We start from the raw sequence: 60,948 nt of genomic DNA, 5'->3' as shown, positions 1-60,948 counted from the left end.
AGAATTTTTGTCTTTTTATTTTCCACTTTCTGTCCTGCCCCTGCTATATCCCTTTTCTTAAGAAGGTAGCATAATATTCTCTAGTACTGGTGTCCAAAATGGAGTGCAGACACCTCACTTGTACATGAGAAAAAATAGTCAAGGTTTTATCTCTATTTTTATCTCATCTCTTTAAAACTTCTATTTTGTGTTTGTTTATCCTACACTTAAGATATTCATACATGCAAATAAATATCCATATTTTGGAAGTGCATGGTATCATTAAATAAGCAATCAAAAATACTCAGATACCTACCAGTCTAGAGAATAAGGGAACAATATGTTCACACATATCCCCTTTGATGGCTACCCAGGCTATTTCTAGTTGGGATCACTACAAATCAAGTTGCAGCAAACATGACACCAAATATGCAGTGCACACAACCACCTTCATTCTACAGGACAGCAGAATTGCAACACGTTCTGCTCCAAAGGTATGTGTACTTTTCATTTTAGCCAGTATCGATGGCCAGCTTGCTAACGTCTACAGCAATTCATCATCCCACAAGTAATGTACAAAATGCTCATTTTCCCTACATCTTTGTGGAGCTAGGCAGTTACCACTCTTTTTCAATTTTTGCCAATCCAATGGGTGGTTGGAGGAATGACATCCAGTCTTTAAAGGTAGGTGAGAGCATTGGATAAGATGACCGCTAAGGTCCTCCTAACTCCAATGTTCCTCGTTCTCTAATTATGTTTCCAAAAGCTCCTCTGTTCCTGGTGTGTCTTTAGTCCCCCATCACTACCTGTTTGTGACTCCCAGAGACATCTGTGGAACAGTTGCCAGCAAGCAGCCATCAAAGAACTGGAAAGAAAGCAAGCTGAATGTATTCCAGAAGATCATCTTGCCAATACTGTTCAGCTTATAAAAATGATCTAGGCCAAATCCCTGAGATTTCTTCCAGAACAAATAATAAAAAGCAGGGTGTAATATTTCTAGGATGAGCATATTCATAGTAAATATTTTACGATCAGTGGCTGCACAAAATGTATTTTCCTTGGAGTTTCGCTTTTCAAACAGCTTTGTATTAAAAGTACTGTTCAATATATATTCATGGAGAAATTCATTGATGTGTTTTGCCATTTATAGCAAAAATTTCAAAGGTCCTGGAAAAAAGAGATGTATGATGCGTATTTTACCCTCTTAGGAGAGCAGTGATAAAAAATGCATGATACACTTTGGTTTTCTCTGACTATAAACCCTCCAAGACAGGGTGTGTGCTTTTCATTCCTGCTTTTCTGCAGCCCATCTGGGGTGGATGGCAGTCTGGGCAGAGCGCAACTGGCAAGAGGGACTAAGGGAGAAGGGTAGTGGGAGGTAAGAAGATTGTACGCTGGGTGTTTTCAAAGACGCCGAAGCTCTTCCTAATAATTACCATTGATGAACACTTAGTACAAGCCCAGGATTATGCCCAAAATGTCCCATACATTCTCCCACTGAGACCTCCCCACAGCCCTATGAAATAGTTACCATTATTCCAGAGAAGGAAACAGCATGAGAAATGTCAAGCAGTCTGGCCCTGGGGTCACGCTGTTAAATGATGGAGCAAAAATCCAGACTCCTGGTTCTTCTGCCCATGCCTCAGTTTCTCATCTACAACTTCTCTGGACCTCTGGGAGCCCACTGGGGCTGCAGATACCAGAAGGAGGCAGGTGTGGTGCTGTCTGCCTTCTTCATGGTCCCTGTCGCATGGTTCCTGGTTAGTGTAGGTTGGCTGCCTGTTCTGGAAAAGAGGCGTCCCACGGCCTCTGTGTCATCATCCTTCTTGGCCCCTTTGCTTATGGCAGGAAGCAAATCTACACAGGCAAAGAATTGAAAATCTGGTTGCTTATTTCCTGCCAATTTTCTCAGTCTCTAGTAAATGTATTTATTTTTATAATGGCAAGTTTTACCGTTGGCAATGATCAAATCCCGTTGCTCCCTTGCTTAAGATGCTGGAATCATTCCCCATGGCCAATAGAATAAAACCCAAAGGCCCCGTTTGACTTGGCATTCAAAATCCTCGGTGATCTGCCACAAAATTCTCCTCTTCGTGGCTGTCATCTTCAATTTATGCTCACACACTCGGGATGAAGAGCTGTCCCTTGCCCATGAGCAAGGGTTCATGCTCATCCATCTCCCTAGGTCTCTCTTCCCCTCTCTGACTGTTACAGTCTTCATTACCCTTCAAGGCCCCACTTGAATAGGCCCACTTCCTCGAAGGAGCCTTCTCTGCTTCCTCAGGCAGAATTAATGGGTGTCCTTCTAGAATTCCTGCGGTCCCACTGCCCTTACTCTGCTTCTCCCAGTCAATGGTGCATCTCGTAGCTGCCTTTGCAGCTGCACTGTGGGCTTGTGCAGGGCAGGGCTGTGTGATTTATCTCTGTGTCTCCAGCACCCCACTGGATACTTTGCTCAATGCCACAGAGCAAAGACAGTTTCAACAATAATGGTACCAATTATGGAGGGTTTAAAACATGCTTTTATTGAATCCCTGAGAACAATCTCATGAGGCAGATGCTATCTTTCCTCCTTTTTACAGATAAGGAAATGGTTCAGCGACATTGTGTGCAAATGGCAGAGCTGAGATTTGAACCCAGTGTTCCAGAGCTAATCACTCTGACCCACTGGCTTCATTGGGTGTTCATCACATGTTCACTGGGTGAATAATAAAATAAACACATGAATGAGCAAATTAATAGTGAGGGGGCAAGTCACACAAATACAGAAAAATCACCCACTCCACTGCCTGAAGCCAGACATTTCCTAAAACACAAACAACCACAGTGAGAGTTCTCTTCCATTACCCCATGGCTGCCCTCTTCCCACTCAGGGAAATCACATCAACACACCCATTTTGGACACCAGTGGGTGTGTTTCCAAACACATCCTCAAGGACCACAGAGAAGAATGCCCAGAACAATACTCTGACGGTCACCAGGAGGCCGAGAACTTATGGCTGTGCCCAGGCCAGGGCGGGTGGGTGGCTCTGGCTCATTCGCAGCTCCTCACACATGATCCTACAGGGACAAACACTGCTTCAAAGGCTGATCCAAAGTGACAGAGAGCTGTACAGGCCGGACGTGTTTGGAGAGCAAGAGGGATGACGAAAGGAGAGGAAGGGCAGATGGAGAGCAGGTCATGGCATCGTGGATGCCAAGTAGTGACTGTGACTTTGCTTGTAGGAACCACAGGTGCTGGCAGAACAGAAGTCATTGGTGCAGGAATGTGGGCTGATTAACCCGTGTCTTAGTCTCAGAGAAGACGTGGGTGCTGGGTAAACACATGGCAGACATGCTCAGCTCAGGGAAAGGCCACATTCACCCAAGACTCAGCCAGGAGCAGACACAGAGACTGATTCAGGATAACCTCCTGATTCAGGATAACTTGTCTAACCCACCAGCCTGCTGGCATCCACCCAGCAGGTGCTCAGAAGGAAGGGGATGGGCAAGCCCTGGAATGTTCCCTGTCCCCTTTCTTTCTCCTTGCTCCACACAAGGAGAATTCTGGAGACATGGACACATGGGAATCCAGAAATATATGCACAGGTGCACACACACACAAACACACACGTTCTCAGAGGGTTAGCCAGGTTTCCTAGCACATCAAGGCACAAGTAACTTGGTGGATCTTGTTTCTGGAGAGAAACCAGCATGTCCTGAAGGCTGGTGAGCTGGATTCTTCCTTTCAAGAGGCCGCAAATTGGCTCTTCAATCTCCATTTTCATCCTTGATGATTTGCTGGCCTTACACATGACAGAAAAGTAGACATTGGGGCCAAGGGTCAGTCAGGATCCAGAAAACAGAATTATATGGCCAAAAGGAGCAAGAAGGGGAAAAAAAACCCTATACATTTCATACAGAGGATTTACTCTTCATTTAAGAAGATTGAAATAATTTCCTAAGGTGTTTTGGAAATCCACAAAAGCGTTTTTCCACCTGAAAACCTTGAGAGTTGTGTCTGGAGGCTACAATCACTAAGCCGGATGCTCAAGAATCTGGCCCTCTTTCCAGAAGAGCTCAAACCACCAGCAATGGGATGCAGTCTCTGCCGGAACCACAGGAGCGGGCGTGTAGGAAGCTCCATTCAATTCAGCTGAATCCATCCACCCATTCATCCATCCTCCAGCTAGCCAGCCCACCTCGGGCCATTCACTCTCAGAGTGGACATTCCTTATCACCTACTATGTGTCTACCTTTGACTTGACCCGGGGGGTTCCGGGATCTGAGTCCCCTCTTTATTTTCTATGGAAAGGAAGAGGAATTGGCTACTATTCTAATTCAAATGCAAAACAGAGACTAAACCTGTCAGGTGTGGGAACACCCTTGGCTGGAGGACAATGAAGTAGTTGGTTCTGGGCCTGGTCCAGGCTGAGTTCTCAGGAGAGACCTCCTGATTCAGGATAACGTGTATCATCTGTTTTAATGCCCTCGCTGAACTCTTCACTTCCTGCTTTGAAATTCTTTCTTTTAGGTTTCACAAGGGGAGGGAGGTTGAACGATTATGGAAGAGAGTTTTTTGCGACAAGTTTATGGGTATATTTTGAAGGAAGCAAGCATATGCCTATTAAGCATGGGGAGAATTATCAGGGAATGTTTTCAAATGACCAATAAAAATGAAATTATCATTGCTCATTGTTTTTTATGGATCATAATGTGTTTTTTTTCCTGCTGAAAATATCCAACAAACTCCCTCCTAGACATAGGCCTCTAATTACATAGTTAGCACATAGTAATCCATGTAAGTGGGTGCTCGCCTGTCCTAATCCATCTCCATAAATGTAATCGGCCCAATGAAAGAGTCCACAAAACAATTCCACCAAGAGGAGATGAATTCAGTGAAAACTGACGTAGGTCTCCCTTCCAAAAGTACAAGCTTGAGAGAGGAGTTTTTTAGAACATACCCAATTTCTTCCCAGGTTGCCATTATCACCTCAATTTATTTATCACTCAACTATTTATCGAGAACCTACTCTATTCAAATCATTAGGTAAACACTGGGGTAGTGCAAATCCTGAAACTGACTCCCCACTGCAGGGAAAAGGCAGTCAGAAAGGAAGCATATTAGCAGCAGACAGAAGTGAACCCATGGCAAGGTAGATAGCAGTGAGTGCTCCAGAAGGGATGCAGAGTGAAGACTGCAGCAATTTAGAGGGTTGCTTCCTGCTGGGGAATCAGCAAGGGCTGTGTGGAAGAGGTGGCACCACGAATGATGCAGGGGTGAGAGAAGGTGGGGAGGTATATGGTCATTTTGAGGCACACAGGCCCAGAGGTAGGCTCACTCAGGCCAATTATGGGAGCACTTTGAGTAAAGTGCTGACAGGTGAAGGGTAGTGAGAGAATGGAAAAATAGGTTGAAAGTTGTACAGTGGAAGAATCATGTTTTTGACTTACAAACTCAAGGCTGTGTTCCTTGGCCTCTGCATATGCAATTATTAGTGACAATTCCACAGTAGAGCACACCTACTACTTGCTAGACCCTGCATTAGGGCTACGTGGGATACCCAGTTGATTTTGGGGCAAAGACTACCCCCGAACAGTTCAGGGGGAGGTAGGAATGTGTGCTGTGTCCAATATTGGCTTGAGCTATGTCTGCATTTATTAGTGGAGGTGGAGGCAGGAGTGGGGGGGGTCACTATTCAAATGAAGCAATAGGCTCCAGATGAACTCACCATCCACTGAATTCTATATCGCAGCAGGTATTGTTAGCATGAGGCTCTGGTTGCTTCCAAGGCAAAGATTTTTTGTACCTTTTACTGCCAAGAGCTTCTCTGTCGCCAACATTTTCCTCCTTGAAAATTTGAATGAGCCAGGAAAAGACACAGAGAAGAAATGTTTGGGGAAATGCAAATGAGAATCACAAAGCAGAATCCAAGGGAATGGGGAATTTCAGGAAAGAAGTGATTGACAGTGCCACACTCTAAAGAGAATTTAAAATAAGAGGAGAGCTGGCAAGTATCCATTGGATTTGGCACTGGGAACATCATCGATGACCTGGTAAGAGCAATGTCAGAAAGTATGGCCCAGGGAGCAGAGGGTAGGTAGTGGGAGGTGAGGAGCAGGCTGGCTGGCATGGAGAAGGAGTTCCACAGCTGGCGCTGGTCTCCACTGCTCACCATCTACACCTCCACTCTGTCCTTTCGGTCTCTACTCTCATTAGCAGAACTAATAACTGTCAGAAAATTTTATATGAATGCTTTTTTATAATGATTTCTAATGTAATATTTTACATTGGAGCTTCTTTGATGAGCCTTAGGATGCATCCTGGGAAATGCCCGAGTCTGCTGTGGTGCTTCTCACACTTTCATGGGACTAAAATTCCAGCTCAGAATCCTGGACTCATCACAGAGTCTCCCCCTTCTCTCTTCTGTCACATTCTATTCTGCCCCCAACTACTGTTTATTTTCTCTGCCTATCATCTCATTTATATGTTATCCTTTCTTTACTTGTATGGCTTCCTTTGTGATAGACTGAACACATGATCCCAACTCTTCACCCCTTTGGAATGAATTTTACTGGTACACCATTCCCATAGTCTCAAGAACTTCTCTGCTCCTGACTTTTGGGTTGACTGGTTTGGGTGGATAAGATGCTAATGGATATGATACAATCAGAGAGTAGAAGTGTTCTTATGTAATTGAGTTTCCTTTTTTTGTACTCTAATGATTCACCTGGGAAGATGATATGACAGGTAGATGCTGCCACTGCAGACAGGGCCCCAGAAGAAACATGTGCAATAGACCTGGGTCTACCTGGAGCCTGGAGCCATGCCCAGCTAACCTGGAGCCTACAGCAGAGCTGCTCTGCTCAACTAGCCAAGGCCAGCCAAGCTGTAATCAACCTGCAAATCCATGATTATGAGAATAAACACTTATTGTTTATGCCGCTGAGTTTTGGGGTGTTTTGTTATGTAGCATTACTATAGCACTAGCTGACTGATACCAGCTTGCTCAGTCAAGTTCTCTGCTCTCAGTCCTTAAATCCAACTGCTACCCAGGCTAGATAAACTCAATCATCATTTTAAACAGGGAAGACTTTCTGTTAGGTTTTTTCAGTATCTTCCGGAAAGTTTATTACTTTGTTCATTTAATCATTCATGTATTCAAAAAATGAAGGCTTTTGCTAAGTCTTAGCAAGGGCAAATGGTGCAAGTAAGGCGTGGCTATAAATAGAATGAGGTACATTCCATTTCTTAAATGAGATACATTCACATTTCCTCATATGAGCAAATAATTACCTCCCAAGGTGCCATATTTCTTATCCTAAAGCAAACCAAGTGGAAATAAAATAATAATTTTTGTAAATGGACTTGCTTATAGTTAAAAGCAATTATCTGTGAGTACTTAAAAAATAAAATCTATAGTAATTATGAGTTTGCCTTTTTCTTTTTCACATATCACATGAGCCATATGTCAATACATTTTCCTTTAAAGTGTGCTTTGTGCATCCTTATGAAAAATGGGGAATGAAATGTACTTGTAAACAGACAGAAATGATTCACAGGATCATGATTACTTTTTATCAGCTACTTCAATTATATACAGCAATGGGATTTGGTGAAATACATTTACAAATTGTTAAAAACACTCTTTGAAACAATTCAGACCTTGTTAAATCCTGGTGTGCTCAACCAAGCATGGCTGGGTTGGAGTCTGCAGAACTTAGTCCTCATACCAAATACCCCCTGACTTTGGCCAAGAGGATTGGCATGTCAACATTGAGACTTTTTCTGGTCTCTCCATTGTTGTGAGATGGAGGAGGGAAGCCAGCTATGAAATTGATGCAGATTTTATAAGGCTGTCAATAAAACACCCAAGCAGCCATCAAACAAATTAATGCAAACCCTGTTGATGGGCTACAGCAGAACAAGAAATGAATAAATATGTGGCCCTGCCCTTAGTCACTTATGGTCTCACAGGAGACATAAAACTTAAACATGCCATTTCCCAGCTCCTCCATGAACTATGTTATCTAAGAAAAAACATTTCTAAACCTCCCAACCCCTCAATCCCCTCATCCATAAAATTATAATAATAGTAATGACTATATTATAGGACAATTGGGAAAATTAATAAGTTAACACATAAGCAGACACAACTAGCTACCTACCCAATATCCATGATGTCCTCTCTTTTATTGAGAGAATGCTGACTTTGTTGTGGTGGTAATACCTATAGACCAGACATCTTTCAGGAATCCCTTGCAGCCGCGGTGGTCATGAGTTATAGTCATGAGAACTAGATGGAAGTCTTAGTAAGGCTTCCTTTATAAAAGGACAAAGTTTCAAGAGAGGCACCTTTCCTTCACCTTCTTACCAGAACCACATATAAGGATCATCCAGCCACATTGAGATTTTGATAAAATCACATGCTCAGGATAATGGAGCAGAAAGTGAGAAGGAACTTGCTTCCAAATGACATCCTCAAGTACCTGTGTCAACTACACTCCAGACTTGTCATAAGAGGAATAGTTGTTGCTTAAGTCACTTTTTTGGGAGTTTCTATTCCACATAGGTGGACATATTCCTAACTGAAGACAAGTAAAGCGCCCGGCATGCAGAAAGAATTAAACAATGCTACATTTAGATGCTTCAGTTGAGAGCACCATCTGAGCTTCCTGCTGACAGTCAGCATGAACTGCCAGCCACATGTGGGAGCCATCTTGGACCCTCCAGCTCAGCTGACTCTTCAAATGACTATAGTCCCAGCTGGAATGCCTGTAGACAAAAGACTTCCTGAGGTGCTGGTTTCCCTCAGAACAAGGATCCCAAGAGACCAGATAGAATTGCATATGGCCCACAAGTCATGCAGTGTCATGTCTAATAATATCTTATTGGTTGAAGTGAGTCATCATGGGCCAACATAAAATTCAAGGAGAGTCAGACTGGAGTCTACCTCTTGTTGGGGACATATTAGACAGAGCAAGTGGGATGGAAACTATTGTCATAGCCATCTTTGGGAAATACTGTCATAGATAGCATCTTGGCATATAATCTAGTCTATGGTGAATGAATGAGGATCTAGCTGTTCTGCCATCATTTTCAAGATAAAGTCTTGGGAGGGAAGTAAATCTCTACTTTCCTTTCTAAAATCTTCTTTTCCCTAGGAGTGATTCTGCCACTCCCTACCTGAAGGTAAGTGATGCAGAAAGAACAAGAGAAGGAGGGAAGAAGGTGGGAGGTTGCCAAATCTTGGGAAGGTAAGAAGTAAATTCCCCTCCCTTGGTATTTCCTACTCCCAGCTTTAGTTTTCCTGAAATAGGAAATGGAGGGTTGGGATTCATTTGGAACATAGATCAATGATCAGTAAGAGAAATATAAATCAAACTTGATATTCCATGTTTTCCCACTGGAACTATTTCTATGCTCCTCCCTTAGGGCCTCAGCCTCCTCCCCTTCCCATTACAACAAAGAGGGCTTTGGGCCAATGCATCTCATAGCATCTTCCTGCTATTAAACCCTTAGATTTCATACCAGCCACCGCCACCCACCCTAGCATGGCGTCGGCCTCCCGGGGAGAGGCAGCCTGTCATTCAGAGAATGCTCCTTCTCCAAACTCTAATATCCCCTCATCTCCCATTATGAGTTCAGTTATGGGAGCCTTCATAGCAGGTGTCATTAAATAGACATTAAGACCCAACAGGGCATGTTTTACGGGACCATTACCATATGCCTGATGTTTGCAGTGACAAATGGAGATCCAGCCAACCACGCCATGTGATAATGGGCTGGGAAACTCCCCCTGGGGTGAGGTAATGTGATTAGAAGATGAGGCTCTCATTGTTTAATGCCATCCATCCCTCGGAAGGGGACTGACTCCTCTTTGCTGACTCGGCCTTGAAGTCCGTTGTCTCCATTGTTTTCCTAGATCAGTGAGCCACTTGGGCCAGGAGAGACAGAGACCATCCTCTGGCCGGCATGGCTGGTTCCAACATGTTCTAAGGTTTGCCTCCTGATTTAAAGACAAAGAGCTGTGTTGCCTCAGTTCTCCCAGGCTGATTGGTCTTTATGAGCCAGTAGAGTGACCAGCAGAGTGAAATGAGCTAATTTACCTTTCTGCCCAAATGAGGAGGAGGTAGACCCTGTCCTGATCAGAGAGCTCGCCTTCATTTAAACGTCCCATCCTCCCGAGTGACCAAGTTGCTCACGTGCTCTGTTAGCTGTTAGCTGGAGCCTTCCGTAAACTGGAGGCAGCCTGGCTCTTTGCAGGGGGAGCCAGTATGAGCTCTGCTTTCTGACATCCCAGTTGGCATCCCAGTTCTGCCATTTGATCTCAGAAAGACTCCTCTTTCCTGCCTCGCTGGCAGAAACGTTATGAGGATTGCCTGGGATGACTCACAGGAAGAAGTCAGCACAGGGAGAGACTAGTTTAGTGAACATAGTTTTGCTAACCCTCTTCATTTCTTTTTATGCTGAGCCTCCCATCCTTGGCCTTTCAAAGAGGTCTATGATCTGTTTGACCCTGCTTCTCCCTAGGGAGTAGAAATTCCCAAAGTCAGCCTCCCTTCGGCTGATGATGTTACAAGCGCCTATCCCACGCTCTCCAGAATCACCACATCTGCCTCCTCTGGACAGCACCTCAATGGCAGAGCAATATGGGGACAGTCCTCAAACACGCCAACCTGCTGACTAAGCAAGCCTCACACTCCCCCTGCTAATACATCCAGCTCCCAGTCAGAGCCTGGTGATATTACTCGAAGATGCCCTACTTGACACAAAAGCCCTTGACCCTCTGGCAGAATCCACATTCCCCCAATGCCCACGATATACCTAGCCCCTCCCTTGGCATTTTGCATGCCCTGTACTCATGCCTGCTCCACCAGCTCCTCCCCATGTTGATCCTCACCCCACTCCCAGCCCTCTCGCCTGTCTGCTGCCTCTCAACTGCCCCCCACACTCAGATTCCCCCATCCCAGGAGGATATTTTCTCCAGTCACCACCATCTCATGCTGAAGAGTGCTCTGCCTCATGGCCTCTGTTTCCTTTCATCCTATTTCCTCCTCCTCCTCCATTCTAGTTCATCTCGGTCCCACCCCACCATGGCACTAAGTTATTTCCTCCATCTTGTGGTCCAATATCAGCAAATCTAACTGCCTTTTCTCCACCCTCATCCTCTCCCATGCCAGGCTTCCTCAATGCCGAGAACACCAATCACCTCTACTGCCTTTGGATTCAGACTTTGGATTCAGACTGGTCCTCTACCTACCTGACATCAAGGGCTGCCTCTGTTTCCTACACTAACTCCTCTTTCTCCCCTAGGGAGAATTGTTGCCATGTTCTTCTGCTGAGACCTCTATTGTAGGGGTCTCTGTTCTGGATCCCATCCTGAATCCCTCTAGGTGGTGATGGTGCAAGGAGTCAGATCTTCCAGGAGAATGAACTCAGGTGTTCTGAGTTGCCCTTGACCATGCCCCAATTTCCTCTGGCCTCACCTTTCCAACCCTTGTCTCAGGCCAGAAGCTGTTCCTGGAGAATATTCTCCATGTCTGGAGCACTCAGCCCCACAGCTTCAGAGGAGCTGGCCCATCTGCCTCTTTCCATTTATCGTGTCTTGCTCTTTCCAGTCATACCACTCTTCCAAGTCCTCAAAAAAAGCCAAGTCTGTGCCCATCTCAGGTCCTTCCCATAGGCTGTTCTCTCTTGTGATCCTTCCCCATAGCCCAATAGGCATCTGGATAACTCCCATGCCCCTTCCTCATTGAAGGCTGCCAGGATCTCCCAACCTGAATTGGGTCCCCTCAGTCACTCACTGTGGCTCCAGACTCCTTCCTTCATTGCACGTGTCAAGACTTACATTACATGCTGTGTGCTAGTTTTCCATAGCCATCTCCCTCACTGAATATAAGCTCCACAAGCTCAGGTTCAAGGTCATATTCTTTCTGGAACCCCAGTGCCTACAACATAGTAGGCATTCAAGAGATGCTTGATGAATTCATGTAGTAACAAATGAAAGAAACTATCTTTGGTCAACCCTACCTGTGCTGTTAAAGGAGGAGGATTCCTATCCCCATGGACAGTCTCTATGGACTCTCCCTACAGTATTTAACTTGACAGCTCTGGAGTGAGATGACAGGGGTTCAAATCCCAGCTCTAACACTTGTCATCTGGGTAACCCAAAGGGGCTCTGTTTCTATAGCTGTAAGCAGAGATAATAATAGAATTGAACATAGAACATTGTTCACAAAGATCAGCTGACCTATAGAAAAAGCTTAGCGTCATGACTGGGGTTATTATTATTGCTGTTACTATTTTTCACCCTCTGTGACACAAACCAACATTCATGTAGGTAGGATTGATAAGGAGGGTAGAGGATGCAGGAGGAATGGCTTGGGAAGGCTTCTGGATGATGGATTAGGAATAGGTATAGAAAGAGGTGGCACTCAGAAGAACAGAGCAAAGTAGGTGATGGAAAAGTGGGAAATTTGGAGCAGACTTTAAGTCTGAGGCTCATCTAGACCCCAAATACCTGTGGTGCTAATTACTGCTCTATTATTGTTGCTCTCTCTGTGACTTATATTTTAAAATTGAGGTAAAATTTACATAACAGAAAATTAAAGAGTACAATTCATTGTCATTTAGTATATTTCACAATGTTGTACAACCACATTTCTAATTATTTCTAAAATATCTTCATCACCCAAAAGAAAACCCCATACCAATTAAGTAGTGAGAGATTATTTTTAAAACTTTTTGTTTTGATATAATTTTAGATTTACAGAAGTGCAAAGATAGTACTGAGAATTCCCTTCACCCAGGTTTCCTAATATTAATAACACCTTACATAATTCGGGTACATTTATCAAAATGGAGGCATTAACTTTGGAGGAAGACTAAAATACTTTCGCTAGGATCTCTCCAGGGTCTCCATTAATGTTCTGTTTCATGACTGAATACAAGTTACCCCTTTGCCTTTGGAGCGATTACTTTTGAAACCTGAACAGTCAAAGTCAAGTTCATAATATTTGGGGCTTGGAATCCATCCTTAGTGCAAGTTTTGTAACATTACCTCTCTACCCACCCACCTGAGATTCCATGAGGCTAACTCCATGGGAAGTGAACCCTTCACATACCTCCCAGGGTCTGGAGGCCAGCAGACTTGGGGTGTTCTCCAAGAATCAAGCCTCATTCCCAGTCCCTAACATGGTTGGTGTTACACTAAGTCCTGGACAATTCTGAGTCTTCTCTCCTTTCCATGCGATGTCATTCTGGACAGGCCAGGCACTGCTGCAGCTACTAACAGCCCGCCAGTCTCAATGGTTTAGGGTCACCCAAGTGCAGGCCTCCCCCATGCATCCTGCCCATCAAGCTCACCTACCCACAGTACTCCAAATCCTCTTTCCGTGAGATTTAAATGGAGGAGTAGTCACTTTCTAGAGCATTATGTGTATGAAAGATACCTCTTGAGGTTCTTATATCAGCATTTAAATGTTCTAACCCCAAACTGAAACATACTACCTCCATTCAAACTCATTGGTTGGTTGGAACTAGTCACACAGCTTCATCCAACCAAAGCAACCCAGGAAGCGTAACCCCACACGTGCCCAGAATCAGGGAGGACTAGATTGTTAGAATTGAGGAGTGCTCTCAAGAATGTTATTGAAAGATAGATCTCCCCAAATGTAGGCTAGGTGGCTTTGGGCTCTGAGGAGTCTGTGTCCACTTTGGGGTCCTGGAATCACTCAAGGGGTGGGTGGGGCAGTGGGCTAGGGCAGACATAGGTAGGTTGAAGGGAAGAGGCAGGGTCAAGGCAGAAACAAAGAACCACGGCAGCATCTAAGCTCAGACAGGCAATCTGAAGCAAGAGACCATAAACAACCGAATAATTAGGACCCAAAGCACTGAATAAAACCACAAGGAGTCCTGTCACTTCACTAGGACAAGCTGTGGCTGCGTCATTCATGCAGTTTCTTCCTCAGATAATTACCACGTCCCCACCACATGCTAAGTCCTGTACCTCCTAGAGACATCTGAGATTTATTGACTATCTACAGTGGTTGGTGCTTTTGCATTTATGATTTCATTCAATGATGGATCTCAGATGGATGCAACTGCATCATAACCCCCAGAACCTGGGAATATTGTCTTATTTGGAAAAAAGAACCTTGACAGATGCAGTTAAAATTCTCCATGTGAGATCATCCTGGATTCTTCCTAAATCCACTGACAAGTGTCCTTATAAGAAACAGATGAGAAGACACAGTTGCACGGAGAAGGCCTTGTGAAGACAAGGCAGAGTTTGGGTAATGCAGGGGTAAATGTGAGCAGCTGAGGCCACCAGAACCTATCAGAGACCAGGAAGGATTCTCCCCTAGAGCCTTCAGAGGGCAAAGCCTTGCCTGTGGACTTCCAACCCCAGGACTGTGAGCAAGCTCACTTCTGTTGTTGTCAGCCAAAGCATTTGTGGTGATATATGTGGTATCCCTAGGAAACTAATAGAGGATCCCTAGCAAATAGTTGAGGAAACTGCATCTCATAAGTGTTGGACAACTTGTCAAAGTCATACGGATAATGTGTCAGAGTCAGGACTTGAACTTGGTCTGGGTGGTTCCAAAGACTGGGCTGTGCAGCTCTCAGAGGCAGGAAGGGGAGCAGCTAGAGCCAGGCCACAGGGGACCTAATCCCAGCTTGCAGCTCATGAGCTGTGTGATTCAGGGCAAATCGCTTAATCTCTCACCTCTCAGTTTCTTTCTCCTTAAAATGAGGATGCTGGGCCTCCCCGGTGGTGCAGAGGATTGAGTGCAGGGCTGTGAAACTGTATGCAGCCTCTGCGGTGCAGGTTCGATTCCCAGCCAGCCAGGGAGTTACCCACCTGGCGAGGCAGACCTCTCCTAGGGGTTAAGTCTCAGCGCAATCACCTCTATGGCCTGATTTCAATCCCTAGCCAGGGAGCAGCCCACATGGTGCAGCAGACCTCTCCTGACTCATTCACTGCTCCCCTCAGCAGTGTATTTCAGTCAGTCGGCCTGTTCTGCTCCCAGCTCTGTCTCTGGTGAATCCTCTCACCCTCCCGCACCTCTGGCCTGTACCCCAGCTCTTGTATAAATAAATAAATATTTTAAAAAAAAGATTAAAAAACAAAATGAGGATGCCAAAAATGGTCCCTTTTCCCAGCATTGTTTTGGGAGTTAAGGAGGGAGTGAGTGATGGCTTGATGGTGACTGGACATTGTTAGTAGGTGGGATATATGCAGCTGTTGAGCTGAGACACTGTACACCTGAACCCCCTAAACTGATGTCACATCAACCTGAAAAAGGAAGAAAAGTACCCAGACCGTAGAATGTAGGGAGCCTGAGGATGGCGCTGGCTAAAATTATGTGTCTGCCCCTGTAGTCCCAACCACATATGTTGTCTCCACCTGTGTCCCTAGGCCAGGGCTCCCCAGCTTCAATGCTGTTGGAAATTGGGAATCTATGGTTGTAGGGTGCTGTCCTTTGCTCTGTAAGATTCGAGCAGTATCTCTGATCTCTACTTGCCAATAGACAAGGTAGCAGCTTCCAGCAGCGCTCCTCATGAAAAACAAAATAACTGGCCAGAGTGGAGACAAAATCACTCCCGAATGTGAATCACTGCCCCAGGCCTAGAGGGGGAGCATGCTTTGCGGAGCTGGCCTCTTGACTGAGTGGCCTGCTGGAAACGGGGCTTGGCTATAGGGCCAGCAGCCAGGCCTGAAGCTGTGCAGCTGACAGGCCACGAGCCTGAGCAAAGGCACAAAGACCCTAGTCTCGGAGGCGGGGAGGCTGCACCTTAAAAAAATGAGCTGCCCTGGAGCCTCGGGCTCCATCATGGGACATTTCTGAGCCTCCATTTCCACACCTATAAACTGGGGATAACAGTAATACCAAGCTCAAGTAGCGATTATAGGCATTAGATGATTATAGCACTAAAGGAAATATTAGATGTGAAGAGATTAGCAGAGTGCTGGACACAGAGTCAGCGTTCAGTTAAAATCAGTTATTACTATTCTCACTGTTATTATTATCCCAGTCTGGGTGAGCTGACCCAGAAAGGGATACAGGAGGAAAATGTCTCTTCTTAATGGCTGCAAAGGCCTCAAATCAAATCAGAGCATGTTTGATGGCCGCTGTCAAATAAAACATACGCGCCCAGGACGAGGGTGGGGGCCGGGGTGTGTAATGCAATCGAAAGGCTTGTCTCTGCCAGGGCAGAAGGAAATTGTGAGAGATTTACATTATGTGACAAAGATTCCCGAAAGCAGCACTTCTCCCACGGCCTGAAATGATGATATTTGCTGTTGGCAGATGGAACTGAATTGGAAAAAGAGAGACCTCACTAGCCGATCGTCACTTCATTTTACTCTCTTGTGGCTGACGTCCAGAGGGATGCGGGGAGGGCCCACGCACAGGCAGGCTCCCGGGATTGTTTCCTCCGCTTCTGCTTTTATCCCTCAGCTGCCAGAGGCCCAAGGAAGCTGTAGAGAAAAGAGGTAAGGCCACGGAGCGTCCCGTGTGTGAGCAGCGCGGCCTGGGGCAGGTGGCCCGTCCAGCCGGAGCTCTCTTCTCTCGTGCGGAAGAAGCAGCCAACACTAGGGATTTGCCTGCCCACCACCTCCTGTACCCAGGGGTGTTTACCTGTTGTCATCTCTTCAGACTCCAGGTTTGCATTTCATCTTGGAAGGGGGAAGGAAGTTCAGGCCTATCATATTCAACCAACAGTTTCTGAGACTGAGGGGGGACATCTCACCAAAGAGCTAAGTAACAGGGCAGTGGAGTGGAAAAGCGGGCCTCTATGAAGGTGCCCATATCACCTTTATGAAACAACAAACACACTTGTCATTTAACTATTTATTTTAGAGCCCACGTGAATTATGTTAGCAAATCCTCAGGATAACTCTCTAAGAAAGATGCTCTGGCTGTTCCCATTTTATAGGAGGGGCAGAAGCTTAGAGGTGGGACTGTGATCCAGGTCAAGTAATTCATCCGGGTGACCCGTGAGGTTGCTCAGGTTGTGTACTGCACAAAGGAGCTAAAGCTAAGAGGATAACATTTTACATTGCAGACAAATGCCCACTTACATGACAGCGTGCTGTGGGCACAGGCTCCGGCCTCCCAGCACATCTTAGAGCAGCAAGTCTTTCATCAACCCTCTCAGGCACCCATGGCTTGGCCTCCAGTCAGAGACCCAGGAGCTCACGCATTCACTGGGACTGAGCCCCAAACATGATCCCATTTGTTCTTCAACCTAATTCAACTCATAAATGTGAATTACTGGTTTTTTAAAAAAGATTTATTTATTTATGCATACAAGAGCTGGGGTGCAGACCGGGGGTGAGAGGAGTCACCACAGACAGAGTGGGGAGCAGAACAGGTTTATCTACTAAAATACACTGCTGAGGGGAGCAGCGGGTGAGACAGAAGAGGTCTGCTACCCAGGGAGGGTAGCTCCCTGGCTGGGGATTAAACTCATGCTGCAGTGGCTGTGGATAGCTTCACAGTGCTGCGCCTTAACTCCTTGCACCACCAGGGAGACCCCTGAATTACTGATTTAAATAGGAAAACAGACAGAGAAAGTGGAGGACATAGCCCAACCCTCACAGTCTGGAAGTTCAGCTTCCATAGCACACACCTGGGTGGGTTGACTTATGGAGGACATCAAGGTCACAGCCTGTCACTTACCAGCTAAGACACCTTGGGCAAAGTTCTAAGAGCAATTTTCTGGCCTCGTTTTCCTTTTCTTATCACAAAGGGATATTGTAAGGGCTCCACAGCCTAGGGCCTGGGTGCCTTTTGCAAATGTGAAGTAATGTAGGGGTTCACATTTTCTTTGTCCCACACTCAGGGGTTCTTGGGAACTAATCTCCATGCCCCTCCCTTACCAGAAAGGGCTGTGCTTTCCCCAACCACAGACACAGGCACCCCGGGCCTTCCCAAACTCCGACCTGTGCAGCGTGTTTAAATAAGTCTCCTCCAAACTCTGCCCCGCTGCCATCGGCGACCTACTTTCGTTCAGTTCCCTTGAAAGAGACCGTTAGCCCAGTTCACTCTGTGTAGTCTGACAAATGTGTCTCTTCATTAGGGTGAACCCAGCCCTTGGAGGCAGCCAGTAGGTCACGTGCTGGCAAGGTTGCCATGGAAATTATTCACTTTTATTGAATTATTCATTGGCTCCGTCCACCTAGAACAAGTTCGCAGGCTCATATCGGTGACAGACAAGACAGAAGCGACAGCCCGGGGTGACAAGACAAAGCAGAGAACTTGGGTCAGAGACCGCTGACTCCTGCCCCCCTCAGTTATAGGGGATGGCGATTCTGTGGTGACTTGAGGTAGATTCTCACTGCAGACTGCCAGGGTTCAACATTAAGTTCTCCCGTTTTCACCAGTGAAGAAACAGGAATAGACAGATGTCCACCTTTCAGAGTTGTTATGGTATTTTGAAATAAAATATATATAAATTACTTGGAATAACTTTTACTATTTTCTTGTAAATTATGATAAGGGGCCTCAGTTTCTCTATCTGTAAAATGATAGTGTCAGACCAAATAATTTCTATTTTTAAAAATTTTTTAGAGGCCTCTCCGGTGGCGCAGCGGGTTGAGCACAGCGCTGTGAAGCTGTCCGCAGCCTCTGTAGCGTGGGTTTGACTCCCTGGTGACTAGGGAGATTCCCACATGGCGAGGCAGACCTCTCCTGTCTTGCCCGCTGCTCCCCTCAGCAGTGTTTTCGGTTGTCTGCCTGTTCTTCTCCTCACTCTGTCTCTGGTGAATCCTCTCACCCTCCTGTGCCTCTGGCCTGTACCCCAGTTCTTGCATAAATAAAATAAATCTTAAAAAAATTAAAATTAGTTTTTTTTTCTTACGTCATTGTTCGTTTTTGGACGGTATTTGATTTCTACCCTCAGGGGTAGTCCCCAGAGTTCTCTCACCACCATTGTATCCGTGATCCATCTCCCCCATGCTGTGTTTACAGCAGCAATATTTACAATATATTTATGATAGCCAAGACATTGAAACAACCAAATACCCCAAAACAGACCAAATAATTTCTAAAGAGGCTTCCAGCTCTGATGCTCCCAGCCATTAACCGTGGAGTCAAATGGCATCTTTTTGCATGAATTGGTGAGTTTCTCAGGGACACAAAGTCCATCTCCCTCCATAGACATTGTCCTCTTCCCAGTGGTACCCACAGGTCAGACTTGTGAGGTGATTATGAGCTACACATCCAAATAAGGCCTGTTGCAATGTCAAAGTCTGGAGAATAATTGGTCCTGATTCCTTTGACTCTCTCAGGCTAAGGGAGAGGGAGTGGATGAGGGGGTGTCATCTCTGATAGGCTGTTAACCATCAATATCAACCTAATGGATGAGGTAATTTTTCCTGCAACCTGCAGAGATCATCCAGGCATGCTAGTATTATCTTTAAACAACCAGTTCTCAGTAGAGTAAAAATGAAAAAATCAACAGTGTGTTATTTGCTTTTTGGTATTCTAACCTGAGACTTATTTTTTTTAAGTGGTCAATTCAACAGATGTGTCAAGATGTAATAAAGGGAGGCTAATAGCAGAAGTACCAGAAATTGCCTAAATGTCTATGGGTAGGAAGTGACTACATAATTGCCAGGTTCTCTAATAATTCACCATCTAGCCACCACTTGAGTAACTTAGATATGTCTTCATTGACTAGTCCTGATGCATAAGGTACAGGACTGCGTGAAAGCAGATGTCAATAGCAAGTGCAATAAAGTCCATATAAATAAAACCTATAAACATAAATATACATCCCAGATGTCTAGGGCTAACCTACACTCACATATAGAAAAGGTTGTCCTGGGGCCTCCCTGGTGGTGCATGGGGTTAAGACACAACCTATGAAGCTATATGCAGCCACTGCAGCACAAGTTCGATCCCCAGCCAGGGAGCAACCCACATGGCGCAGCAGACCTCTCCTGTCTCACCCGCTGCTCCCCTCAGCAGTGTATTTTGGTCAATCTGCCTGTTCTGTTCCCTACTCTGTCTCTGGTGAATTCTCTCACCCCCCATACCTCTGGCCTGTACCCCAGTTCTTGTATGAATAAATTAATCTTTAAAAAAAATAGAAAAGGTTGTCTTGAACCCCATCCACAAATTGGAAAACTCCTGATCCCAATAAGCTGTGAATTCCTGAAGGACTTTTGTTCCCACACTCGTGTCTGGATTCTCTAGCCCGCCTCCCACCTCCGTGCTCCTGCTGAATTACCTAGAGATTGGGATTGTCCTACTGTCCCATGTCCCTGTTTTGGTTTCCCACCATGACAAACTGATAGGTTTTCAACCTTCTCTTAACATGCCCCCCAGTACTCACACTCGGACTGTGTGTGTGTGTTGTTAACACATGCAGTTAAGGCTTCTGGAAGCCCTGAGGTTCCTCACCTCATCAAGGCTTCTGCCATCCCTGTTCTTCATAAGTCCCTGACCACTCCCATACTCAGGGGTCAGCCTCCTGCTGGGCTGTGCTCAGCTCCTTTATTTTCCTTTCTATTTTCAGCTCTATTGCGCTAGCAAGCTCTTGATTGGCCCTGGGAGTTCCAAGTGCTTCTCACTTTATGAAGCAGAGCAATTCAGTCCTTTGCTGCCCCAACTTCCAAGTTCAGATTTAGGCCACCCTCACATGTATCCAAACCCAGGCTCAGCTCACAATGGACCTTTTGGTAAACAAAACCTAGCCGCCTCAGAAAGCAGTTGGGATTGAAGATAGCAATGTGTTACACACACACACATGTTCATGCAGAAAGAAAAATCAGACTGGAATGTCGTTGACCAGAAGTCATTTCTGGATAATATCATTATTTTGATTTTTTTTTTTTTTGCCTTTTCTTCTCTCTGTATTTTTGCATTATTTTCACTTTCTGAAATGAGCATATATTGGCTTCATAGTCTGAACAGGGGGTAGGGAAGCAATTTTCATTTGCAAAAACCACATCCTCTGTGACACAGATGCACCCCACTCACACATTCCAGTCTGTTCACACATTCATTTAGAATCCCACCCTCAAAAGTCCTGGACATCATCCAGCTGTTGTCCAGACATCACTCCTGACCTCCTGACCTCTGTTCCTCCTACCTGTCCCAGCCTGTGACATCACAAAGGTTAGCAGGCAGTCAACCTCACACCTGCTAGGAGTCCCAGACTCTTGCAGAAACTGACTTCCCAAGCCCTCTGGTCACAAGCACCTGAAGAACAACCACTTCAAGGGCCCCATGAACCAGTGAGACCTGGCCGTGGGGAGAGCACCACCTATTCCCTTCCCCATTTTTTGCAGAAACTCCTAAACTAATAAGTCACACACAGAACTACTGGATTTCCCGGGAGCAAGTCTCAACATGTGTGGCCTCTCACAGGCAGAGTCCCGGCAAGGCGCATGTGGGGCTAGGGATTCGGTGGGAAAGGAGATCTGCTGGGCATGTCCAGTTCCCACATCACGCCTGTGACTGATGTGCACCACATTCCTGTGTGGATGTGTCCTGCAGCTGAAATGTCACAGCTGCTCTCTTGTTGAAGTGACAGAGATTAGTAACATTGCTTTTGTGGCCAAGAAACTCATAAAAGATAAAGTAACCCTTGGTCAAGAAAGATGGATGAAGGCTCAAATTTTAGATTTGAGGAGGAGGAGATGAGGTTTCAGCCTCCACTTCTGCCCTATCCCTAGCCTGGCCTGGATTTCTGCCCAAAAGTGCTGTCTGAGGCTAATATGTATCAGTGAGCAAGAGTAGGACATAAGCCCCCCATCCCCCGAAGTGCCTGGCTCTGAGCCATCCACGGTGGGCACTCAACATCCATTCATCAAATCAAGCTCTTGTACAATGACCCTTCCCTCTTGTTAAAATCCTCACTTAATGAAGAACCTTCTATTGGGCAGGCACCATGCCATGTGCTTCAGTCATGTCATAGCTCATTAAACCATCACACCAGGGTTGCAAGGTAAGTGATATTGCCCATTCTTAATAGATGAGGAAACTGCACTCCACAGAGATTAATGTCAGTAACTAGTCAAAGGTCCCGTAGTCCATGAATCAGCTTTTGTGGCAATAATGCTAGGTAACAATCTGCAACTCAGTGGACAACAAGCATTTACTTCTCTGACAGCTGTGGCTCTGCTGCCCGGAATCCAGGCTGCGGGTCGCTGTATTTCAGGAGTCTCTTCCTTCTCCTGAGACCAGTGGCTACCCAGAACACATGCCCCCCATGGCAGATGGCAGAAGAGCAGGGTTGCAAGGCAAGATGTGCAAATCCATAACAGCCTGTTAGTGAAGCTAGCCTTATGGCCAAGCCACACGTCAACAGGAAAGGAAAATACATTTCACCTTTTCTGCTGGGAGCTTTTGTAAGGTCTCACCACAGAGTGTGGAAGCCTCAATTCAGTAGCAGGAATACAGTTGGTGAAACAATAATAATACGGTCCACATCCAAAGCTAGTGGCAAGGTGAATCCAGGCTTGAACCAAACTCCTTCTGATGCCAAAACCCACTGTCACCCCCCCAGCTTCCCTTCCTCTGTCCCCTCTGCACATGCACAGGCTGAGCTTAAGGCTCACAGATGTGGGTGGTTGGTCAGAGGAGCCTGAAAGTGTTAGTAGCCCTCAGAAAGAGGGTGTTTTAAAGACTGATTTTTTAATTTATGTATGCATACAAGAACTGGGGTGTAGGCCAGAGGTGTGGGGGGTGAGAGGATTCACCAGAGACAGAGGAGTGGGAGGTAGAACAGGCGAATCTACTGAAATACACTGCTAAGGAGAGCAGTGGGCAGGACAGGAGAGGTCTGCTGCACCTTGTGGGTCAGTCCCTGGCTGGGGATTGAACTCAGGTCATAGCAGTGATTGCGCTGAGACTTAACCCCCCAGCCACCAGGGGAGCCCCAATAAAGTGGGTCTTGGGCATCTGGCACATCTTGCTGTGTGATGGGTCAGCCTGGGAAAAAGAACTCCCCTGGGACCTCCCACTCTACTGGTGGTAAGTCAGGGTGTGGGGGGCCAGCGAAGGCCATCAGAGCAGATTTAGCAGCAACACTTGCTTCCTGCCTCCACAGGCCACCGAAACTGTATGCTCATTCCTGACTTCTGGGTATGAGCATACCCCTATATCTGGGAAAGTGCACTGGCTGCACTTTGGGGGGGGGTACATTCCACAGTATTTCATGCAGTATACCGCCAACATCTGGAACATTATTGGGAGACAGGACTACTAGTATCTGGGACAGTTTACTTGCAGCATCTAGAGCTTGAGGTGCTCTAAACTGGACATGACCATCTCAGGTACTGGCCAATGTGGCCTGGAATCCTAAGTTCCAGTCTCAGCCCTGATGCTAACTTGCTTGTGTAGGGCATAGATACCCCTCTGTGCCATGAAGGAGCAGCGGGCTACTGTGTGTCTATGGAGCCCTCTCAGCCGGCGGCTTTCCAGGTCCCAGGCACCCCCTCACAGTGCTGGTTCACAGCCTGGGCTTGCTGAGTGCAGTGAGTGAGCCCCAGCTGCCTTTTGTATCTCTCCAACTCACCTGTGCCTGTCACAAAATGTCCAGGGCCCCAAGCCTTCAATTCTAGGAACAGAAAATTGGGAGGTGCCCAGATCCTGCAGGCTGGAAGCAAGGCTGAGGCTGGATTGCTCAGTGTGAACAGGACTCTGAGCCATTCAGTTCTAGGGCACTCCCCCAAAAAACCTATATAAGGCTGTGCTTAGAGAGTCAAGGAGGGAACCAGTGGCCATGTGTGCTTGGAAAACAGAGGGGGTGATGGCAGAAAGGAAAGAGGAGCTCTTGTTGCTCCAAGTAGGAACCACAGACTGGTAGCAGCAACCTCTCTGTGGAGCAGGTTTAAAACACAGATTTGGGGCACCCCTGGTGGCGCAAGGGGTTAAGCACCATGATATGAAGCAATCCACAGTCTCTGCAGCATGCATAAGGTCCCCACTGGCCAGGGAGCTACCCACATGGTGAAAACCTCTCCTGTCTCACCCACTGCTCCCCGCAGCAGCGTGTTACAGTCAGTCTGCCTGTTCTGTTCCCCACTCTGTCTCTGGTGAATCCTCTCACCCCCTGCATCTCTGGCCCATACCCCAGCTCTTGCATGCATGAATAAATAAATCTTTGGAAAAAATAAATAAATAAAACACAGAGTCTTAGGCCCTGCCCCAGAACTGCTGACCTAGAATCTGCATTGTTAACAAGCTCCCAGGGTGATTCTTGTCTGCATGACAGCTTGAGAAGTGCTGATGCAGCAGACACCATTGCTCATTGCTGCTTTACCCGCTCAGATTCCTTTTCCAGGTTTCATCTACTTGGCTCCTAAAGTGCCTTTGTCCCACAGCTCACACCTGTGTCTCTGCCAGAGGGCTACCCCGGGGTTGCTGGAGGCACCTTCGCTGGTGGTGCAGAGAGCCAGAGGGCCTGGAAATTTGCTATATCTTCCCAGGGGCAGCCTTTAGCCCAGAGGTTCTAGAACTTGCACAGTTCATGGAGGTGTCCCAGTAATTTTTTCATGTCACTTATCCCGAGGCCAAAAGTAATACTTCACCATTCCATTTATTAAGTAGTGAAATCCAAACAGCTTCACTAGTCTTTATATCCTAACAGTATGGCAGCTGTTTGGAAATAGAAAAAGTATAAATTAAAACAAAAAAAATTATATTCTTGTCCCATTCACAAATAACTGTAACTTCTTATGAATGGGACACGTGTGCCTGCTGGGCACTGCACGACTTTTCAAGTCTTACAATCAGAGGGGCCAGCCACTCTTGTTTCCTTTTCTGTGATTTCCACACTGTACTTGCTTTTTATGATAACTAGCACCCAGTTTTACCTAGATATGACATCATCCGCAGGAATGTATAACCTTCGAAGGTTGAAAAATCCCCAGAATTAAAATCCCATGGCAGACAAGTTACCTTGGCAAAGGTTTGGGAATGATGGTCTAATCTTTGAGGGTGATGGGGTATATATACTCCAGCTCCCTTGCCCTGCTGCTGGACTGAACCCCCTGTGGATCCTGCTTGATATGGCTCTCACACCTGGCCTTCTCCCCTTCCTTTCTCTCCCCTTCTTACTCTCCTTAGTTCACTCATCGATTCTGCGAACACCACCTAAGGATACCCCTTTCTCAAGATCCTTCCTCTCAGGGCCTGTTTTAGGGATCTGATGAACTTAGCCTAAGAAAAAATTGAGCAGGAAGAGGGGGCTGGGGCCCATTAGGAGCCAGTGCTGGCAGCAGGGGAGAATGTGCCCCTCAGCATGGATGGTGGGAGCAGTGGGGAGTTGAGGGAACAGATCAAGTCAGAGAATCTTAAGGAGGTGGCATTAGTGGTCTTGGTCGCTGATGATGGGGTTGGACTGATGAGAAATGTCAGCCCTCTCTGGTTTTACCTTTGCATGGAGATGCCACGTGGAGACCAAGAGTTGGGGTGTGCTAGGAGAAGGAAATGAGTACCTTTTCCAGGCAAACCCTGAAATCCCAATTCTAAAAAAAGAAGAAAGTACAGCAGCAAACTTCCCCACCCACTTTTTTTTAAAAAAAGGTTCTGTTTAAATGTGCACTTGATGTGCTATTCCCAGCTTCATTAACCCCCTAATAATTATACTAATTACTGCACACTCTCTGTGAGGATGTGTTCAGAAGCCCCAGCTCCTGCTTGGCTTCAGACACAGACACTGTGTTCCTCCTGCACATAACACCCTGAAATGTTTTAGGTAAACAGAGGCTGCACCTGTAGCAAGTCATCTCTGGGGGTGACCAAGCGGAGCCATGGGAAAGCGCACACAGTGGCAGAGCCACACTCAGCCAAGCCCCTTCCCCAAGATGGCATCCAGGGAGCTTTTGTCCTCCAAGGGTGTGGTGAGGGGTTCATCTGCTGAGGGACCACTGGGCGCCAGCTCAGAGACCTGGAAGGCCCCTCCCTCGCCCTGATGGAGGCCTGGACTCTGTGGAAAGGAAACTGGTTACCCCACTGCAGAGACCCCCCTGGAGGAGGGTCCTAGCCAGCTCTGGCAGTCAAGTGGTCAGACGTGCAAGGAAGCAGCCACTTTGGCTCCTGAAGTCCCAGTTGAGTCAAGCCCAGGCTGTTCCGAGCCTGAGACTTGGGACAGTTTTGTAACAGCCACAGATAACAGAAACAGCACGTTCTGCCTGTTTTCAATTGGATTCTTCTATTTGTCTATTAGGCATCACAGAGCCAGTTGTATTACATTCATTTTCTTATGCTCTGTATTCTTTGTGCTCTGCCTAAGGGGCTTACAGACTCCCAAGCTGCCAGAGTAATTCAAGCCAGTCAATCCTAAGGTTCACCCTGCTGTGCCTGCTATCCCCAGGAACCCCAGTCACGTCTCTGGCCTGGACGGCCCCTCAATCCTGCTTCTGCCTCCTGATGCAAAACTTCTCCGTGACCCTGCATGGCTGTCGTACCAGGCCATGCTTTTCTAGGGGAACTGTGAGTACCGTGACACTTTTCTTTCAAGGGCATTGATTGATCTATGTCCTCAAGCAGTCACCTTTATAAAATAAGACCCTGTCAGGAAAAAAAAAAAAAATTCTGAAAACAACTCTTGAAAGGGCCATAGATCTGAGGCATCCAGAGGGGAAGGAGAGGGGAAGGATGGGAGATGGGGGAGCACAGGGGACTATGGTAGAGGACTGTGGGTACTTAGTGGTGGGAGTGCTATGGTGACTACACCCGAGGGGGGAAATCCTGTCAAAACACTATTGAGGATGGAAAACAATAGTACTTCAATAACAACAAATAAATTCTTAAAAAATGCAAAATGATGATAAGACCCAGGCACAGAACATGCCCCTTTAAACTCTGGAAGGAAACACCAGGTGCTGCTCCTCTATAAAGGGGATAGTGGCTCTGAGTGGAAAAGGGTAGATGGGGGACCCCAGAGGAAGACAGAGCAGACACAGCTGTAATTCACAGCTAGGGCATTCCACGTCTGGACTGGCGCTGGACCAGAGCTGTGGCCACTAAGGAGGGGGCTCCTGCACACACAGGAGGGAGGCCAGATTAAAGGCCATGTGGGTTAGTGTTCTGATTCTTCCCTATGTTAGGATCAAACCAATTTAAATAGGGCTTTGCTCCTGCCAGTCACCTATAGCTGGGGGACACCCAGAGAGGACAGGGAATTCTAATGAGCTGACGTGAGGTGTCTGCATCTGGCTTGGCAGGGAGGCCCAGTTCTTGGGGGGCAAAGGGAGGGCTGGCAGGAAATGTTCTTAACTGAGATAAGGAGGGCACGTAGGGTCTGGGGGCCTCTGTGTGAAATGCACTAAGGAGACCCCAGGTGGGGGGACAGGTTAGAAGAGCTGCCCCTCTGGGTAGGCACAGCTACTCAGGGCAATATTTGCCAAAGTACTTCAAAGCAAAGAAAGCATCTTCCCTCCTCCATGGGACATGTAGACTGCTGTGCCTGGGGCGAGAGCCTGACCACAGCTTCCTCCAGCCCTGCAGTAGGACTTTCAGGGCACAGTGCTCAGGGAGCTTATTCCTGTCCTCAGGGAATTGGCACCCAGTGGATTTAGGTGAAAACAAAAAGTTATCTAAGGGAGCCTAGGGGAGAGAGAGCCACTCAGAAAGGAAGACGAGCTTGGGCTTGGCAGAGCAGGTGCTCCGGCTTCTGAGAGTTTGCAGGTTGATGAGGAAAGGGCACTTGAGGAGGATGGACCTGCCAGCACAAAGGCACAGAGGTGGGCACATGCATGGCTTCTCTGCAAATGAGGAGCTGCCCGTGGCGGGTGCCAGGGAGGGCCAGGGGGGGAAGCTCTTCTATTCTCTTTTCATTGTCCTCTTCCTCACCAGGAAGATGAGGATCAGGATCCCACACCCCTCCACTAAGGCCCCACCCCATGGACTCAGCAAATAGTCCTGGTCTGCAGGAGAGGCAGGCACTGAGTCAGTTTCACTTCCATAATCTTCCTCCATCTCCACTTCCAGCTCCCTCTCCACAAAGAACCGTTATCATCGGACCCAAACTCCAGCAGTTGAAGAATTGCTGAAAGCTCTCAAGAAACTTCCCTAAAATTCTGGGACTTCACTCCATCCCGGGGGCAATATGTGGACCACCAGCGAGAGGGGGCAGAACCCAGAGGGCCCCCTCCTCCCATCGTGCCCCGGATGATAAATTCAGCGCCAGAAAAAATAAATAAATCTGTGGGTGTCTTTCCCCTTGAGGACAGGCAACGGCAAAATTGTAATGAATGAGAATGTTTCTGGGTTATGTGTTGGAAAATTAGCACAGGCTTGCATTAATTGAAATTCAGTTCTTTATGTATATCAATTCCCTTTTATCCTTGTGGGATTCGCAGCAGCCACAAAGACGCTGAGCAACAGATTAATCCAAGTGTTGTCAGCGACAATGATAAATTGAGGTTTAAAAGCCTACATTGAGATAAATTACTATTAAAACTCAGGCCTCCTCTCTCCTGTTATGTCTGTAGAACTGAGAATTTGTTAAAATACTAGGTTGCCTTTCATTATTTTCCCTCCTAGGCTTTGAGTGGTGGTTTCTCCATCAAGGGAGGATTTCTCTTTGCCGTGTAGCTGTGAGCTTAAGTTTGATCTTCTGCCCCAGCAAATGCTCACATGGCTTCAACTACCTAACCGACTTCAAGGACTCTCATGCTTGTGCCTGTCCCTGAGTCCACTTTCCTGGGCACCACCCAGGAGCTTGGAATCAGCACCACTGACACTGAAGCTGCATTTCCTCCCCACACTGGCTTCTGAACCTGTGTTCCCCATCTCAGCAACCAAAGGCACTCAGTGACCCACATCAAAACATCCCTGGGCTTCTCCCGCTCCCCTCCCCTGCTAAACCAGCCACTCATTCCTCCAGCCCTCTGTCCCACCCTGGCAACTTTCCTGGTTCAGATGCCCTCGCAACTCCCTGCCCCCCGCACCCCAGGGTGTTTCAACTGCCTCCTCTGTGGTCTCCCTGGCTGGAGTCGCCTCCCCACCTCGTCCCCATCTCCAAATCCATGCGCCTCCTATAAAACCTCTCTGCACCCCTCAGTCTGCTGGAGATAAAGCTCAGGAAGAAATCGAGACTTTGAGCCCCCAGCCTCAAGCCTGGCTCCTGCCCCCACCTGCATTCGGCAAGATCCTTGATGTCCCCAGAATGCACCACACTCTTCCTCGTGCCCTGGAATTGCATCTTTTGGTGGGAATATCTTCCCTGCTCACTGCCATCTGACACTCGCATGGGGTGGAGCTCTGGCTCTCTGGGGGCTCTTGGCATATAGTTCTCTCCCAGTGAGTGTCCTAGCAGCTTGTATGTCCACCACACTTTCCTCATTTTCTCACCCAACTGTGAGCCCTGGACATCAGGGAATATGTACCAGGAATGGGCAGGAGCGGTGTGTACATGGGCAGGCTGTGCCCAACATCCATGTTTGGGGTTGAAGGCCAACAGGCTGCAGGTAGCCAGAAAAAGACAGAGGGGGGCCACGGAGAGAGAACACTCCCCACTCCCCACACTCAGGGTCTTGCCTGAGGTCCCATGGAAAAGGCAAGCTCTGCAGAGACCTAGAATCCCAAGCCATGTTTCCTCCTGCCTTCACTCCAGCTGACATTCCCATGATCCCACTCGCTCCCTCAGAAGCCACAGGACCCCCCAAATAGCAGCAAGAGCATGCTGTAATAGTACCTCACGGCGGCAGCGGGGAGGGAGACAGTGCAGGAGGAATGAATTCATATTAGTTTATTCCCAAGATCAACATACTGAAAGCTTCCTTCATTAAAATTGCAGCACTGCAAACACGTCCTGGTAAACTTGGGCAAGGAAACTCCTCTCTGAGGGATAAGAAGTTGTTTCGAAATGAAGGCGTTATCTGCCTTGTCGAATCTGATTTTTCAGACCCCAAAAAGCCTCCATTCCTTCCCCATTTGCTCGCTTTGTACCCCCTCCTCCACCCTCTCCCTGGCTTCCTCCCTCTCCCATTCACTCTGTCCCAACCCCAGCTGCAATTTCCCAAGTAACAATGAGAGACATGGCCTTATAAGCAATCAGCCACTGCAATTTGGGGGTGAATATTCAATTAGTTCCAGGCCAGGGATTCCTGATCAATATTGCCTTCTCAAGGCAAAACAGTGTAACAAACCCTCTTATTAAGCAATTCTAAGCCCCTGCACTGATACCCATGAGTGACAGCTAATCTGTGCTTTAATTAATACCTGCCCCTTGGTTAGCTAGAGCTGCAGCTTACCCTAGGAAGGTTTTCATCCCCCTACCCTCCTCCAGCCCCCTGTGAAGCCGGCAGGAGCATGGTTATTGTGTGAATTTGGATAAAGTCCAAGCCTGACTTTAACCTAGCCCTTTGGTGCCCAGTCCTGGGGCTTAGACATAGAATGTTCAGGAAGGGAGGGAGCCCCACAGCCCAGACCCGGGGGAAAAAATCTGCCATCTCTGTGCATGGGTGCATGCCACATGCATGTGTGTGTATACACACACACAGATTTGCACACTCACATTCCATATCTCTTCGAAGTGACTGTTCACCATGCACTTGCACACCACTCGTGAAGGGGAGCTCACTACCCAACAAGAGACCAGGTGCTCTCTCGGCCCAGCTATGATTATAAGTGGGTGCTTCCTGAAGTGAATTCTGCCTCCATTGGCCCTGGCTCTGTTCTTCAGGTCTCCTGACCTCCTCTCCTCCAAAACCTGCCACTGCCTGCCCTGTGCTTCCTGTAGCTCCCCTTGGCCTGTGAAATGATCCCACAGTAGTTGATGGTAAGAGCCCTCCGTTACAACAGTAACATCACCATCGTCATCGGTCACTTACTATGCACTAGCCCTGCGTTGGGTATTGTGATTTTTTTAACCCTTGGAAAGCACTTCAAGGAAGATGCTGTTATTATCCCCTGTATTACAGCCAGGGAAACTGAGGTACTGTGGACTTAGGTAACTTATCCAAAACCAAGCCATAGATCTAACAAGGTTGGTCTATTTCTCCTCTTTAAAGACTCAGATGTCACTGCATGGGCAAGTCTTCCCTGGCTCTCTCTAGACAGTGTGTCTGCCCCCACCCTGGCCTCTGCTCTGCATCTCGTTTCTGTTGTTGCCTTCATTTCTGGGTATTTATGTATTTGTTAATATTTTGCCTGTCTGCCCCATGTACACCTCTCAGATCAGGCATTTGTGCCTCATTCATTTTGGAATACCCACACTTAGCAGAGCTCAATTCTTAGGCTGTTCATGTATCTATGGAAGGAATGAAAGGCCTAAACTTCTATAGGGGCTACGGTGGCCTACACTGAAATGCCCACAGCTGAGATATTAATCAAAGGAGAATCTAAATGTCAGCACAGCTCTGCAAAAATAGCATGGATGGATGGGTGGGTGGATGGATAGATGGATGGATGGATGGATGGATGGATGGATGGATGGATGGGTGAGAAAAGGCAAGGCAGGGTGATAGATGGCACCCCAGATCAGAGGTATCTGGAGTTTCAGATTCTTGTCTCAGTTCTGTCAGACCCTTTGTAGTCTGAAGAACAAGTCCTGGTCTCCCCATCCATAAGCCTTGACTTGTGTGCATGACTTCTAGACCCTTCTGGCACTAAGGATAGATTTTAGCTGGGCCTTTCAAGATGCAGCTTGTAGAATTTTGTCAACAGCTCCCCAGCATGGCCCTGTGCACCAGACTGCTGGACATGGCTTGCCTGCTGTGCTCCAAACTTCCTCATCTCCTACCTGAAGGATGCCCAAAGGAGCAATAGGAACAACACTAATAGCAATGACACCAGAGCTAACCCTGGATAACAGTCTACACTGAACACTTATCTAAGAACTTTACAACCCCAGTTTCAAAATGTGGGATGCCTGCAAGGACATTTCCTGTGTGGTGTCTTTGAGGCTGTCAGTCTGGGCTTTACCTTATAGATGGTTACAGAAAGAACACCCCAGACAGAGGGATTCCCTCTTCCACTATCCTGGCCCAGGACACATGACCAAAAGAGGCCGGCTCTCTCCCTCAGCTGATGACCTCGCTTTCTAATTTACCAAGAAAATAAAAGCAACCAGACAAAATTGGCTCATTTCTGCCCTTCACTTAATTTTCCAACCCACCTGCATGTACATCCACAATCTAAAAGACGACAATCAAGCCAGATCCTGGGCTGTGCTTGTCAGTCATGGTGTGGCTGTGGGTGATGCTGGCGAGTATGGAAATTGGCCCCCAAGGGGTGCCTGGAGGAGTTAACAAGACAATCTGTGAAATACTCATGGCACAAGGTCTGGCCCAGAGGAGGGCTGGGTAGTGGGTTAGAGTAGCCATAATAACACTCCAATAATGACACTCATCCATCACTCGGGCCTTCTGGGGACTTGCCTCCCAGCAACTCTTAGATGTGAGCAAACAGATCAGAGCAGCTAAGTCGGTCAGCAAGGAGGTCACCGGTTGTCTAACTCCAAAGCCAGACAAATAACTACCCATGACATTGCTGCAAAGTGAGAGCATCCTTTCCTCTCTGACCCATGTGGGTGCCCACCACTTTACTGGGGAAGACTCAGGTCTCCTGCCTCCTGACCCTCATTCTTGCCCCTGTTAGCTCCTCTCTGCTCTGTTCCCATCGATACTCAAGCATCATTAGCATCCGACACCAAATGCTCAGGCATTCCCAGAGTGACTAAGCTCAGGACGGCAACTGTAACATGCCCTGCTGAGCATCACTGCTTGGGCCAGAGTGGAAGGCCTGTCTCAGTGAAACATGCCGTGTGCAAAGAAACCTGGTGATCACTTACACAGACATAACAGAGGGCATCTGGATCATTTTTTGCCTCTTTGGGGGCATCCAGCTGGATGAGTGTGCGTTACCTTGAGCATGGAAACTCCAAGATGGTATCCATGATCCTTAACACCTGGTTTTGAGCCCTTATGTGTAATGTGTTATGTGTGCATGGGTACATGCATTTATATTGTATCAGGACCGGCCTGGGCAACCAATAGTCCATGCAGAAGCGATGGTGTGAGACAGCCAAGTTCAGGTCATAAAAGAAACTACAGTCATGCTTCCCTTGTCAACCAATGCACACGCAGCTGCACGTGCAACAGCGCCCCCAATAGGCTGTACCACATGGTGGCCGTGGCACAGGCTATGCCATCTAGGTTTGTCTTAAATATACTCTCTGATATCCACACAAAAACAAAGTCACCTGACAGTACATCATCACTCGCTCTAGGGGTATCAGCTGCCATGTTGTGAGAATACTCAAGCAACTCTCTGACAAGCCCTATGAGGAAAGCAACAGAAGCCACCTGCCAACAGCCCAGTGCCACCCTGAGGTCATGTGAGTGCATCTCCTTGGACACTGGACCTCCAGCTCCAACCGGGTCTTCAGACCATGAGACCTTGAGCCAGCACTGTCCAGACCAGCTGCTTCTAGACCCTCACCCATAGAAACTGCGACAGGTCAGAAAGGTCTATTGTTGTTGTAAGCCATCAACTTTGGGGTCATTTTTGCAACAGTTGGCAACTAATTCAGTGGAATAGCCTCCTACCCTGCACCTCCATATTTACTCTATGAACTTCAGTGACATTTGTGTACAGAAGACTTGCTTATCCAAACACACCCTTGCAGGAAAGACCATTTCTTCTGTACCATCATGCCCACAAGGAATGGAGTTCGTTCCATGACCAAGATCTGAGGGCACCACCTTCAATGCCTGTTTTTACACCAAAGGTAGGTGCTGCCTGAGTTATGAAAGGGGATCTTGAATTCATCTTGTGTCTGCATTAAGGAATACCCAACCTTGGCCATGACAAACTCCCTGTATGTAGCTCAATAAGAGTAGGCAGAGCTTCTTAATATGGAACATGAGGAGTATTTAAGGGGAGAAGGGATGGTTTGTTAGAATAAAAATTAACAAACAAATTTAGGAGATTGGAATTTTATGGAATTTCCAAGAAATCAGCTCCTTAGCCGGGATGGTCCAGCCTGTGCTACATCCTCTATAGAAGAAATATGTTGAGATCTGGCTTGACTTTAGACTTGAGCTTTTGGGTGACAGGATGTCCTTAGAGGAGTAACTAGGGCAGGTGGTACTGTCTCCAGCCCCTGACACACGTGACTTGAAGAAGCAGCTTCTAGGTACAAACCCCACCAAGATGCTCCAGCTTCAGACACCTCCCAGACTTGGATCCTATACAATCCTTCAGTTGCCTTACATTCATCAAATCCCATGCATGCTGCATTTTGCCAAGTACAACAAGTGTATATTTTTAAGGGGAAATTAATGCATATGTTTCTGATTCATCTTATGTGGAAACTATCAAAATATTGTGTCTGAAATAAAGTAACATCCAGAAAAGACTTTGGGTAGTTTTGCCAGGTTTCTATGTATCTCTAGACAGGATGAGGTGCTAGCCTCATTGTCTGCCAGAGTATCACCAATTAACCAAACACCACCTCCTCCAGGAAGTCCCCCCTTGGAGTCCCAGCTCTCTAGAGCTACCTCTCTTCCCAACACAGGGAGCTCCAAATCAGGGCTACAAGCGCTGGAACTGTTTCTGTTCTTACAGGTCATAATCTTCCCAACCAGATTGTGAGCTGTCCCAAGACAGGGCTGGACACGTTTGTCCCTGGACTCTGCCCAGATACACCTACTCAGGTTCACAAGTTGCATGTGACAAGGCCGTGCAAGAACCACTGGACCAAAAGATGAGGCAAGGAGATGCCAAGGACTGCACTGTGGGAGGTCTGGTTCTGAGTCCTAACCTCTAAGAATCTTCCTTCTCCTTCTTCACATGCTCTCAGATGATGCCAGGGGAGCAGATTGGCATCCAAAGCCAATCTCTGTGCCTCCCCTACTGACCTCATTGAGTGTCCCAAAGTGAGGAAGGGCTGCTGACCCCTGCCTGTCCTCAGAGTAGACCCTGATATCAGCCACAAACTAGACACTGGCCACTGAGCACATGGTCAACATGGCTTTGGATTAAGCCATCACCCTGTCCATGGAAACAGCCTGGCCTGGCCCCAGGCAAAAGCTAACTTCAGGCCTGGACTGGCTGCTAACATGGTCCACGGTCTATGCTCAGAACCCCAAAGTGTGCCACTCAATGTGATGGCTTGGCAACCCCCTCTCACTTTGGGGCCAGTCAGGGGTCCACACACCTCTCCCCAAACTTTCATTTGCACTCCCCCAGCTGCTATGAATTAGCATCCTGTGTAGTCTATCTGTCCCCCTGCCCTTCCAGACCCAGACAGTTATCTCTTTCACTTTAGGGCTCTGTGGGAAGTCAGTTACTTTCTCACACAGGAGGTGATGTGTTTCTTTTCATCTGAAAATGGCAATATAGCAAGCCTGGTAAGGCCTGGCTGCCCGCAGTTGCCTGGACACTTCCCCAGCATTCTCCCTCCACCAGAGCCATGCAGGCCTCCTGGGCCCAGCCAGCACGGGACCTGGAGACTGGAAATCACCGGTGAGGTGTTCAGGGTCAGGGCGTTCTCTCTCTGGCAGCTGTACCCAGCCCCTCTGTGTCGTGTATTCTCTGCTGCTTGCAATGACCCTTCCTTTCAACTTCTTCCAAGGCACCTTCCTGTTATTCCTCTAAAACAAACAGGCAAAAAAATATCAGGGTCATATCCTTAGTGACAAGGGCCAAAAAGGCAGGGTGCCCACATAAGCTTGCATACTCATAAAGGGCAATGACAAGTCCTTGTGGTGCATATTCCAGAAGCAATTGAATCAAGTCTTCTGTGCTGGAACCCCTGGGGTCAGGAGCTCAATGTCCACTCAAGGGGACACAGCCTTTGCGAGGTCCTTTCTGGGAGCAGAGAAATGTTGTTTCAAACAACTTAGTGAGAATTCTTGGGAGAAGCCACTGATGAGAGGTCAGGGGAAGAATATTCAGGAAGGTGTTTCCTCAGCCGGGGACACAGTCCCGAGGGCCATCAGGAAGTCAGCATCCTGTTTTGAAAGTCTAAGGAAGGATACTCTTGCAGAAACATCTTGCATCTCACGCTATGCTCTGGAAAAAGTAGACACTTTGGTGACATCAAAGGTCCCCAAAGGGAAGGATGGGGCGGGAGGTCTCTTTCTTCATGTGAAGCTCTGGGGTTTAGGGGGGTAGGATGGAATTTACATGCCTACAGTGGAAAACACAGGAAAAGATAAAGAAAGGCTCTTAATAATCACACACAGCCCACACGCTGCTCCTCCGCGTTTTCACAGCATCACAAGCTCAAGACTTTGCTTTGCTTTTCTCACTTCACATGGCAACATAATCATTTTCTGCCATCACAAAATGCTTGTCGGAAATACCATTTTGCAGCTCCCTTGTATTTCATGGGCTGGCTGTGCTATCATGGACTTCACCTTTCCCTGGGGGTGAACCTTTATGGTCTTCTCAAAATTGGCTTTTATTTTCAATTCTGGAATTTCTGTTAATTCCAGAATTGGAATTAAGGCTTTGTTTGCTTTAAGATTATTTTCTTATCTAAACCCTAAAGTAAATTACTGATGATGAACATCTGAAGGCTTCTGAGTCTCATTTCTGAATCATACTCCAAATTGTTTGTGCCAGTTTATACCCCTACCAACAGAAGCGATGTCTGTCTCGGTGAGACATACCAGCCCTGAGTATTTTTGGGTTTTGCCATTTTATTTGGAAAAATGGCAAATCTTATTTCATTTGAATTTCTGTAACTATTATTGGTGTGTGATGAACCAACAGGGAGACATGCAGCCTTGCAGAGGAGCACTGAGACACCAGCTACAGCACTTTTCATGCTGGTTTGGAGGAGGCAGTGTGGATGGGCCACAGCCTCCGGTGTCCCTCTTCTGAATGCCAGTGTTTCCCCCTCCAGTCTGAGCGAGGCTTCCGCAGTGGGGTCTTCCCGTGCCAACTCGGAGCACAAAGCTGCAGCCCAGAGCAGGTTGCAGGCAGGCGGAGTTCAAAGGAAGTGAGGAAGGAATGAAGTTAGACTGGCCCAGGTCCTCCTCCCAGGGCACCGACCAAATGCTCCAAGTCTCTTCTGCTGGGAGAGGTTGGGCCACACAGGGGAGAGAAGAGGTAAGGGTGTTTCAGGACAACATTTCCTTGTGGAAACTGGAGGAGAGGTGAAGGTGTGTTTATCCTTTATTCGATACAAATAAAGCTGGGCTCTCTCCCAGGGTGTGGACTGATTGTACACACACACACACACACACACACACACACACACACACACACCCTTTGGGCCCATCATCACCCATCTCTTTGAATTCTACCTTTCAGTCCACACAACTACGCCCTGGCTGCTGGTGTCTGTGAGCCCCAGGTATAAGAGCAGAGAGTCCATGTACACTGGGGCAGCCTAATAAAGACTCTGGCAGGATGCAAGGGAGTGCAGGGCGAGAGTGCAGTTTTCGGGAGTCCCTCAATGCCTTCTAAGGTTGGGAAGGAGGTGTGACCCCTTGTGACAGAAACACCCTAAAGTGACCCCAGTGAGTCTACTCTTGCCCCTGGAGTGTGGGTGTGACCTGTGAATCACTTCTAAGTAATGACATATGGCAAGGTGAAGGGACCTCACATCACATCATGTTATGTAAGGTTTCGTCTTAGCAGACTGGAAAGAGCCTTTCTCCATTGTATCCTTACTCCTAAGGAGAGGGAGGGAGCCATGTGTCAGGGAAGTCAGGGTGGCCTGTAGCCTGGAGAAGGGTCTCAGCCATTGTCAGTAAGGAACCAGGACTCTCAGTCACACAGCTGCAGGGGAGAGCTGGCTGGGACTGAGCTAGGATTCTTTTCCAGTTGAACCTCTGGGTGAGAATATGGTCCGATGGACACCTTGATTGCAGACTTATGGGACTCTGAGCAGCAGACTCAGCTAGAATAAGCTCATAATGTTAAAAACGCAAAGCACAAAAGAATGCTCTTCATTTCTATGGGTACCTATACACATGCATGTCAAAAGACATAGACAAGTAGGCATGACATGCTAATGGTGGTGAACTCCAGCATGGGCCGGGTGTGGTGTGGGAGGGAGTGGTGAAGCTCTACTTGCATCTTCATGACATTGCTTGAATATTTATATAGCATTATGTTCACATATTATTTGTGTAATTGCAATCCTAATCATCATTATAACAAAAGACAAAGAAAATATCACTTGCCTGTGCATTCTATGTTCACAACAGCCTGGAAGACTTTCTTCCCACTTTGCAGATAAAGAAATTGAGGTCCAGGGAGGGGAACTGGCTATGCAGGACTCAAGAGTTTGTCACTGGCTGTGTCTGGGCCCACGCCCACTGGGTTCCTGCCTGCCAGGACCCAGGACCTTGTGAAGGTCCTTCCATGCTGATGCTTACAGGCCCCAGACAAGAGGCACAGCGCTCTCACACTTGACCTTTGTTGGATTACGTGTGAATCACTGGCAGATGTCTCTTCCAGACAAATCTCCCATCCATTGGCTCTTCAGGCAAACTTGAAGGTTGGAAGCACCAGCCCTTCATCTGACAGCTGAAGAAACTGAGGTCCATGGAGGAAAGGGCCAGTTTCTCCTGAGTACCCACTGTGTGGCTATACCTGAGAGGAAGAAGAAGCAGGAGGAAGGGGGACTTGCCCAGGTCCTCTCCTGAACTCCCGCTCAATCTTGAGCATGAGACATGCACCGAAGAAGCATGAACCAAACAAGCAGGCCGTGAGCGGTGGGTGAATATGACAGGCTGTGCACACATGAAAAGGAATCCAGGGCTGGGACCCTTACCCTTATGTGAGGGGCCAACCAGAGCCTCAGCCTACCTCTATCTTAAGTGGCACCTCCAGGTACATCCTGACTCTATGGACGTCTGGGCTGTGGGTTCATGTCAATTTCTCAACTCTGCTCTCTTCGGAGCATTGGGCAGGGGTCTATCTGGGGATATAACCAGCTAAGAAAGATCCAGCTTGGGGCAGAGACCAAAGAGGGGGGCCCCTTCTAGGCACAGAATACAGACTGGTGCAACCCAAGAAGGCTTCAGGGCAGAGGTGATACATAAGACCAGTGACTGAAAGAAAGTTTAAGGGGAAGGTGTTTGGGTTTCAGGCTGTACATTTTCTAATACAGTCCTAGATTTATATAATTGTAAGTCACTTATTTATTTTGATCTTTTTAAGTTGGGAAATTATCACTTATTGACTTCTAATAATTAAAATGTATTTATGTATAATTATAGAAGTAGTAACCCAAGAGAGGCTCATTCAATCATTGCAGATGAAGCTAGAGTCCCCCAAGACCACATTTGTAATCACTGCTCAGAAATGATAGCTACTATCAGTTTGGTAGAGATGCTTCCAGAATATTTACATGCCTGTAAATCATGTAATACAGGTTATTGTTTGCTCTTCTTTTAAAATTTAAGTTATAGCATCATGTACATAATTTTCTGCTATTTAATCTTCTTTTTATCTCCAAACCTATGTCTTGGAGAGTTTTCTGTATTAGTAATATGGTAGATAAATCATAGTTTCTTCAACAATTCTTCTATTTGCGGACATTTAGGTTATTTCCAGCTCTTAACAGTAATAAACCATCTTGCAGCCCATGTCCCTGTACAGGCCTCTCTGGTTTTATGTGCAAATAATATCTAGATTTACATAAGTTTAAGCTATTTATTTTTAAATGGCACAATGCTGAAGCCAGACTAAAAGAAAAAGAACTGAAGACATAGCACTAAAAAGTAATTCATTGAGTTACTTTTTTACAATTTATGTGACAAAATATTCCTTGCTCACCTGTCTGTCGTGCAGGAAGCCAGAGGAGTGATGGCAAACAGTGAAGGCCCAGGGTAGGGGCAGCCAGGGTGCCATGGCGGGTTTGTGCCCCACCTCCACCCCAGCCTCTGATTCAGCATCCCCACTTCTGTCCCAGCCTGGCCTAGCGCTGTCTTCTTTCGCATCATTCTTTTCCCTATGGCACGAGCAGCCTTTATTGATGAAAAGCCTCTGAGTTTGGCTTTAATCAGAGCCCTTGTCAAGCACTCACCCCCTCCTTTTGTACTTCATTGTCCTCAGGGCGGGAAAATTTATTAGGAGCACCATTTTACACAAACCTCCGGTTGTGCTGGGATTTCACAATTCTTGAAGCCACTGACTGGGCTTCTGCTTACCACCCAGGAGTCATAAAAGGCAAAGGGAAAGAATGCCCACCTCTCCCCAAGCTACTATTTCAAGTCCTGGTTGGCTATTAAATTGCTGTGTGACCTTGAGTCGGTTGCTACCCTCTCTGGGCCTCAGGTTCACCATCTGTGCAATTAGGAAATTGGAAATGGTCTCCAAGAGTCATTTCATCCCCATCTGGTCTAATTTCATGGTTCATACAAATAACTAGAATCCTATAGATGTAAAATCCAATCTCCAGTTGCTGGTCATCCTCTCTCCTATCATTCAGCGGACTGAGCTGGCTTACTGCACACACACACACACACACACACACACACATGCACACATGCACACACACCCCTTTGGGTCCATCATCACCCATCTCCTTGAATTCTACCTTTCAGTGCACAAAACTATATCTTGAGCACTGATCCCCCAGATCTAAACTTCTGCTGGTGTTCCACTTCCTGACCTGACATCAAAACCCTCAGTTTCCCCTTCTGCCTCATCTCCCTTCCCTGCCACTTCACCCCATCACTGCCACCACCAAATAGCCTAAGCTTCAGGTTTTCTTTGCACTGCTTCGATTTTGCAAATGCCCTTCCTGCTACCTGAATGCCCTTTTCCCCTCTTTCCTTTACTTCTTTGGTTCCTACCTGGCCTTCAAATCCCAATTCAAATGGCGAGTGCCAGTTGGAGGTGCCATGAGGGAGGCACTAGGTAGAATCATTCTGTCCCTTCTTTGGGCTTCCCCAGCACCTGGCCCTCCCCCAAACTTAGAACTCCCGCCATGTGGCGAGTCTCTCTCAACACCAGACCTCAGACTCTTCCAGGGCAGAGACACAGTCACAGGCCTCTCTATGTTCACAGCAGTCAGCACAGAATATGATATGGAGGGCATGTGGGTCCGGGCTGGCTGCCTTGTAGGGCACATAAAGGCAGCAGGAATCCTCATCTAAATAGGGCTGCTAAACTGAGTTTACCTCTGGTCCTGCAGGGCACAGTGAGCAGAACACAATCTTGGACATGCTTCTCTGAGGCTTCAGTTGTCTTATTCTCCAGGAGTGTGCACCTAGACAAGTTACTTAGGTGCAAGATGAAGCTGACCTTGCAAGGCTGCTGTATGAAAAATATGAGAAGTCTATAGCCTCCAGCACAAAGTAGGTGCTCAGTATATGGTAGCTATGGGACCCACCCAGTGCTCTGTCTGTCATTCTTTCTTCCCTCCATGCCTCTATCCATCCAACCAACCAGCCAACCAAGCAGTATTTATTGAGTGTTCTATGTGCTGACCCCACCGCCAGCTGACGTGTGATGGGCACCCTGGTCTAGGTCTGTCATGTGGAAGAGGAACAGTAGCTCCCTCTGCACCTGCCCACCTGGGGCATGTGGCCTCAGAGATGACTAGAAGGCACTGGCAGGGTCTGGAAAATCGGGGTGAACGCTGTCCACTGAGCCGCAGTGCGCATTCCTGTAGCATCCCAGCAGGCCACCACTCACCTGACCAGATCTACCACCCAGGCTCCCTCCCAACTGATCTACTCACTTGCACCAGGGAACGACTGAATAAACTGACATAGATGAAATTCTAGAAAGTTCCTGGCATGTAAGCACTGCAGAAACATTTGCTTTCACAATTTTATCATTTAATGCTCAAGACAATTTGTTCAGCATTGTGATTATCTTGAGTTCACGGCTGCGGAGACAGACTGAGAGAAGGATGAAGGCCGGGAAGAGGAGAGGCGCTGGGAGGCAGCCCAGTCCTGCCCTCTACCACAGTGAACTTCCATACTCATGTGTAAGGGGGAAAAAAAGCAAACGATTAAAAATGAACAATGAGGGCCTCCCCGGTGGCGCAGCAGTTGAACGCTAGGCTGTGAAGCTGCCCGAAGCCTCTGCAGCACTGGTTCGATCCCTGACCACCGAGGAGGGTCCCACATGGCGTGCAGACCTCTCCTGCTGCGCCCGCTGCTCCCCTCAGCAGTGTATTTCGTCGGTCTGCCTTTTCTGTTCCCTGCTCTGGCTCTGGTGAATCCTCTCACCCTCCCGCGTTTCTGATTGTAACCAGTGCTTGTATAAATAAATGAATAAATCTTTAAAAAAAATGAACAATGATGTAAAAATATATATATATATATATAATAATAATAACAATTACTTTTGAAAAAAGAAAACCCTTGCTACTGCTCTGAGCTGATCAGCATTCCCTTCAATTCAGCAAAACAGCCAGCTTGGGGACCTGAGAGGGAGTTAAAAACAGAGGCACTGCCCCTTTGTGGGGGCCGATTCCAGCTATAACACTCCCCCCATAAACACACCCCTGAGAAACCCTTTCTAGACAGCTCCTCCCCACAGCTCTGCGAGGACAGGAGCGGGAAGTCAGTTCTCAGCCAGAGCAGCTCTCAGTGAGTGCCTAGGTCGGAGGCCTTGCAGAAGCACAGTCCAGTGGTCCACACTCCAGACACAAACCAGAGCATCTGCAGACATCTCAGCCCCTGGCAGCTCAGGCTTGGGCGTTAGTCTGCCCATTTTTAGAAAAAGATACCACAGTACCTTTGGTTCCAACACAGGCTTGTTTAGGCACAGCAAAGGAGCAAGTGGCCCAGGATGAGACTCCAGTGCCCTGAACTCTCTTTGCCACTCTCCCCCTTCTGAGTTCTCAGTCACTCAACAGTCATGGGCACTGCCTCTGGGGCTGCCCCTGATGCCGAAGAGTGAGCCAAACACAGGATCCCCACACATCCCCCAGCTCTTCCAAAGGGACTGTTTCCTCCAATCAGTCCCAGGGAGTCCTCAGGGGCCACCCCACTGCCCCATCACATGGTCCCTCTCGCAGGCCCAGAGACCCTTGGTGGCTTTCCTGGTGCATCATCTGTGCCTTGCAGACCCCGCCAACCTGTGATGCTCTGAGCCAGGGAGACCGCCTCTTTCACACACTTTTTATTTCCTCCAAAGGTGACTTGATGACACTGTTCACTGAGGACCCACCTCAAGCTTCAGTTATTTGTGATTTAATGAGAAGCCTTTTAATTATAACATCTGTTGTTTTAATTACCAGAGGAATTATAATGAGGCTCCCGGAGGAAGCTGCTGCTGGAACAGAAGCCGGAGAAGAATTCTCAACATCAGAGGCCCCGCTGGGGTCCTTGGCACAGTGGCTGCCACAGAGCGTGACCCGTCACAGAGAGCACTTCATCTTCATTTTAATTAAGCTTTAGGGGTGAGGCAGGCAGCCTCCAGATCCAAGGGAGCTGAGCAGCCCAGATCCAGGAAGAGACTCTGTGTTAGGAAGCCTTTGGTCCTGCAGATGGGGAAAAAGTAAAAGGCAAATCAACGTTTTTGCTGATGCTGTTGGAGGCACACATCTGTCACCCAGTAATGGGGTGAGGAAGAGGGACTGCTTCTCCCTAGAGCCCAGCTGCATGACCCTGGTCAGATAAGCCGACCTCTCCAGATTCCAGTTTCCTCATTCAGAAAATAAAAATCACATCTTTCCTTCCCCGCCCCCATCTCTCTTTCTCTCTCTCTCTCTCTCTCTCTCTCTCTCTCTCTCTCTCTCTCTCTCTCTCTCTCTCTCTCTCTCTCTTTCTCTCTCAAGGAAAGGCTTCAAGCTTGTTATTAGATTCTGGGTTTAGAGTTGGTGAGACATATTCACATCCACCAGCGAGGAATAACTGGGCATATTGTTGGGTGAATGCCACGGGATACTGGAAAGGGGACAGAGATGGTGACAGAGTTCACGATGGCAGTGACCGTGATGATAATCATGCCCATTCTTCCAGTTTTTAACCCCTCCCATAGCCATGCTCTTCGCAGTTCCTTTCCATGAAGAAGGCGAGTCATTTGCCCCCAATGAATCTAGAAGGGACATGCAATGCTCAACAGAATGCAGTACAGACAAGGTACCTGCTCCCAACCAAGTCTGCAGAGATCTTGTCTGTTTCTGCTTCCTGTTGTGCTACTCCTTCATGGCTGTGCAAACACACTTAGGGGCATGGAAACACACTTAGAGGATGGAATACAAAAAAAAGGAGATTCAGTCAAGGCCATTTTAAATTGACCAACAGTCCAGCCAAGATCAGCAGAGCCTACTGATCCCATACCTGAGCAATAAATGTGACAGTGTAAACTTTTCCGCAGCATTATATTGGCAATAAACAATGACTATGCTCTTCTTGGTTCTGAAGTCATTGAGAAACAGATAAAGGCAACAAATAACTAAGCAGCATTTTTCTGACCTGATGAGACTTGGTTGGGTGCGTGCTACTTGAAACTTGTGAACAAAACCAGTCTTTCTACTCAAATGAATGATACCCACCCATGGATCCCCTGGTAAGCTTATCACATAGGGGACAGGAATAAAACAACTTGTGGCCGTTGGTAGGCTTGGAGAGAGTGTGATCTAGAGAGACTGAGCTACCCACAGTCAACCTTTTAACCTATAGACACTTGGGTGAAAGCAAGGGCAAAACCCACATGCACACACTTCCAGGAGGCCTGACGTGTCCAGGGGAAGGGAGAAAATGGCTCCTCCGAGAATTATGATAATGAGACAGTGATGACAAGTAGTTGGTGGTGGCTGTGACCATGATGCTTTCTATCAACAATCTCCAACAAAGCCTCCAAGATGGTGTTACTGTGTCTCTGCTGTCAGGAAGTGAGCAGGCTTCCTGAGCAGACTCAGAAGAACCAGGAGGATACTCCTCCTTGAAATACTCCAGTTACATCAGTTTCCTTTGACTTCTGCTCCAATCATGTTGCTCCTTTTTTCTGGGATATTCTCACTCATCACTCCCATTTGGGAAAGCGGCAGCTGTCCTGGAAGACTCAATTCTCATGCTGCTTTTCCAGTGAAGTTCTTAGCAAATTCTACTTGAGAGTTCCAGTTCCTTCATATCCACTGCTCCGTCTTCCATGCAGCCACCAAATAGAGCACAATCACAATTCTACTACCTTCCCCAGCAGAGCCTTGCAAGCTAAGAATACATCTTATCCATCAGCGGCTTATTCATGCCCCACATTGGACTTGGACCCTAGTAATGGCTTCATGATGTTAGCTAAATTAACTCAACTGCTATCTTCCCAGGCATGCATGAACAGGGAAGCGTGTGAGTACGTGGGAGAGGCTCCAGGTATGAGAATGGAGATCACACAGTCTGGAACATGGACCAAAGGTGTGTGTGTGCCAGTTGGCTTAGCAACACTGACTCATCAACCAGCTCCTCGCTTTTTCTAAGAATTATCTTTTTAAAAAAATAGTTGCTTTCTCAGGAGGAAGCAGGCAGGTCTCACTTGACAGGATATTGACTTCCTGTAGCATATTTTATTAAGACTCATCAGGAGCGAAGTCCTCTGCATGCTCTGAGTGGGCCAATGTGTTCAGGAAGCTGAGTGATAGGGAAATCAGACACAGCAGCTGCATCGTTGGAAGCTTTTTTAAACAGCAAGGCCAGCCAATTCCACAGTGCACATGGCTGGAGAACTCAGACATGCCTCACCCTACCCTTCCATCCAAGGGGGAGAGATCTTTTCTAATTAGCTAATTAGATAAATGCTTTTCCACCAAGCTCTGTGTTAAGAGGAGATGGATGTTCACGAACACGACCATGGAGTGAATTTCTGTAAAGCTGCTCTGCGGCTTCTAGCGCTGCCTGCATTGGAACACACAGTGGGCACACATATGCACACGCACAGCTCTGAGGCCACATAGCCAGGGAAACAGAAAAGAGATGAAATATCAAAAAAGGGGAGAGTTAGGTGGTGGTTAGATCCATGTTCTTGGGCAATCAGGACCCACAAGTGTTGTTCTCCCCCAGGAGGGCAAACACGCCTCCTCCATGGCTGACCTCACACGTGTCTCCTCTCACTAGGCTACACCTTTGACAGCTCCATAGTATGTCTGGAATGAAGTCCACTCTCAGGGTAGAGGCGGGGGCATTGATGACTCTTCCCAATCCCATGGGAACCTGCCTTTTCTTTTTCCCTGCTAACGTTCCTCTCTCACCCCACACACCCTGTGCTGCTCTCCTGCAAACACGAGTCATTGCCACCCTCATCCCCACACCCACTTCATCTGCTGGTCCTCTTCCAGACCTGGAGATCTGCATCCATTGTCTTATTTAATCTTTGTCATTGCATGAGAGAGATTCTAATCATCCTCAGCTTAAGGAGGAGGAAATCTGGCTTCAGAATCATTAAGGGACTTGCGCTGAGTGACACAGCTAACAACCACCAAGAGCCCCCACACTGGCCTTTCTGCCATGACAATTGCTGCTCTGTCCTTAGTGGATTCTCTTCTCCACATTCTTCACCTCCCATCTCCCTCTTTGGAGCCCTGGTAAACATTTCTCTCTCTGATTTCTGACCAGTCCTTCTCCAGTGAACCCCCTCAGGCTGAATCAGATCAGAATAAATAGCACTTGGTTGAATTCCATTTGTCACAATGAGTGAAAGGAGTCTCAGCATAATGAAATGCTCTGCTCCAAAGCTTTTTTGTTTGTTTATTTGTTTTTAATATTTTATTTTATATAATTCTTACATCATTTTTCATTTTTGCACAATGTATGCATTTTCATTTTGGTTATATTCCCCATATAATTGCACCCCCCTTATTTTGACCCTAATCCTTCCTCTTCCCGCCGCCCCCCATCCTGTAATGTGTCGCTGGTTTATAGTTGCTTGTTGATTTTGATTTTTTTCTTTATTATAGTTAGTTTTTTTCCTGGCCCCTTATTTAGGTTTTCTAGATTCCTGCAATGAGTGAGACCATCTGGTATTTTTCTTTTTCTTTCTGGCTTATTTCGCTGAGCATGATCCCTTCCAGCTCCATCCATGTTGCTGTAAATTGCATGTGTTTATCTTTTTTGATTGCTGAGTAATATTGTGTATATGCGCCACATTTTCTTGGTCCAGTCATCTATTTTGGGGGATTTGGGTTGTTTCCGTAGCTTAGCTATTATAAATAGTGCTGCTATAAACATAGGGGTACAGGTGCCCTTTTGAATTAATACTTCTGTGTCATTTGGGTAAATACCTAGAAGTGGACTAGCTGGATCAAATGGAAGCTCTATCTTTAATATGTTGAGGAATCTCCACACAGCTCTCCATAGTGGCTGGACCAGTTTGCACTCCCACCATCAGTGCGGGAGAGTTCCTTTTTCTCCACATCCTCACCAACATTTGTTGTTGCTACAAAAATCTACAAAGAGCTGATGAGACTCAACAAAAACAAAGAAAATCCAGTCAATAAATGGGCAGAAGAGTTAAATAGAAACTTCTCCAAAGAGGAAATGCAAATGGCCAACAGGCATATGAAAAAATGTTCAACATCACTTGTAATCAGGGAAATGCAAATCAAAACTACAATGAGATACCATCTCACACCAGTGAGAATGGCACGTATTAAAAATCTGCTCCAAAGTTTTAACTAAACTCTCTAAGTCAACCACTCCCCACCCAGAGGGTGTGCTGTCCTAGACTCTGTTGAGAGGGTGCGCTGTCCCAGCTTCTGTGCCTTGTGCTGTTGGAGTGTAAATGACATCACAGAAGCATGTCCAGAATTTCATATGGATCAGCACATGGCTGCTCATGGTAAAAAAATAAAAAAAAAACTGTGTATATTTTCTCTCTTTAATCTGAATACTGTTCATTTGTACAGTCTCTTTTTCTGAGTCAATATTACTGGGGTTTGTGAAAGTCTTGACCTTTCCAAGAAACTCACTTTTAGTTTTGCCAATGTCTTTATTTTTGTGGCTGTTCTATTATTTGCTTTATTGTTTGTTCATTTCTATCATTACCTTCATTATTTCCTTCTTATGGTCTCTCATTCTTTTTCTACATTCTTGAGTTGATTTCTTGGGTTGTGGGTTATCGGCAGATGTGCTAATTTCCTGACAAATGCATTCAAGACTATAAATTACCCCTCTGAGAATCAGTGAAAGTATCAGACAAGCTTTGTTAATGTCTGTTATGACTTTCTTTTTTAGTCCATGGATAATTTAGAATTGTTTAGTTTCCAAAACATATACTTAAATCATCTCTTTGTTGTTGTTTACTAATTTTGTTGCATGCTAGATGGAGAACATATTGGATAAGAAGATTCTTTGAAACTGATGGAGATTTCTTTTATGGACTAATACATAGCCCTTTTACCCATAAGAGTCCTCCATTTGGGGAGTTAAAATAACATATATTTATATATATGTATATATATATTTGATCATATATGATTTTTAATCTATCAGTTTCTGGGGGAAATGTGTTAAATTCACACACTGTTGACTTGCCAACTTTTGCCTGTAATTATTTCAGATTTTGCTTTATATATCATTGGATTCACAAGAGAAAAAAATACTTGTCATTGATAGCTTTAGTACCTTTCACCTTAAGTTTGATTTTTTACAGTAATTTCTTTTATATTCCTGTTATTGTTTTACCTCTTTATTTTTTAATACTTTGTACCTTTTTACTTTAGCTGTACCTTTTACTTTTGCTCTTTAATAGCACACAACTGGCTTCCTTGAACCTAATTTAAGAATCACTTCTAATTGGTAAGTTTAATATACTTGCATTTATTGCGATCGATAACGTATTTCTGCTGTTTTCTACTTTCCTGGTTGTCTTTCTCTCTTTTTTCTTCTTAAAAACGACATTACCACAACTGCTCTTCAACATTTCCTTACATGTGTCTACCTTGCACTCAATGACATAACACTGTTCTCAATGCAGAAAGCATTCTTAGAATTGGATTTTTCTTTTTCTTTATTTCCCTTCCCCAGTTTTCACTGGCTTGAACAAGTTTTGTTTTTTTTTTATTGTTATTGCAGATATTTTATTTCTTCTATTTTGGAGGTTATATGATTCATTTTTAACTTCTCTATCTTTAAGTTATTAACAGACACATGTGCATTTGGGGTTATTTTGGTAACATCTGGCATTACTCTGTCAATGCATCCTTCCATTCATCAGCAATGAGAACCTTGTGTTCCTTTACATGCTCTAGCTGCCCACGCTCTCTCTGTGACTTATACATGAGATCGCCTAGAATTTTCCTGGTAAATTATCACCCTTCATCCTCGCTGAACACGGAAATATAGCCTTGGAGAAAGTCAGAAAGAAATTGACCAAGATCTCACTACCCAACTGAATGGAAGAGTTCATTAGAAATTAGGTTGAGTTACAGAAAAATCAGGTTCTCTTATTTGCACAGCTGATCTGTGCACTAGAATGTCACCGCCCTAGTGGCAGGTCTGTCTCCATTTCAAGTGGGGTCCAGAGATGAAACAACCACCATCACCACTCCAGGGAGCTCTGGGTTAAACTGAGGCATCTTCCTTTTCAACACGAACAATTTCTCAGGATGTCAATGTCAGCCAAGGACACTCTGTAACACTAAGACAACAACAATTATAATTATATTTGAATTATATTATAATTATATATGCAATCACCTTTGTTTCCTGAGCACATCCAATCCAGAAGTAAAGTTCCAATTCCTTGGCCCTTACCCCAAATTCCAAACACAAATTCAAATCCTGAAGTCCTTTCTAACAACCTCTTAATGGGGTGCCTTATGGTCCCCTGTAGTGGGCAGTCTTTCTTTTGGCAACAAGTGAATAAACCCACTTTGGTAAGCTACATGTGTGCCTCTGGTGACATGACATGGCATGGGGTGGTAGAACTTGACACTGATCTGACTTACAGTGGGAAAACTGAAATTATCAAATGCTGATTGAATTAAGTGAATTCACAAAATGGGCCCTTGGAGTGGTTGGTGGAGGCAAAGAGGATATGGGAACTCATCCCTGACTTTCCTCTTCAGGGGCCCACCTCCTGCCAGGCTTGCTGGTGAGGTCCTCCAAGCAACTACCTGAAGGCTTTCAGGCTCCTTTTGATTTTTTTAAAGATTTAGCCATTTATGCATACAAGAACTGGAGCACATGCCAGAGGTACTGGGGGCTGAAAGGATTCACCAGAGACAGAGTAGGGAACAGAACAGGCAGACTGACTGAAATACACTGCTGAGGGGAGCAGTGGGCGAGACAGGAGAGGTCTGGGGCACCATGTGGATCACCTCCCTCACTGGGAATTAAACTCGTGCTGCAGAGGCTGCGGATAGCTTCATAGTGCTGTGCTTAACCCCTTATGCCAGCAGGGAGGCCCTAAGGCGCCTTTCATTTCAAGAAGCTTCATGTCCTTCCCCCTTTCAGCCTAAGTAAAGGAGGCCTCCCCAGGCAGTGCTATTCTTAGTCATTCCCTTTACCCAAGGAGATGCCACCCAAGAGTAACAAATATGTTCATGGGAATCTGCTGTTGGCCTAGTCTTTATGCTCCGAGCATGGGGTGTGGTCAGTGGAAGGTACTCGGACTAGGGCCTCCCTCTTCCCAGCCCTGGCAGACTGGTGGGGACCAGGACAAGGACTCCACAGCAATGGACATGCACAGAGCTGCTTGGCTACCAGATGAGCGCCCCTCATGAGCAGCTTCTTGACCGTGAGTGTCTAGGGACTGAGCTGCAGGTCATGGAGACCACCCCACATGTGTCTCTTTTACTGTCAGAAAATGACAATGAGTATAGAATTTCCTCACCCAAAAGAAATTAAATTAAATGACAGCAAAAATTCAATCTGACCAAAAAAGATCAGGTTGAAGATTGATTTCCAGAGAGTGTTCTAATTATACACACACACACACACACACACACACACACACACACACACACACCCCACTCAGGGAGGAGTGTAGGAGCATAAACACAAGCACACACTCAGTCTCACCAGGACAGCTTCTTCCCTCTCAAACTTGTGGGTAATACAGTCACAAATTGGTTTCTTCCCAGAACTACTGAAATGTCACCAAGCCAGACTGCTCTCCATTTTCAGTAAATTGCCCAATTTCTCTAGGACACTTTGTGTGGCTTTCATTCCTGGACTCCTTAGAACACATCATAGAGGCAACATAAACAAATCCAAAATTCCTGAGCAGGATTCAGAGAGGAAGGAAAGATGAGCAGCGTTCACCATCCTGTTCTCTCAGCCTGGAAGTTCCAGTTCCTCTAAGACCTTGCTCAGATATCACCTCTGTCAGCCTTCCCTGAACTTCCAGTAGATTTTGTCACATCTCTTCTCTCCCCATAGCAAATTGAATGACCTCTTGTTATACTCACCTATTATTTTGACTGCTGTATAACTTGAGATATGATTTAGCTGCAAGTTGCAGAGTCCCCAAATAACCATGATTTAAATAGAATAGAAATGTATTTATCCCTCACACAAAGGACCAGGGCTCAGAAGCCAGTTCTTCTGGAGTCCTGACTGCTCCAGCTTTCTCTCTTATCATCCCTAGAAAGTGGCTGTCATACTACTTGTGCAAGATGGTAGCTATAACTCCAGCTATTATCTCACACTGGATGCTGCTGGATGGAGCTGGAGAGGACAAGGGAGGAGGGCAAAGAATGCTACTCTCTTTTATTTTTATTTTAGATTAAATGTTTATTAAATCTTTTTTTTAATTTTTTAAAAAAATATTTATTTATTTATTTATACAAGAACCAGGGTACAGGCCAGATGTGCAGGAGGGTGAGGATTCACCAAAGACAGAGCAGGGAACAGAACAGGCAGACTAATGAAATACACCACAAGGGGAGCAGCGAGCGAGACAGGAGAGGTCTGCCGCGCCATGTGGGACCCTCACCAGCCAGCAGGAATCAAACGACACTGCAGAGGCTGCGGACAGCTTCACAGCGCGGCGCTCAACTGCCTGCGCCACCAGGGGAGGCCCGCTACTCTCTTTTAAAGAAAATTTCTGGGAAGTCCCATTGCCACTTTCACCTCAGTTACTTTGGCCAGAACTTAGTCACATGCCCATGCCCATCTGCAAGGAATAATGGGAAGTGTAGTCTTCGTTCTAGGTAGTCATACTGTTATAGGTCAGGGAGAGGGGCAGCCCAAACCCCGCAAACCTGCCTATTCTAAATGGGTTTTGCCATCCGCCGCATCAACACAAAACATATGAGACTTTAATGGGAAGGAACTTTAATAAAACTAGGAAACAATACAGGTAAGGCAAAGAGTCTGGTTTCTAAATCAAGCACCCAAAGTTACCCATCCCCTCGTGGGTAAAAGTCCATCCAAATGGGATTGGCCCAGAACAAGGCCCCAAAGCCTGCCACAAGTCTAAAGCATCTTCCAGTGGGGACCCACAGCAAAGGGTCAGAAACAACCAGACAAGCCCGGAAGGAAAAGAGCAAAATCAACATCAAGATAAAAGCTGCCATTGTCACCTCCCCATGGATCTCACCCACATCTGTGTCACCCAGTCCACGACCAAAAGACAAGCGCAGTTTCTTCACGTGTCTCTAGGATTCACGCGCCTCCTCCAGGTCTCCTGGCTCCATCCTGCTTCCTTCCTCAGTCTCTTCTGCAGCTTCTCCTCTTCCTGCTCAGCTCCACCCTTCCTTGGGTGGGGCAGGGAACCTGGAACCTCCCCCTTTCCTGGGGACCACCCTGTTACAATACGTCCAACCAAAAACTTCAACAAGTAGTTGAACACCAAGAAGAGAAGAATGAATATGGGGCCAGTCTTCAGTCTTGATCCCCACTCCCATCCAGCCTCTCCTCCCCCTTATTGGGGTTACAGGATCTGGGCTTTTATGGGGGCCCCCTTCCTTCTGTGCTCACTCTTGGTGTACTGTCAGCCAAGAGGCTCGGACAGAGCCTGGGGACACTCCCATGACCTAAATTAAGCAAATGATATCCTCTTCCGGGACATTAAATAATTACCAAGTGATAACTGGGTCCATGATGGAGATGACTCGGTGACTCTTCCCACTGCCAGGGCCTGAGAATCTGTCCTTGTTCTCCTGCTCACTGAGTCCTGGGAACCCCTTCCTATGGGGCTTTCCAACACCTGGTGCTGATGTCTCTCCTTTAACTCTGTGACTTGCCCCACATCCTTCCAGCTAACTCTTTTTTCCTTTCTGAAACTGCCCGAAGTTCATTTCTGTTGCTGGCAATAAGAAAACCCTGATTGATCGTCTTGATGGATAATCACATCTTTTATCACAACATTCACACATTGGTGTCTTTAACTAGACAAACTCTTCACAGTAGAGAGTACATTGGTTCATTTGTAAATTCCTGCCTCAAAGCACAACGCTGTCCCATTAGGAACAATGAAAATGTTAGCTGAATAAGTGAAAAAAATTCTAAGTGATTCAATAGACATGTTACGTGAACATGAGAGTCATCCGACTGCTTTGCCTCATTATCCTCAATGGAACTCACTGTTACTGAGAGTTAGGTCATGATGGTGAGGGAGATGATTCATCTGTTCCTGACCTCCCACCTTACTCTCAGAACTACCAGAACAGAAGGAGCTGAATAAATTTCACCAGAGAAGATAACCCACTCTCGAAGTTATAACCACCATTGATTTTGTGATCATTCCAGAAGCAAGTTTTTCTAGGACATACTCACACGATGCCCTGACTTCACTGTTACTTTATTTACCTAACTGAGTTTTCAGATCCATCTGATGTGTCTTACATGAATGATCACCAGGTGGGATTCAGGAACCATGACCATCCTCTTCCTCATCGTCTCCGTCAGATGGGGGACAAGCGTGTCACTGCTTCATCCCTTCAGCAGCCACAGTTCAACGGAGCAAGAGTACATCCGACCCCAGACATACCGATTAAATTTTCTCTCCCGGGAAATTTTAATTGTGGCTGGGGAGGCTGTGTTGCCCTGGGCTGCTCACAGAGACAGAGAAAACATCAATGTGTGAGAGATGGGAATTTCTGCTCTTTGTAAGACAAGGACAATCAACCCTTAAGCAAAGGGAAGAAGAGGATGCCCAGAGAGAAGCAGAAAGAGAAATCCCAGAGAGAGAAATCTGTCCTCCTTCCTGATGGCTTTTGGGGCCCAATTCTAGCCTCCCGAGGGGCTAAGTGAGTGTCTTGGTTTGAGTTAGTCACCAAGGCACCTGTGGATCTGTGCACTAAATGCCCCTTTCTCTTGCTCGACCTCTCTGACTTGGGCACTTGTAACCAAATTTCCTGGTCAGGCCTCATCTTCTTTCTAGAATACTCATGCCCCAGCTTCCTTGATGGCCTCCCTGCCTTGAGTCTGGCCTGGTGCCAGCCTCAGTCCACCTTTCGCATGGGTGTCCTCACCAGCTGGGGCCCCAGTATACAGAACAGTCAACCCAGCTGGCCTGAGACTCTCTCCTTTGGCAAGCCTATTCTCAGCGGACCCTTGGCTGGTGTCTGAGAAGTTAGATTTTAGAAGAACCTCACAGTGCCTAAAGCAGTTATGCAAGCAATGTGGTTCATGCTAAATACTCTCTTTCCTTCTGGGCATCCAGAATTTGGATAAGTGTTCCATAGACATCCTTGGCCTAACACCCAAATTCTGGACTCCCAAAAGCAAAATCCCTGGGCACTGAGTCTCTAGTGAGCTTCCCTGATAAACAAAGAAACAAATCACTGCACACATGTCATCACAACTGAGGTCCACCTCCTCCAGGAAGTCATCCAGAATGATCTAGTCTATCAGACTCCAGTCTCTGCTTCATGCTGTGTCCCACTTGCCTTGTCCCTCTAAGTAAAGTTCCTGGATCCCCAGCACCCTGTGCCCAAACCCCAGTAAGGCAGCAAGTTCCTGGAAAGAGGGACTTGGACCCATTTGTGTTTGCATCCTCGGGGACAGGCCCTGGCACACAGTATGTGCTCAATAAAGGTTTTGAGCTCAATCCTCCCTACACTAAGAGCTCCCTCCTCTGATAACTTGGGAAACTGACATCCCTGGTACCTGACACCTGTGGCCCTTCTTTTCTTTTCTTTTCTTTTTTTTTTTTAAAGATTTATTTATTTATTTATACAAGCACTGGGTACAGTCAGAAGCGCAGGAGGGTGAGAGGATTCACCAGAGCCAGAGCGGGGAGCAGAACAGGCAGACTGACAAAGTATAGTGCTGAGGGGAGCAGCAGGCGCAGCAGGAGAGGTCTGTGTGCCATGTGGGACCCTTGTCAGCGGCCAGGCATTGAACCGGCACTGCAGAGGCTGAGGGCAGCTTCGCAGCCCAGCGCTCAACCGCTGCACCACCAGGGGAGGCCCCCACCTGTGGCCCTTCTGTACCTGTGAGGTTTTCATAAAGATGCCTGACTCCACTGATCAGGTCTGGATTCAACTTTAGTGTCAACATATATGAGAACTTGGAAGTGGGGGCCAACACATGAGGTGCCCTTCTCCCCATTTTGCAGACAAGACTCTCAGAGAAGGTAAGCACCCTAAGCAAGACTGCACAGCTGGTGAGTGGCAGAGCTGACACTGAAGCAATCCCAGAGCCATGAGACCCCAAAGTCCAGGAGGAGTCTCCCCACGGGCTCTCCCGGGGACGCGCCCTCCTCACATCACTGTGTGCAAACCTAGTAGGGAGCACTGGCCCTGGTGTTAGGGGGCACAGATCTGGGTCCTTTCTCCTCCCCAAGGGTCAGGATACTGAGTCTCCTCTCACCCCCAGCCCCTGACATGGCAGCACAGACAAGGCCTGGGAAACTCATGCAAATGATGCCTCATTGACCCCTAAAGGACTGCACCAGCTCCCTCCTCTTCCATGAGACCCCTCCAAACAGGTGCCAGGCCTCTGTTCCCTTCCCTGATGCTCTGACTCCCTCCTACCTTTGGGGATTCACAGAAATTGAATCCACTTGGAAAGGGGGAAGGTTTAGTCTCCCTCACTGCAGCTGAGAGCCAGCTTTAGGGTCCTGCCACCCCAGGAAGCTCCAGGTTCCTTTGGCTGAATCCTTTTGACATTTTCAATGGTAAAATAAATTTGATTTGCAGAAGCCATGAAGGAACCAGGACGATGTGATTTCCAAAATGCACTGTGTTATTGGATATGATAAAAGACTGAATGAGTCAGTAAATGTAGCAGTTTAGCAACTGTTAAAAAAAATCAATACCCAAGCCGGCTGGTGGAGGAGGAGGAGGAGGAGGTTGTTATGGATGGTGAAAGGAGGTGCGGTGGGGGCCTGAACTCACCAGCATGCCCAGCACGCCGCCCCACCCTCCCTCCCTCACCCGAACACACAGATACACAGCTCACATGCCTATGTGCATACAGGCACAGATGCCTACAGGCACACACAGGCACAGGCTCCTGCACACAACTCACAGGTACTTGCCAGGTATGTCCACGGGCATTAATAATAACAGGTGCCCTGGATGACCTGTTAAAACTTGTTCAGGGCTGACATCTTTACGCCCATTACCATCTTATTGATTTGCACAATTATATGATGTCATCTGATTATTTTCCAATTTTACAGATGAAGAAACGAGGCAAAAAGATCATAAGTAACTTGCCTAAGCACCCCCACACACACACTAGGAAGCGAAGCCAGGGTTAGAACTCAGACTGACTTCTGAAGTCTTGTTCTTTGTTTTTTTTTTTTTTTGGCCACGTTTCATCAAATTTCTTTTATAGTTTTCATGAGATGTAACTGACATCTGCTAAATTTTACACATTTAAAGTGAACAATTTGTTGAGTCTTGATATGTGGATATCATCAGCATTATCAGAATCACGAACACCTCCACCATCCCACAAGTTTCCGTGGGCCCTTTTGTAACCTCTCCCATCCGTCCCTCTGTGCTTCACACCCCTGAGCCTCCACCGTTCGATGTCCTGTCACCACATGCCAGTTCGCACTGTCCAGAAGTTCACATCCTTAGGTCATATGGGGTGTTTCCTCTTTTACTTAATGCTGTGTTCAAAGAAAACACACTATAGGGTTTCTGGCAAACAGACAGACATGGATGGACATGCTCCTGTCCACACATCCTTACAAACAAGCCCTCCCCCACCACATACCCCCCACAGGCTCCCCACTCCCCATGCACAAGGCCACCCATCGTCTCAATCCCTGCCCAACATGCTGCTCCTCCAGGATCACCTCGCTTCCTTCAGTAACAAAGAGGACTCCTAACAGTTTTCCTGCAAAGAGATGTTTCTTTTTCTTTCCAAAGCCCCCCTGCCCCATGTGACAGGTGTCCATTCTCTAAATCTTAGTTCATTCAACAAATACTTCTTCAGTGGCCACTCCACTGGGCTCTGCATATCCGTGATGACCAAGCAGTCACAGTCTCCACCTGTGATGCTGAGCCACCTCCCAAGCCAGTGTGGCCGCTCCAGTGCAGTGGGGCTGGCCAGAGAAGGACCCCCCGACCCAGGCACAGCCAGGCTGCAGGGAGTGTCACACTCAAAATGACAAAAATAGAACAAGCAAGAAGACAGGAGAGGAGGGGTGGAGTGGGAGAGAAAGCAGTTGGGGCCACAGACCAAGCTCAGATAGGCTTGGTCAACTGGGGGATGGGTCTCTTCCTTCCAGACTGGACATGAACGGGGGTGACATGCTGAGTGGAGACAGCGGTTGGGGAGGATGGAGAAGCCCTCCTCTGCAGGAGCACCTTTGAAGTGTCTGGGCATGAGCTAGGCCAGAGCTCAGAGCTGACCACCCATCTTTGTGGGGCCCACAGTTCAGCCCATACTTCCAACACACTCCTGGCTCCAGTCTGAATGGGCACTGACCTCACTGTAGGAATTTAAAACAATACTGAGTCCTGGACCTCACTCCCAGAGAGACCAGTTTGGTTTTCTGGGAGGAAAGGAGAGTGATCATATGGATTTTGAAAAGTTCCCCAAGTGATTGTTTAATTTCAGCCCAGTTTGAGGACCACTGTAATCCATCATTCACCTCCAGCCTTGGGAGAAATACCTCCCCAAAGGATCCCAGGGTCTGAGTCCAAAGGATGTCTGAAAACTCAGCTGGCTGGGAGTCTGCAACCCTAGCTCCCTTCAGATGCCCTAATGGGGATTTAGCAAGATAGTCTATGTTGATTATCTATCAATTAATTGTTGGAGAGGGTTTCTCATGAAATAAATTTCATTGTCCCTTAATTAACTGAAACTGGAGCAAGTAGTAAGTAACTGCTTGGTGATAATGACTTTATCAATAGCAGATATTTAAATCTTTATAGGTTTTACAGGTCATTCAATATAAAGATAACTGCCTATCAATTAGATAAATTAAATACTATTTACATTGACTATTGGTTTCTGAATCCGCTTTAAGATCGTGCCACAGAATCCCCACCCCTCCTTCCATTGCAATGGAGCCTGCCTGTGCGGGACAAGGCACCAAGGCACTGACAGGATCGGAAGGGATGAAACCTATAGCACTCATTGCCCATTAAGGCAGAGGACTCTGTTGATTTCAGTGTCATACCCTAGTAGCAGAAGCACAAGTCTAGTCTAATACATCATCTCGGCTAAGCAGGGCTGTGAGGGACTGCTATGAAACCTTCCACTTTAATTACGTTTTAACTTTAATTAATCAAATTACTTTATAATTACCTCGATGCCAATTCATATGAACCAGATTATTTTAATCACGTCGAACCTCTTTTGCCTTGTAGATGTCTTTCATGTGGCAATCATGGTGGGGGTGGAGGCACATATGAGTCCCACAAGAAGGAAAAATCATCGATTCTGGCCATCAAGTTTTGATGGGCATGAGCCTGGATCATTTTTTTGTGTCTTTATGAAGGTGGAGAAGCAAGGTTAGAAGAGATTGACCACAAGTATAAAAAATGCAGGCAGTGAGTGGTCAGGATTAACGAGCTGGAATTGTTTCATCGAAAACAAACAATTGATGATATTTTGAAATTTGTTAAAACGGCTTTAATTCCCCAAAGGTCGCATCATACAGGTGAGATTGAACTCATATCAGGGCCTGGCCTTGGCTTGGGGGTTGGGGGGTCATGTCTTGCTCCAGTGAAGTGAGAAGAGGTGCTGGTTAGGGACACGAATTCCAAGGCAAGGACCTCAGGTAAGAGACTGAAATTCTCTAAGCGTGATTTATGCATCTGTAAAATGGGGATAAGGATATTATCTAGCTTGTTGGACGATGGCGAGGGTTGCATGGCATGTTTTTTCAGGTTCATAGTTCTGTGTGCATGGCCAGATTTCAATAAATAGTACTTATCACTATCATCCATCCCACTACCCTATAGGGCCTGCTGTAGAGGTGAGGCACGTTTTTTGTCCATCACTTAACTTTTGAACTTTCTTCATCACATTACCCAGGATGAGAGTCTTGTAAACAATGTAGAAACCAGCTTGACTTTTGAACTCAGTCCACCATCTCTGTCTTGGAATGAAGGAACTCAGCCACCCACCTTCCTGAAAACTGACATGTTTTTCTCATTTTCCCCCTCTTACATTATGCTATCTCTTTAATTTGCTACTGTTCTTTATCCTTAATTTATTTGGCTTGATTAATAAGTTGTTATTCCTATCCTCCCTTCTCCATTAATAATCCTTCCATTGCTGCACTAACACAGGGTGTGAATTGGCTTGCTTCTCCACAGAAGTACTGGCAGTCCAGACTTGCTCTGGAAAGGTTATTGAGAAGCAGTTGGTAAGTGGGGATGTAGGGATTCTTCTTCCCAGAATCCTGCTTGCTGGCTTAGGATCACCCTGCTATGTTCCGCAAGGGGAACTGTACTTGTAACACACAGGGGTTGAGGCTCTGGTCTGTAGCTATGCCTGTCTCAGCCTCTCAGGTCAATCTGCACCAATCCAGAGAGAGCCAAAAATTGCTATGAGAAATAAGACCTCCTTCACTTGGAGAGTCTTTTCTAAAAGTTGAGCAGCACCTCTGACACCCTGCTCTACCCCCACTGGGCAGGTGATGAAAAGGAGCCAGGCAGACAGGACATGGCCCCAAGAGAAGACCCCCCTGGGGGAATGACTGGAGACCTCCCATCACAGACACTGGGGACCTGAGCTTGGGGCTGAGGGGCCAAGGGAGCCAGGGTCTCAGTCTTAACCCAGAGATCAGCCTGAAGGTCATGTTCTTGGCGTGCAGGTCAGGGGGCAGCATCCCCAGGAAGGGCAGAGGGTTTCTGTGCAGCACCCAGGAATGAGGCTGGGCCAGCTGCCGCAGCTGAGGAAAACAATGCTGCACCCAGACCTGGTCAGTGATGGCCTAATGAAGGGGGTCCTTGTGGAAAGGCATGCAGGCCAGACCCAGGAGGCCACCTGGTGGGGTATTAATGGGAGGTTTCCCGATTCCCCAGGGAGAGTGGTTGACTCCAGGGACCCACCTACGCGGAGTCTGCAGTTCTTAAGGTGACTCACATGTAATATGGGAAGGATCCTGCTTCCTGTCACTTTCATCAGAGACACAAAAACAGGGAGAACCTAAAAAAACTAGGGGGAACCCTGGTTTTTAGGGTTCTGGTTAAAAGTCAAGACACCTTGATTGATATCTTCTCCCAAGGATTTCACATTCTTCTTTAGGGAGTTCTCTTCCTTTATTTTAGGAAAATCACTATGATGTGCTTTTTAGTAACCCAAATACTTACCGGTTGTTCTTGTCATCGGAATACAAATCTTTTCAGCTAAGAATTTAAAGTTTTTGTGTGGCAGCCTAACTTGGGGAGTGGCTGTCCGCAGTCATGTCACTCTGAGACGTCCTTGTCCTCAGCTGAGGGGAGGGGCAGGAGGAAGAGGTGCCGAAACACTAAGGAACACTTCTCCTCTGTGTGAACTGTGCTGTGGTCTGATGCCCGCTCCCGGGAGGCCTGGGTCCTTTTCTGTGCGGTTCTTTATGGGACAGGAAGGCTGGCCTCCGAGAGCGCGTGCTGGCCTCATCTGTTTCCTCTCTAACTGGAGGGAAGACTGGGGAAGGGATCTGATGACTGTGAGGGTCCTTGGAATGGAGCTACTTGGGATCGTAAACCAGAATTACTTCCCCCACCCGCCTGCGGAGTGGAGCTTCCCTTGAAGGAACTGGGTATCCCCACTGGCAGTCACTCTGGGCAGTGGCCCGTCCCAG

At 46.9% G+C, this 60,948-nt stretch overlaps 1 long non-coding RNA gene across 1 annotated transcript; it reads left to right on the top strand.

Moving 5' to 3' along the window:
• Positions 1–21,134: 21,134 nt before the first annotated feature.
• LOC119232294 (uncharacterized) lies at positions 21,135–28,176 on the top strand. Its single transcript, XR_005122042.2, has 3 exons — positions 21,135–21,925; positions 26,219–26,418; positions 27,919–28,176. It is a non-coding gene; the product is annotated as an uncharacterized LOC119232294 (long non-coding RNA).
• Positions 28,177–60,948: the final 32,772 nt, after the last annotated feature.

The sequence above is a fragment of the Talpa occidentalis genome, unplaced genomic scaffold (assembly GCF_014898055.3).
Source record: "Talpa occidentalis isolate TD23 unplaced genomic scaffold, MPIMG_talOcc4v2.1 talOcc4.7, whole genome shotgun sequence".
NCBI lineage: Eukaryota > Metazoa > Chordata > Mammalia > Eulipotyphla > Talpidae > Talpa > Talpa occidentalis.
Note: the sequence above shows the minus strand (reverse complement) of the source record. Positions and strands in the feature narration are given on the sequence as shown.